This window comes from Antechinus flavipes, chromosome 3 (assembly GCF_016432865.1).
Source record: "Antechinus flavipes isolate AdamAnt ecotype Samford, QLD, Australia chromosome 3, AdamAnt_v2, whole genome shotgun sequence".
Taxonomy (NCBI): Eukaryota; Metazoa; Chordata; class Mammalia; order Dasyuromorphia; family Dasyuridae; genus Antechinus; species Antechinus flavipes.
In genome coordinates this window covers 74089338-74150285 of record NC_067400.1, presented here as the reverse complement: position 1 = coordinate 74150285, position 60948 = coordinate 74089338, and the positions used below count along the sequence as shown (strand labels likewise).

The following is a 60948-nucleotide window of genomic DNA, read 5'->3' as shown; positions in this document are numbered from 1 at the left end:
AGTCTGGTATCTAAAATGGGGCAAAAAACCCAAAACAAAACTTGACAATGATATGAACCATGCAAAAAGGCAACAAAACTTAGGTCACATGAAATTAACTTTATCTGATCTCCAAAAGATTCCATATGCAGTTTGTTATATTTTCTAAGAACATTAATCAGTTGTTTGTTAAAGCAACTCTTGGGCTCTTTGGACCTTTATATTAGGGCAGATTATTTACAATGGCTAAACTCCCTTAAGAAATGATAGCAATTTTAAATATTTTTGTATGTTTCTCATTTTTTGTTATCAACACATTAATGTAAGGTAGTTGAAGTTGTCTCAACTGCATGTTCTATTTTTTTCATTTGGCATTTATTTTTATTTTTGGTAAATTGGTAACCTAATTGTACAGAAAACTGATTTAGAAATGCTGCTATATCAGTAACCAGTCATTTTCTGCCTGTTGAAATATTTTATCTGGGGTATTACTGAATATTTGCCATATATGTCTCAACTCTGTCCCCTAAGAAAATAGTTATGATTCAGAAATGTAAAGCTTCTTTTTGGTCTATGAACTGTTTACCTTTTTTGTTATTTAATTCTGATCCATCTTTTCCAATATATTTTTGTCATCCTTTGCTCTACCACTTTTGTACTGAAGTTACTGATCTCTAAAGTATGTTTATTTAACATGAAAGATTTTTGAAAATTCTTTGAAACATTTTCCAACTACTTCATCTTTGCAATCAATGTTGGTACACATAGTAGAATTATCATTATGATGGTCTTTTATTTTTTTTTTACAATTTATTATTAGTATTACAGCAAAAGATGAACAAGTGTCCAATGAAAAGTTTCTTGTTGCCTTTGTTGTACAACTGGTTTTTACAAGGAGATTTTCTGAGTCATCTTTCTATTTAGATGCAACTTTCTTTTGCTTTCATTTTGTAGTGAGAACTTTAAAAACAGATTTGATTCTTTTTTTTTTTTTTGGATTCTCCAGCAACACATCTTTTTATTTGTCAGTGGAAAAGACTATCCATCTATATCCAACAAATGAAATTTAATGCTTATAGATAATCTGAAAAATGACATTCTTAACATTCTCTATCATCACTGTAGAAGTACAGAAAATGCCACACAAGCTAGGTATTTATTTTCCTTTGTTTATTGGGTGGACCATAGCAAAAGAATTCATCACCAAAGGTCTAGTCTACTGTTTACAAGTCAGTTTCTCTGTACTTAGACTGATCCTTGGAAAGCAGATCAATGCACTGCTGGTTCAAATGTCTGCAACCTTTCCAGCATAGTAAAACTTGTCAAAGGACAGATTTGGAGAAGTCAAGATCATTTCCACACTAGGAAGAGGCATCAGAATAGGCCTTTGTGAACACATTTAAAATTTTCATATTATTTGAGACCTGTCAACGCCTTTCTATAGCCTATCAAGATTATTTTGAGTCCTGATTCTGTCATACAATTTGCTAGTTATCCACAGAACTCTGTTATCTGCAAATTTTATAAAGATGCCATCCATGTCTTCATCCAAGTTACTACAGATAAAAATATCCCCTCAGGGAAAATCTAGTAATAGTTTAAAAAAATGTTTTGTCTGAGTCAGAAGCCTCAGAGAAAAGAAATCTATATGGATCCATAATGAATATGTATATAAATTTGGGAGACAACCAGCTTTCAACATTACCTTTGTCCTCCCCAGTGAGAAGTAGCAAACAAAACAAAACAAAGCACAATGACAGATGTGCCCCTTTGGTTTTCATGATTAACAAGAATAATTTAAGCATTTATGTGTTTAATGTTTCATTAATATACACAAAACATTTTTATATAATGTGATTTATTTGCAAATTAATTTGCTGCATTTATTGACATTATTTTCCTTTGAAATAAAAGCCACTTCTTTGAGATCCATGTATAAACATTTTAAAAGAAAAGTATGGGAGCAAATAATAGTTCTCTTACAAATTAAAATGGAAATGTCAGTATTAATACTTCCTCAGGGACAGGACTTGAAGAAATTATGTGAATAATATTAGCAGAAGTCAGTTAAAATTATTCCATGTTAACTCTAACTCAAATTAGGATCATTTAAAAATTTTAGATTAAGTTCAAATTTGAGCCACTCAGACCCCTAATAAGTATTACTCTTTTTTTTTCTCAGTTTAGGTAAAACTGTATTGAAAATTAAGCTTTCCATTAAAAAATTTCAAAAAGTAGTGTCCCTAAAGAACTCTTCCACAACAAAGCAATTTTTCATCTTCCAACTTTGTTTATCCTGTATTAAAAAAATTCAAACATGTTTTCATTTTAAATTCAGCTCAGAAGTAATTGGATGAGAGTAGATGTTTACTTGTCATGGACGATCTCTCTAGCAATCAGTTCCTTCATTATTTCATTGGTTCCACCGTAGATTGGCTGGACTCGTGCATCCACATATGCTCTGGGTGGGGAGGAGGAAAAAGAATGAATAGCAGAAACCTTAAAAATAGCAAATTATGTTCTATTAGATAATGGGTAATTATTTCAAAGTTCATGTTAGATAATTCCCAAGAGAAAGGGAGGGGCAATATTTTTAAAAAGCTTTCTTCTTTGACATAATTGCATTATGCTTGGATTAAAATAACTACAAAACACATATTTAGTTTCCATAATCTGATACAATATGAACTATAACACATAGATTATAATTCCTCAAGAAAATTACAAATGTAATTAAGCAATATAGTTATACTTTTTTCCAATTTAATCTTCTATAATTTGCCAATATAATTATAGAAAGAAATGAAACTTCTTAAAAATTTAAAATTTTAAAATGTCTTAATTTTCTTCAGTTCTCAGTCTTTCTAGGTAAAATTGCAATTTAAGAATTTTTTAGAAAAGGAAAAAAACCCCAACATTTTCCCATTAGGTTCCCACAGCTATAAAATTAATGTTTTAGAAAGGAATGTTTCCTACAGAGATAATGAAAGTCTCTTAGAGTCATAGAAGGTCAATATCTACACTACAATGATATTCAGGGTTAACACTCAGAGAGGCTGAGGTCTTCCACATAAAGTATAAATATGACTTCATGTGTGGTAATAATACTAATTATACTAATTATCATCTTGCATTGTTTTTTACTTTTTATTCTCCTCCATTTTATCTCCTTTTCCTCTTACAGCTCTATGAAGTAGGGAGGTATAGTATTACTCTCATTTTATAGGTGAAGACACTAAATCCCAAAGAAATCCAGTAACTTTGGCACTTCTAATTAATGGCAGTTATTCAGGAGGGACAATGGAAGTGCTGAGAGTTAGGGCCCAGGTTTCCACACTCTTAGTTCAGGTCCCCTTTCATATTAGTTCACACAACTTTGATTAGCCAAGACAACAGGGTTAACATTAGCTTAGTTCTTTTCCCTAGGAGGTATATGCCAAAACATTTTCAACCATTTCTTTCAGGAATGAAAATTGGGATATTACAGAAAACAGACAAATATAACATTTCAATATTGCAGAAAATGTGGCCCAAGATTGTGGAACTGATTCTATTCTTTTTATAGATCTTTTATTCTAGAAAACCCTTCCACAGCATTTAACATGGTAGCTGTTGCAAATGGCAGACACTTAAAACAAATATTTGATTTTAGCACTATCTGAGCTATTTTCAAAGTCTGACTACAAACTAACTACTGAGACTTAGATCTAGAGATACTGGTGTTTCCAAGTGCTTTTTACTTTTATTTTCAGTCTCTCTCTGTCTCTCTGTCTCTATCTCCCTCTCTACGTCTTCCTCTTTCCCTCTCCTTCTCTCTTTTTCTCTTTCCTTCTCTCTTCTTTCTCACTTCTTCTCTCTTAGTCTCTCTCTCTCTCTCTGAATCTGTCTCTCACCTTCTTTCAATTAGCAAAGCCAATGCTCACAATGTTCACATTCTATTTTTCCAACCCCAAAGAAACTTGGAGTGTTTTTTTGTATGTTTGTTTTTAGGATTGCTTTGATTATCTTCCCTTATATCACAGATCTTTCAAAGTAACTCACACTGATTTCTTAGGACCAAAGATTTAGAGAGAAAGGGATGACTGAAGCCATCTAGTACAATCTCCTCATTTTACTGATGATAAGACATACCCATGAAGACTTAAGGTTCTAAGGTCCATAGGTAGTGAGAATGTATCAGAAACAGAATTTGAACCTAGGAACTTACTTTAGAGGCAGTGTTCTTTGACATATTGCTCTCTAAATCAGTCAACCAACACTTTATAAGTTACTGGTTAAATCTATCCATGAACATATTAACAGGAAAGAAACAGAAGGAATGTTTAATCATAGCCAGTAACAAAGTGTCAAAGCATCTCCTACTTCTTTGATCCTAAGTCTCTTATGTCAAGTGAGGCTGACATAAACTAATTTTGTTTCACTAGAAAGGGGCAGTAGGAGGTAGCCTGGGCATTGAGGCTGAAGATGTAAGATGGAATACCAGTACTTCCCTTACTCTATATGTGATCTCATCTTAATTAACTATCAGTTTCCTCAAAGTACAACAGTGGAATTATATTATCTTTATGACTTCTAAAATTCTATAATGCTATTTTAAAGTAACTTTTCATATAAAACCAAGACTTATCAACATGTATCTTATTGCAACCCTGAACATTATCTCTTATGAGAAATAAAATAAAAAATCTTTTTTCATTGAATAAGAATTATGGAAGGGTAGAAAAACCTGAGTTCAAGTCTCTTTATTGGTTGCGTAACCCTGGGCAAATCATGTAAGCGCTCAGTTCTTTGGGCACGTCTCCCAAATTTTAAGTTGGAGATGATTTGAATTGATAAGAGAATACTCCACATTCCCTTTTCCAGCAAAATCACAGGTCAGGTCCAAGTATCGAAATGTAGCATATTAATATACTACCCTTATCTAATTAACTTTGTGATGCTAAGGGTTAGGTAGCTACATTCTTCTTAATTCTTCCTTCTATGTTTAGGAGAAAAATCCCAGTTTATTTGAATGCTCATATAACCTCTGGGCTGCCAAGAAAGTTAATAATTATTCTCTGGCAGAAATATGAGTTTCTCAGAATCAGACATATCCATCATGCCATCAGTCTGTGTCTTTTACTTTTAACTGACCTAAAAGCAATTCTCCTTGGGGAAAAAAACAACAACAACAACAACAACAACAAGACCAACAATTCTGTTGTGCTTAAAGTATCTAGATGTTGGTCTATCTCCATTTTTGTGTGCCTTCCTCAAAAAAACAAATTAATGTTTAGCTGTTTTATACAAGGGATTCTGGAAATAGAGGCAATATTTAAATCAAAGAAAAATACATAACCTTCCTTTATTTCACTCCCTTTCCATTACTGCTGCTGGGATGATAACATGCTGTCTGAATCTTCAACCCCCACAAAAAGGCCCAAAAATAGTTCCACTGACTGGCGAAATCAACTATTTCATCACACATTCCATGACTGACTGTGAATACATTGTGAGTAACATTTGTTAAAACAGACTTGGAAATTGTTTCAGAACATGAAACAGAAAAATGAAATGTTACAGAACCATGACATTAAAGGATTATTTTGTCTTTTCAAATCAGTTAGTAATTTATTAAGTGCTCACTCTGTATCTGGCACTATGCTAAGCTCTAGGAGATACAATGAAAGGCAAAGGGTAGCCCCTTAAGAACAGAAGCTATATAGTCTTTAAGTAGCTTTGTACAAAGAACCTATATTCAGACTAAAATGGAGATAATCAGCACAGGGAAAGCACTAGAATTAAGGAAGATAAGAAAAGAGTTCTTGAAGAAGATGGGATATTAGCTGGTACTTGAAGAAAGGAGACAAAGAAGAGAATGTGAGGGACAACCAATGAATGTCTGGCTGTCTGATCCATTGTCCCTGGATTACAGAATATGTGAAGGGATGTAACGTATAAGAAGACTAGAAAGATAGAAAGTTATCAGGTTATCAAAGGCTTTGAACATCAAAAGAGATTTTCATGTTTGATTCTAGAGGTGATAGAGAGCCACTGAAGTTTACTGGGTAGAGAGGTGGGGATGGGGATGGGGGTGGGACATGACATGGTCAGACTTGTGCTTTAGGGAGATCCCTGAGAACTGAGGAGAGGAGGCATTGAAATGGGGAAGAGACTTATGGCAGCAGACTAACTAGCAGGAAACTATATAGTCCAGACTTGAGTTAATGAGCGCCTGCATCAGGATGGTGGCAGTCTCACAGGAGAGAGTCACCAAGGTTATGTAAAATGTTACAAAGGAAAACCGACAGGACTTGGTAACAGATTGGACATGAAAGTAAGGAGTTGAGGACAGCATGCAAATTTATTTCTATTAGCATTGAGATAGATATAGGAATGAAAATATTTGGTTTTGATTTAAGAATTTTTGAAGACAGTTCCAAGAGGGTTTATACATAACAAAAGAAGGTCTGGTATAAACCTTATCTGTTCTGTTTTATTTAAAGACTAAAATATATGTGCCACAATAAGTTTGAATTAATCAGTCTCTGCCAAAGATAAAAAAATTAACAGGTTATGTGTATGCTGTTTCTATTCTTAACCAATTTATGGGGGTGTTTTGTTTTGTCTTGTTTTGATATAACTGACAGCTGTTATTCTCATTAGGCAATAGAAGCACATCAAAATGGTTAGAATTCAGCCAAGCAAAGTGAGGTTTTGAAAGATTCGAACTGTCCAAGTTTGAAGCCAAATTTAGAAAAAGAATGGGTCTTTTCCTCCCATCAGATAATCTAATAAAGTTTAAGTAAAAAGAAGATGTTTTTTATAAATCCCACAGCTTTCTCATGATTGAATTAGAAATAAAGTGAACTTTGTGTGTTAAGTCTGAATTTTTCTTTTTTTGTGTGTGTGGAGACTGTGTATAAACTGTTAATCTGGGTGAGTCAGAAAAAAACACATTCCCTAGCTCAGTGAAGAGAAAATGCTGTGGGAAGACCAATGTGGCAAACACAGCAGTGAAGGAAGGGAGTCAGTTATGGAGAGGGAGAAACCTCTGGAATGTGTTTGTCTGCCTATTTATATATTGGCACATTTCCAGTGAGAAGTTATAAACATATAGCTTAGTCAGAGAATAGGTACCTTTAAACATTTTTATTTTAGGACTTCTACTAAGAAGAACTGAATTGTTTCCAGCAAAATTATCTTCAAGAATTAAGATATTACATTGCATTTAACATATACTTTACCATATTTAACATGTATGGGACTACCTGCCATCTAGGAGAGGGGGTGGAAAGGAGGGGAAAAGTTGAAACAGAAGTTTTTACAAGGGTCATTGTTGAAAAATTACCCATGCATATGTTTTATACATAAAAAGCCATAATTTAAAAAAAAAAAGAGTTAAGATATTAGTCCCTCCTTTTGTCTATATCAAATTTTGAGTAACTAATTTTTGAGATTCAAAAATCATAATGGTTGGTTGCTTTATTTATTACAAGATGAAGAGATCAAATGAATGAAATGAATCTCCACAGTGATATTCCCTTCTTTTCACTTTCCTACATTTAAAAAAAAAAACTTTGTCTGAAGGCCCATGACTACTACCATATGCTTTATCACACATATAATGGTCATCCTCAGTAATCTAGTTAATGGGTAATTGTCTTTGAACTTTATTTATAGTCAGTGGAACTCTTGATCTTTCTTTATTTGTTCATCTTCAAAAAGAATATAACAAAACAATTTTTCTTCCTAAGAAATACTCACTTTGCAATGGGGTATTCCCACATGTATCCCCATCCTCCATGGAGTTGCACACAATCATAAGCCACACTGTTTTGTAGTTCAGATGCCCTAAGTAGACAAAATACAGGAGGAAAAAGGAATTTTTAAACTGGATTTCTGTGGAATGGTTCCAAATAAAGGAATAGATTATTTATGACTATGTAACCATATGGGTTTATGAAGCCATTAAACTCTCATATATAGATAAAGCATGAAGGCTGCCTATCCAAAAAAAAGACCAATTTTATTTTGCAAATTAAATTTTTTCAATTAACAAAAAAAATCTACTCTCTCTCCTTTCCCCTTCTCTATTGTACACTCCCAAAAGGCAGCAGATTTTTAACGACTCAGCTCTTAATAGATGGAATTACAGAGTACAATTAGCAAATTTTTTCTGTACAATAGTTGCTCATCCAAAAGCTCATATAAAAATAAATTTTAAAATTCCTGCATAGAACCATCTTGGTTAATTATTGTTTTTGCCAAATTTTTATTAAGACTGTGTCCATGAAAATGAAATACATATACAGTTTAATCAATTACATGTTGAAATAATTTAGCCTCTCTTCCCCTGACCACGGATATCATATTTAGAATGAAGGTGTTTACTATTTGACTTAAATTACTCAGATTCTGTTTTACTCAAATCTCCTCAAACTCCAATAATTCTTTGTATTTATACATACCACCTAAATCTCAGTTTTGAAAGTTATTCTCTGACTTTTTATCCTGACTTTTTATCAGTAAATTCATTAATAGTTACAAGTATAATTTTTGTCACAGTAAAAGAAAAATTGACCATTTTAAGGTAATAGTGATCTTAAGGAAGAAATTCCAATTAAAATTACATGTCTTTAATCCAATAAAAATATATGTGAAAAAGAATTAACCATATTTGTATAGTCTTGTTTTTCAAGTATAGTCTAATATGAAGAACTTTTAAAAATGAAATGCTACGTTCCCTCCTACTTTCCCCCCATTCCCATGAGGACATAACAGGAATTTTATCTATCCTACTTTTAAAAAATGCAATGTGATACTCAGATTTCTACCCTTCCTTCCCAGTTTGAAAAAAAAAAGACTCAAGGTAAACATATAATAATCACAGAAACAATTTTTATCTCAATTTTTAATGCAAGAGATTCATATGCCTTATAGAGGTACAATAATCCAAATGTTTATGGACAAGGTTGATAGAAACTCTGGGGGTAATGACATTTGGAATTTTGGAAGTATCTTTATTTGGCAAGTGTATGAAATATTTTCTAAGTTCCAACTATCTATTTCCTTGTTTCATCTCTTAAAGTGAGTTTTATCATACCAGGTCTTTCCAAAGAATGTTGAGGACAGCAATTAGCAAAGATTTTTGAAATCTATCTTTTGTTCTGTTATATATGAAATTGGGGGTGGGGTGGAGAAGGTAGTCCAACTTAAAACATCTCCCTAAATGGTTTCTTTTCTGAATTTCTACACGCTGTTTTCCAATCTGAAATTAAATTATTTGTATAAGAATACAAACACTATCCTACTTATTTCTGCTTGCTTCCCTTTTGGCCTGACATAATTTGAGTTAATAATTAATGACAAAATTCCCCTCTACCTGCCCCCAGCAATGGTTTCAGGGTAATAGATTAAAAAAAAAAAGAGAGAGAGAGAGCAATCTGCTACCTCTAACTTTGTTCCCAAATCTTTGGGTCTAAAAAATCTATATGACATTTGAGTGAACTCTTTCTCTTGTTCATAATTATCATATTCCCTTTATTCAATAGAGAAACATTTTAACTTAGTCAATTAGGGCATTTTTCTTCTGTCTTAAAGTGACATCTAAAGTGTTTGATTGGGTAATTAATTCTTTCTCCTTGAAACAAATGCTTCAAGCAACTTTGAAAATAGATCATTTTCTGATGGGAACAAATCATTAGTCCTTGCTCAAGTCTTTGGATATTCCTATTGAGAGAGGTTAAGATTTCATTACCAATCCCACTGACAGATAAATTTTCAGCCTGGCTTAAATTGTCTCAGTGGGACCTTTAAACATATAAAAATGATTGGCCTACTATTATTCTTTCGCATTGATACAGTCTCCTCCTTCAAAGGGATTCAGAGTTATGGGTAAAGTTGGCCCCCTCCCAGAGCCATCTACAAAATTACTACCCTTCAATTACTGGAATATACATACCAGTATTTTGCCATGGAAGCAGTAGCTGAATCCAGACGTTTTGCATCATGAAGCTGGAGACAGCTGTCCACAAAAGCCCTGGTCACACAAATATGTGTTTTCAATTCAGCTAGTTTGTGCTGAACCGTCTTGTATCCAAAGAAGGAAGAGGAAATTTTTAAAAAAGGCAACATGTGAGAACTTTTATATGCATGATTTGTAAAAAATTATAAACAGTGGAAGAATCTTTCTGGCCCCAAATGGTTAGGTTATATTTTGTTCAAAAGTCAAACTCTTACCATTCCATTTGAGAAATTCAACATTTCAGTGCTCAGGAAAATTACAAAGACAGGGGGAGGGGGGAAAGGGGGAAATGATGGAAAAATTAACTTTCACCTTGAATTTTAGAACATTTCTAGGTTAAAAAGTTATTTCTTTCAAGTTGGAGCGCCATCTTGTGGCTCAAAATCTTGACACATAGCTATTAAAAATCATCTGTAAAATTCCTCTATCCCTTCTTTGGAAAACGAGATTGTTACTTTTTCTTTACTGGCCTCAAACAATGGTATTCACGACTCTCTATCATGGCATACTTGTCTGGATCATCTAGCTCACTAGCACTGGTGTTTCGCCACTGATGAAGATGGAAATAGAGAGGCCTATATCTTCATACCCTATAAAGGTCTTTGTTTTAGGTTCCAGATCATTATAGCATTAAGCAATTCCATCTCAATTCTTAGTGTTTTCTTTTAATAAGAAAGGATTTTTAAAAAATTAAATACTTAGAGCAGAACCAGGAGGACACTGTATATAGTAAGAGCAATGTTTTGTAATAATCAGCTTTAATAGAATTAGCTCTTCTCAGCAATACAATGATCTAAGACAATTAAAAAAAAAACTTGCAATGGAAAATGCATTTAGAGAGAGAACCATGGAGTCTGGATGCAGATCAAAGCATATTATTTTCACTTTTGTTGTTGCTTTTATCTTTCTTGATTCTTCTTTTACAATATGATTATGTAAATATGTTTAATATGGTAGCACATGTAAAACATATAGCAGATTGATTGTTGTTTTAGGGAGGGGCAAAGGAAATAGAAATCAAAACCTTATAAAAGTAAATGTTGAAAAATAAAAAAAAAACTCATTTTCTACTAAATTGCAAAAAACAAAAGATACTTAAAAAACAAAATCAATCAAACAAACAAGTCTAAAAAACTGGCAAAGATAGCATCATACCTAGCCTATAGAATGGTAGAATTAACAGACAAGACAACCTAAGAAAACGTACATTTTACTCCAAATTCTGATACCTCTGATTAGATTTTCTTCTCTCCCCCCTCCTCTCCATATACATAACATAACATAAATATATATATGTATGGATGTGTCTATGTATATATACATACACATACATACATACAACTATACATATAGTTGTTCAATATATTGACATATATTGGTGCGTGAAGCCAAGCAAGTTACTCCCTTGCAACTCTAAGCAACTAAGACTCTAACACTGTACAGAAGGTACCAAGCTGCACTGGTAGGTGGAGTTTGCTTATCCGGGAAAATTACATACATCAATGAATTCATAAATAGGATACATGTTCTCATCCCTATCATCACAGTCAGTAAAGTTAACCTCCTCCTTCCCCTTCCATGCTCCCAGCAATAATAACAATTTAGGGTTATTTAGTTTAGGAACAGCTTATGTCAAAGCAAGTCCTAAGCTTCAGTCACAAAAGATGCCTCTCCTGGATCCAAGGGGAAAATGTCTGACTTAATACCACTACTTGAACAACCCTAGAATCAATCTTATTCTAGTAACATTGCTTGGGTATGCAAGTGTCTCTGTAATCTCTGGAAAGGGAAAACAGAAAAATCAAGAACATAGATTAATCCAAGGAGAGACAAGGTTAGTGTGGAGAAAGCTCTGAAGGACATGGAAAGCTTAACAGTTTAGAATTAAAAGTCAAACTCCTGAAGCTTTTGTTGCTATCTACCTACATGACAGTCAGTTAGCTGACGAACATTTATTAAAGTGCTTTGGATACAAAGAAAAGCAAAATCCTTGGTCTCAAGGAGTTTACATCCTAATGGAGGAGATAATATATAAGGAATTATACATATCATAATGATTAACATACAGTAGGTACTTAATAAATTCTTACTGAAGACTGATGTCTCACAATCAATATTCAGTCTCTCATTCACTGTATTAATCTCTGGAGGTATAAAGAAACATAAAAAGATAGCCCCTGCCCTTGGGAGTTTATCATCTAATAAGAAGCTTACCAACATGCAAACAAGCTATATAACAGGTAAATTGGAAAGAGTCAAAGTATTTAAAGGTTTTAGCTGCCACTTGAAGGAAGTTACAGACAAGTATGAGGTTTGAGCAATTTTTTATATGACTAAATAGACTTTATCTGGAAATCGCCTGTTTATATCCTTTGACAATCAATTGAGGAATGACTTTTTCTATAAGTTTGAGTCAGTTTTTGCTATGTTTGAGAAATATAGAAGAATGAGAAGCTTATTGTAATTTTTTTCCTAATGATCACTGACCAAGTATTTTCCTTCATCCTATTTTCCTCTGTTTAGCCTACTCTCTCCTTTTAACCTGTCCATTTTCAAGTTTTTTGCTTCTGACTTTTACCTCCCCCAAATTCCATCCATCCCTTTATCAGCTCCCTCTTCTTGCCTCCCTACTTTCCTGCATAGTAAGATAGATTTCTATGCCTAAACTAAATGTCCATACTTTTTCCTCTTTGCCTCAGTTTTAATGAGAGTAAATCTAATGTACTCTCCTCCATGCTTCCCTCATTTCCCCCTCCACAGTAAAATCTCTTTCAGGCCTGTTATATGTCAGAAAATTTATACCATTTTACCACTTCCTTTCCCCTTCACCTTGTGTATTTCTTTCTTCCTTATCTACTACTTCCTTTCCCCTTCTCCCAGTGTATTTCTTTATTCCTTATTTCTCTCTCTCTCTCTCTCTCTCTCTCTCTCTCTTTTTTGCTGAGGCAATTGGGATTCAGTGACTTGCCCAGGGTCACACAGCTAGGAAGTGTTAAGTGTTTGAGACCATATTTGAATATAGGAGGTCCTCCTGACTTTAGGGCTGGTGTTCTCTCCACTGTGCCACCTAGCTGCCCCCTTCCTTATCTCTTAATTTAATTTAATTTTTTAGCCAATCACACCATCACATTCAACTTACACATCTGTTTTCTGTCTATGTATACTACCTAATAATAATAAAAATTTTAGGAGTTAAAGAAAAATTTTAGGAGTTAAAATAGTTTTCTATGCAGGAAAATATATAGTCTGAACCTTACTGAATCTCTTTTGTTATCTCTTTCCTCTACCTTTTTTGGTTTGTTTTTGCTAAGGCAATGGGGTTAAGTGACTTGCCTAGGGTCACACAGGAAGTGTTAAGTGTCTAAGGCCATATTTGAACTCAGGTCCTCCTGACTTCAGGGCTGGTGCTCTATCCACTGCACTACCTAGCTGCCCCTCCTCTACCTTTTTATGCTTCTTTTGCTTTTTGTATTTGAAAGTCAAATTCTCTCTTCAGCTTTGGTCTTTTCTTTAAGAATGCTTGAAAGTACTGTATTTCATTGAATATCCATCTTTCTTCTTCTCCTGCCCCTGAGGGATTATACTCAATTTTTCTGGGTAGGTGATTCTTGCTTGTAATCTTATTTCTTTTGCCCTATAGGATATCATATTTTATATCTTCTGGTCCTTTAATGTAGAAGCTGCTAAATCTTGTGTAATCTGACTGGGGCACTGAAATATTTGAATTGTTTCTTTTTGACTACTTGCAATATTTTCTCGTTGTTCTGGCAGATTTGGAATTTGACTATAATATTCCTGGGAATTTTCACTTTGTGATCTCTTTCAGGAGGTAATTGATGGATTCTTTCAATTTCTATTTTATCATCTTGTTTTAAAATATTAGAGTAATTTTCCTTGATAATTTCTTGAAAGATGATTATCTAGACTCTTTTTTTTTATCATAACTTCGGGTAGTCCAATAATTCTTAAATTATCCCTCCTGGATCCATTTCCCAGGTCGGTTTTTTTCCAATGAGGTAGTTCATATTTTCTTCTATTTTTAAAAATTCTTTTGACATTGCTTGAGTGTTTCTTAATATTTCATAAAGTCATTATCTATTTGCCCAATTCTACCTTTTAAGGAATTATTTTCTTCAGTGTCCTTTTGTACCTCCTTTTAAACTGTGCCAATTCTACTTTTTAAGGACTTCTTCTCTTTAGTGAATTTTTGCACATATATGTATATTCCATTTGGCCAGCCCTGATTTTCAAGCTATTCTTCTCTTCATCGGATTTTCATGCCTCTTTTACTATTTAGACTATTCTAGTTTTTTAGGTGTTAATTTTCTTCAGTATTTTTTTTGTGTGTGTTTTCTTTACCAAACTGTTGACTTGTTTTTCATGATATTTATTTGGCAGCACTCTAATTTCTTTTTCCAATTTTTTCTCTACCTCTTTTGCTTGATTTTAAAATCCCTTTTGACCTTTTTTCATGGCCTGAAACAAATTCATATTCTTGGAGGTTTTAGATGCAGGAATTTTGACTTTGTCTTCTGAGTGTATGTTTTGAACTTCCTTATCACCACAATAATTTTCTATGTAAGAATTTTTTCTGCTGTTTGCTCATTTTCCAGCCCATTTCTTGATTTTTAACTATACTAACATGGAGGTCACTGCCCAAGTGAAGCATTGTCCTAAGCTTCAGGTTTTTTTGTGCAGATGAAGTTTTGTGCAGTGCTAGAACTGTGACAGATCCCTGTTACCTTATAGCTACTTCAGAGATGGAGGAGACAAAAGACCACAGATAAGAGCAATTTTCACATTTCTAGGAGTTAGTTCTATGTATTTTTATAGGAACAGAGGGCAAGAGCTAATTCAAACCTCAAAAGTCAAACTCCATGTTTTAGGGACATTGAAAATGTGGCCCAGCTAGACTAAGTGATTTGTTTGAAGAAATACAAGAAGTAAATAATAAAGGATTTAAGCCTTCTGATTCTAAATCCAGCACTCCTGGCCTTCAATCTTTTCTCTTACCTTATTGAGTAGTCAGTTCCTCATCAATAGACGTCTTAAAGCAAAAGATATATGATCATTTGCTGGCAATTATGACTTAGATAAAAGTTTGATTGCTGAGGTATCCTCCAAGTTTGTGATTCTAAGCACCATTCTGCTAAAACCAAGATCTATGAGGTCCTCAATTACTTAACACTTACTAATAAAGTGGGTTTTTTACTCCATCCTCATGTTTCTTGCCTTTTCTGTCCCATTTGACCATCGTTATTTATTCTCTTTCCTCCCAGACATTCTTTCTTCTGTTCACCTCAGTGGCATCATTCTTTATGGTTCTCAGGTTCCTTTACTGGCTTTCCACTTTTAGTTGCCATTACTATTTTCTCATCTCACCTCTAAGCATAAGGATCTCAAAAGATTCTGACCTAGGCAATCTTTTCAGATTCTATGTGCTCTTAAAAGTCATCTATTTAATTATCACTTCTATATAGAGAACTCCCGAATATAGAACCACAACTTTTCTCATGAATTTCAGTATTGAATTTCCACATTTCCATTAGATATATCTATATATCACTTTCCATTAAAAAACTCATAACTCAATATTAATTTATTATCTTTCCCCCAAAACTGAACCTCTCCTAACTTCCTTGTCTCTGATACCATTTAACTTGTCCCCAGGGTAAAAATCTCTTGACTATTCCTTCTCCCTCCTCGTCCTTATTCAATCATTCACCAAGTGCTTAACTCTCTCTGCTTTTCACTTCTCCTTGCTTTAATCTATCTCTCACACAATTGCCAAAATAATCTTTCCAGGTCTGACCTTTGAATTCTCCTACTCAAACTGTAAATTCAGTCTCTTATTCAAGACCTTATACAAGTGTGGCTTTAATTTACTTTTTAAGCTTTATTTGCATAACTACTCTTTATATTCTACTTTTTGAACAAGCTAAACTGTCACTTGCTCCCTAACTTTATCTTGCCCACTTATGGCTCCTGTTATATCTAAAAAATAAAATAAAATAAATAGCACAAAACAAAAAAAGCATAGCTCACAAAGCTTGGTGTGCAAATCAGATAAAGAAGTTTGACTGTTATTTCTAACTAAGGCAGAAGAGCCACAGATAAGTCTCTGTGAACCCTAGAATTGTAGATCCACAGCTATAGATTTAAAAGGGACCCGAGAGGCTAAGTCCTTATTTTATGAGTGGAAAATTGGGGCTTGGGTAAGTTAAGTTCGTACAGATAGTATCAGAAATAAAATTTTAACTCAGATCCTGACTTCAGAGCTAGCATTCTTGTAAAAAATAAAATAGTTTTTTTTATTTTTCCAAATACATGAAAAGATAATTTTCAACATTCACCTTTGCAACACTTTGTTTTCCAAACGTTTCTCCCTTCCTCTCTTCCTTCTCTCCTCTCCTAGACAGCAAGCAATGCACTATAGGTTTAGCATGTGCAATTCTTCTATACGTATTTTCACATTCATCATGTTGTGCAAGAAAAATCAGATATAAAGGGGGAAGAACATGAAAAAGAAGAAAAAAAACAAGCAAACAAATACCATCACCAAAAAAAGGTGAAAATACTATGCTTTGATCCACATTCAGTTCCCATAGTCCCCTCTCTAGATGCAGATGGTATTTTCCATTGCAAATCTATTGGAATTGCCTTGAATTACCTCATTGTTGAAAAAAGCCAAGTCCATCACAGTTGATCATCACTTAATTTTGTTGTTGCTATATATAGTGTTCTTTTGGTTCTATTCATTTCACTTAGCATCATTTCATGTAAATCTTTCCAGGTTTTTCTAAAATCAGCCTGTTCATTACTTCTTATAGAAAAATAATATTACATTACATTCAGATACCATAACTTATGCAGCCATTTCCCAACTGATGGGCATCCATTCAATTTCCAGTTCCTTATCACTATAAAAAGAGCTGCTGCAAATATTTTTTTATATATGGCTTCTTTTCTTTCTTTTATGATCTCTTTGGAATACAGACCCATTAGTGAGACTGCTGGATCAAAGGGTATGTATGGTTTTTTACATTTGGGCATACAAAAACTAGGATTCTTTCCATTATAATATGCTTTGTTACAATGGACTGATTATCAGTAATTTCTGTGAACATATAGAGCAGAAAATGAAGAGCAGTTTGGGTAAATTATCACTTATTTGTAGTTGCCCTTGGAAGCAGGGAAGGACAGCTTGTCTTTTTCAACAAAAGAACAGAGCCTTGAGTATGTGTTATTAGCCTTAATAATTTGTCATTAGCTTTAGAAAGGGGCAGAAAAAGGAAGGGATATGTTGCTTATCTGCAGAAATGCTGAATAATAAATGGGGAGGGAGAGAATCATAACATGCTTGCTCAATTCATCTGAAATGAATGGCTCTTTTATCTATTTCTTCTTATTCTTTGCATATCTTTATTCCTTCAAGCTTTAGGCCTTCCTTCAAGCTTTAGGCCTTCCACAACATTTTCCTGAAATCATTCTTATTATTTTATTTGACCTCTTCTATCGCATGTACCTGTCTTAAAAAAACATCTACTTGGGGCAGGTACTACAAATGAACAATGAATGGGCCCAGAACTGAAAAAGAAGAAATGAGTGGAATGGAAGGCATTCAATAATTCCAACCTGCTCCCTAATCCAAAAGCCCATCTTTTTCAATCTGTCAATAAACATTTGTTAATGTTTTGCTATTCCTTCTTCCTCCTAGTCCTCACTGACTCATTTGCTAAACTCTTGACTTTTGCAATAGACTTCAAATTAATCTCTCTGCTGCTAAGTATTCTTCTCCCTGCTTTAATCCATTCCTTACACAATTGTCAAAATAATCCTAATTGTTTTGATCTTTGTAATTTCCTCCTCAAAATCCAAATTTAGTCTCTCATTCACTGTATTAAGCCCTGGAGGTATAAAGAAACATAAAAAGATACCCCCTGCCCTTGGGAGCTTACCATCTAACAGGGAACTTACCAACATGCAAACAAGCTATATAACAGGTAAATTGGGAATAGTCAAAATATTTAAAGGTGGATTTTAGCTGCCACTTGAAGGAAGTTACAGAAGCCAAACACAGGAAACGGAGATGAGGAGAAGACATTCCAGGGAATGTAAACAATCAGTGAAAATGCCCCAAGTTGAGAGATGGCATGAGGGATTGAATGGGGAAAGGCAGAGTGTACAAGGTATAGGAAGACTAGAAAGGTCAACAGGTGGGGTTATGAAGGGCTTTGAATATCTAAATGAGGATTCTGTATTTGATCCTGGGGTAATAGAGAGTCAATGGGCTTTATTACATGATCAGACCCCTGGGAAATGCTTATGGAAACCAATGTTCTTATAATGACAATCTGTGGCTATATGTTCATAAAATAAAGGAACCTTCATAGGAACAAGACTGTCTGAAAGAACAATAGACGCTCATATACTGTTTGAGGATGTATTCTGATGGAAGTGGACCTCTTTGATAAAGAGAGCCTTAATTGATCAAAGATGGACAGAAGCAGCTACACCCAGAGAAAGAACACTGGAAATGAATATAAACTGCTTGCATTTATGTTTTTCCTCCCGGGTTATTTATACCTTCTGAATTCAATTCTCCCTGTGCTACAAGAAAACTGTTCAGTTCTGCACACATATATTATATCTAGGATATACTGCAACCCATTCAATATGTAAAGGACTCTTGCCATCTGGGGGAAGGGGTGGAGGGAGGGAGGGGAAAAATCGGAACAGAAGTGAATGCAAGGGATAATGCTGTAAAAAATTACCCTGGCATGCATTCTATCAATAAAAAATTATTAAAAAAAAAAATAGACGCTCATAGACTACAACACTGGTATTCCATAGGCTGTAGTATATTGCCAATGAGATGGGGGTACTTGAACAAAGTAAGGAACACAAAATATATCTTCTAAGACAATATCTGCATATATGCAAAAATACATGTGTATATATATGTAATATATTTACACACATACATACATGTATGTTATAGTCTTTTCTCATGACTCATTTTCCTAGTGTTTGACATCCTTGAATATAACCTTCTTCAATCTCTTTTTCATGTTTTTTTCTGTACTGTTAGAGAGTACAAAGGAGAACACAGGTCCATGGAGAAAGTAAACACCCAACTAAAAAGCCTTAAGCAATCTGAAAGCTACAGAAATAAATGTTTTTCTTGCTATTAAACATTAAGCAAAGCATTTGAGTGTGAAATGTCATGGTTTTCTGTTCATGTCACTATAATATTATATTACCTATTCTTACAGGGCATAGTTTGGTTGCTTAATTCACATGTGAATTTTAAAAAATATTTCACATTTTAATTGGTTTTTATATCACCTTGATTTCTGAATATACTTCCTACACAATCATCCTTTGTAGAATAAAAAAAGAGGAAAAAAAGCAGTCCAGCAAACTGGCATACATCAATTGAGTCTGACAGTATATGTAAGATTTCATACCCATATCTTCCATCCTCTGCAAGGAAGATTAATTCATTTTTTAATAGCATAGTAATCTATAGAAAATATGGCTTAATCAGTGTTTTTAATGTGAATGAAAGATGATGGGGAGTTACTGGGAGGTTTTAAGAATATAAGTGACTGAAAAGGTTTTCTTTCAAACATTCTAACATTTATCATATACTTACTATGTTCTGTCTGGTTTAATATCTAAAGACAAAGAAAACAAACTCTCTAACAATAATGGCAGGACATTAAGGACATTTCTTGATGGATGCCTATATTCACCAAAACTCTACTCATGGCTAGAATACCAATTAATTAGTGCAGCGATATTAAGAAGAATCCACTGGATATTGCATGGGAAAAAGAGTAGGTGAAAAACTGGAGCCAAAGCAGAAGGAAAGCACATTATGTAACGGCAGCCTACTTTATGTAAAAATTGGATTAGCTAGTTTCTGAGGACTCTTACATCTCTTAGATTCTTGGATCTTCATCATTCTCTTCAAATTATGGATGAGAAAAGATCAGCAAAAGCATCCTTTATCTCCCCTAAATACCCTCGTAAATAATTAAACATATTTTAAAAAGAAAAAGAATATTTCTATATTTATAAATAATAAATTTATTTAGGGAAAATAAGATAGTTTTACTGTAAATGATACTTATTATTCCTTTAAAAATGAGAGTCAAGACAGTGGAGAAAAGCCAGGAAGTTGTCTGAGCTCTCCCTAGTTTCCCTTGGAAACAACATTAAATCAAGCCTCTAAATGGATTCTGGAGCAACACAATCTACAAAAAGACAGAGTGAAACAATTTTACTGCTTAAGATAACTTGGGAGGACTTCAAGAAAGGTCTGTCTCGACTAGGTGAAAGAGGAGTGCAGCCCAGTACAGATGGTACCCTAGACAAACTAGGGGAGGCCTTCAGACACAGCACAGATCAACAATGGAGACCCTTCAGTTCTGGCTTGGTAGACTAGTACCCAGCACAGCACAGAAGGTAAAGTGTTAACCTCAGAAACCAGGTCACAATAGGGGTGACTAGACTGAGGCATCTCAGCACAATAAACAAGCCAGTTACCACCTAAGGCCCAACCTACAAAGTTAGAGAGCAAGCCCATGCCCCCCAAACACAAGAAGTTTGGAACAGTGACCTCCATGCCCCAGAAACAGAAGCTCAATTTTAAGTCACAAAATGGGTAAAAAAATTTTTAAAAAGGCAAGAAACAAAAAAGAACCTTGATCATATAAAGCTACTGTGGTGACAGAGAAAATCAAAACACAAATCCAGAAGAAGACAATATTGTCAAAATACTTCCAGGTAAAACCTCAAAGGAGAATATGGATCAGTCTTAAGTCCAAAAAGCCTTCTTAGAAGATCCCCAAGAGGATTTTAAAAGTCAGATAAGAGAGATGGAAGAAAAATTGGGAAAAAAATAAGATATATGCAAGAGAGAACCAACCCCATGAAAAAGGAACAATACAAATTGACTGAAGAAAACAGTTCCTTTAAAAATATAATTGGCTAAATGGGAGGGAAAAACCACTGAAGAAAACAACTCTTTAAAAAGTAGAATTGACCAAATGGAAAAGGAGGTACCAAAAGCTAACTAAAGAAAATAATTTCTAAAAATTAAAATTTGGCCAAATGGAAGCTAATGACTCTATAAGACATCAAAAATCAGTCAAGGGGCAACTAAGTAGTGCAGTGGATAGAGCACCAGCCCTGAAGTCAGGAGGACCTGAGTTCAAATATGGCCTTAGACACTTAACACCTCTTGGCTTTGTGACCCTGGGCAAGTCACTTAACCCCAAGTGCCTCAGGGGAAATAAAAAACAATCAGTCAGAATCAAAAGAATGAAAAAATAGAGGAAAATGTAAAATACCTTTTTGGAAAAACAACTGACCTGGAAGAAAAACAACTGACCTGGAAGATAGATCTAGGAGAAGTAACTTAAGAATTAATTAATTATAGGATTATTCATTTGGTAAAGCTATGATTTAAAATGTGATTTTTTTTTAAAAGAGAGCCTAGACAGCATCTTTCAAGAAATTATCAAGGAAAATTTCCCTGATATCCTACAACCATAAGGTAAAATAGTCATTGAAAGAATCCACCAATCACTTCCTGAAAGAGATCCTAAAATAAAAACTCCAAGGAATATTGTAGCCAAATTCCAGAATTAACAGGTCAAGAAGAAAAATACCACAAGAAGTCAGAAACAATTCAAATGTCATAGAGTCACAATCAGGACTACACTGGACTTAGCAGTTTCAACATTAAAGGATCACAGATCTTATAATATGATATCCCAGAAGGTAAAGAAGCTTGGATTACAATGAAGAATAAACTACTCAGCAAAACTGAGCATAATCTTTCAAGGGAAAAGATGTATATTCAATGAAATAAAGGATGAAAAGATCAGAATGAAACAGAAAATTTGATCTTCAAATATAAGACTCAAAAGAAGCATAAAAAGGCAAACAGGAAAGAAAAAATGTTATTCAAAAAGATTAAACTGTTTATATGGGAAGATTATACTTGTAAGTCTTGAGAACTATATCTTGAGAACTTAGGGCAGTTAGAAGGGGCATACATAGACTGAAGATTGGGTATAAGTTAACTTTGATGTAATGATACAAAAAACATTAAGAAATTGAAAAAAAAAAAGGATTGTGCTAGGAGAGGAAGAAAGGGAAGGCAAAACATTCCCCAAATGATAAATGGTTAAATAAATGAACAGATAATTTTCAGATGAAGAAATTAAAATCATTTTTAATCATATAACAAATGTTCTAAATCACCAATTAGAGAAATTCAAATTAATACCACTCTGAGGTACCATTATGCACCTCTCAGATTGACTAAGATGATAGGAAAAGAAAATGATAAATGTTGGAGGGGATGTGGGGAAACTGGGACACTAAAACATTGTTGGTAGAGTTGTGAATGGATCCAATCATTTTGCAGAGTAAATGGAACTATGCTTAAAGGGCTCCAAAACTGTGTATACTCTTTGGTCTAACTATTTCTACTAGGTCTATAGATCCTAAAGAGATCATAAGAAATGGAAAAGAAACCACATGTGCAAATATGTTTAAAGCAGCCCTTTTTTGTGGTGTCAAGAAATTGGAAAGTTAAGGGATGCCCATTAGTTGGGGAATGGCCGAATAAGTTTACGGTATATGAATGTTATGGAATATTATTCTTCTATAAGAAATAATCACCAAGGCCTGGAGAGACTTGTATGAACTGATGCTAAGTGAAGTGAGCAGAACCAAGAAAATATCGTACACAGCAACAAGAAGACTGTGTGAGGATCTTGACTTTACATATTATTTTCCAATTTTTCCAGAAAATTTTGTCAAATACTGAGTTCTTATTCCAGAAGCTGGAGTTTGGGGATTTGACTTGAGTCTTTTCAATAAGGAGGTGATTCAGGCCAATTGGAAGACTCATTATGGAAAAAGCCATCTGCATACAGAGAAAGGACGATGGATATTTTCATCTTTTTTGTTGTTTGCTTGCTTGTTTTTTTCTTTCTCATTTTTTCCTCTTTTGATCTGATTTTTCTTGTGCATCATGATAAATGTGGAAATATGTTTAGAAGAAATGCACATGTTTAACCTAAATTGGATTACTTGTTGCCTAAGGGAGGAAGGAGGGGGAAAAAGAAGGAAGGGAGGGAGGGAAAAAAATTTGGAACACAAGATTTTGCAAGGGTGAATGTTGAAAACTCTTTCTACATGTGATTTGAAAAAAAAATACTATTAAGTGGGGGGAAAAGAAATAACCCTTTTAAAGCTATTACTGCAATGTAAATCCAAATAAAAGAGGGTGGCTAGAAATAGGTATAAAAACCAAACTTCTCTGGTATTAAGTATCTCTACATATCCTGTTTTATGGTGGCTGAATACTGCTGCTGTTTTATCAGCTCACTTGAAATCTTACATCATCTTACAGTAGGAAAGTGCCTATTATATAAAATAAACCCACAAGAATTATCAGCATTTCTATGTTACTGACAAAGCCCATTAGCAAAAAATAGAAAGAGAAACTCTATTTAATATTACTGTAGACAAAATAAAATACTTGGAGGTCTACCTGCCAAAACAAACCTAAGAATTATATGAACACAATTACAAAACACTTCTCACACAAATAAAATCAGATCTAAACAATGGAAAAAATATCAATTGTTCATGGCTGGGCTAACCTAATATAATAAAAATAACAATTCTGCCTAAATTGCTCTATTTGTTCAGTGCCTCATCAATTAAACTACCCAAACATTATTTTATAGACTAGAAAAAATAATAATAAAATTCATCTGAAAGAACAAAAGGTCAAGAATATCAAGGGTATTAAAGAAAAAAATATAAAGAATGGTGGTTTAGCAGTACCAAACCTAAAACTATATTATAAAACAGCAGTAATGAGTAGTGGATCAGTGGAACACATCAGATACATATGACACAATAATCAAGATCTAAAACAATCTAGTATTTGACAAATCCCCAAACTCCAGCTTCTGGAATAAGAACTCAGTATTTGACAAAATTTTCTGGGAAAATCGGAAAATAATATGTCAGAAAATCATCATAGACCTATATTTCACACTCCATACCAAAATAAGGTCAAAATGAATACATGATTTGAGCATAAAGGATGATACCATAAACAAATTAGGAAAACAAGGGACAATTTATCTATCAGATCTTTGGAGAAAGGAGGAACTTATGACTAAAGAAGAACTAAAGAACATTATGAAAGGTAAAATGGACAACTTTCATTACATTAAATTTAAAAAACAATTGTATAAATAAAACCAACAGAAACAAAATTAAAAAGATTAACAAGATTAAAAAAGAGGTACAAAGCTGGGAAAAAAATCTTCATAGACAGTATTTCTGATAAAGATCTCATTTCTAAAATATGTAAAGAACTGTGTCAAATTTATAAGAATGCAAGTCATTCCCCAATTGACAGATGTCAAAAAATATGAGCAACAATTTTCAGATGATGAAATTAAAGCCATTTCTAATTATGTGAAAAAATGCTCTAAATCACTATTAGTTAGAGAAATGCAAATTAAAACAACTTGGATGTACCAATATCTCATATTGGCTAAGAAGACAGGAAAAGATAATCATAAATGTTGGAGGGGATGTGAGAAAACAGACACTAATGCACTGTTGGTGGAGTTGTGAAATGATTCAACCATTCTGGAGGGCAATCTGGAACTATGCCAAAGGGCTTTAAAACTCTGTATACCCTTTGACCCAGCGGTGCCATGACTATGTCTGTATCCCAAAGAAATCATGAAGGAGAGAAAAGGACCCACATGTGCAAAAATGTAACAGCTCTTTTTGTAGTAACAAAGAATTGGAAAAGGCGTGGATGCCTATCAATTGGGGAATGGCTGAACAAGTTGTGGTATGTCAAAGTAATGTAATATTATTGTTCTATAAAAAGTGATAAACAAGCTGATTATAAAAAGGTCTGGAAAGATTTATATGAACTGATGCTGAGCAAAACAAGCAGAATGAAGAATACATTGTACACAATAACAGCAAGAATGTGTGATGATCAACTATGAAAGACTTGGTTCTTCTCAGTGGTTCAGTGATTCGAAGCAAACCTAACAGACACTGGACAGAAAATACCATCTGCATCCAGAAAAAGATCTAAGGAGACTGAATATAAATCAACACATGCTATGCTCACTTCTTTTTTCTGGTTTTTTTTTTTTTTTTTATGTCTCACATGGTTTTTCTCCCTTTGTTCGGATTTTTTTCTCCCATCATGATTCATAAAGCAATGTGTATTAAAAATAAACTTACCCCAATTAAAAAATAAAATAAAAATAAGAAAGGCACCTGTTAGCATAGTAAAATATCCAACAATGATAAACAGAGAAAGATATTAAAAATTGTTTAATTTAAGCTTACCTGTATATGTGCAACTGTTTTCCCAAAAGCTTTTCTCTGTTTGACATAATTCCTAGTTTCTTCAAACATAAATTCACATGCAGAAATGGCTATGTCAGCAATCAGTAACCTTTCCTGTAAACAAAAGAGGACAGATTATAATTCTTGATAATTTTTATTATTAACCCCCAAAATAATTTTTTATAAATTTAATAACTAAATTCTAGAACTCTATTTTTTTTTTAGCATTTGTGAGAAAAAAGCCCTTTAAAGGAAAAACTAATATATCAACATTTATTAAATACCTATTGTGCGCTAGACATTTGTGTTAGGGAGTGACAATACAAAAGCAAGTACTTCTAAGTATCTGGATGAGATTCCCTGGTCCATTCCTTCAATTCAGACACTACACTTGGATTCATTATAATTATTAATGGATGAAAATAATCAAATCTGTATTGCTCTTGGCTAATAAATACTTATTTGTTCAGTTGCTTTTTCAGTCATGTCTCACTCTTTTTGTCCCCATTTATGCTTTTTTTGGCAAAGACACCAAAGTGGTTTGCCTTTTTTTTCCTCCATCTCATTTTACAGATGAGGAAACTGAAGCAAATGGTAAAGTGACCTGCCTAGGCTCACACAACTTATAAGTGTCTGAGGCCAGATTTGAATTTGGGAAGACAAGTATTCCTAACTTAATGCTACTCAAGCATTATATGCCAGACACTGTGCTATGTCCTGAAATAGCTCCTGACCTCAACATGCTTCCATTCCCTTAGTGGGTACAATATGGAAATATATGTAGTGTCCCAAAACCTTATTGAAGTTTTAAGCTTTAATAATCTTATTAATTATTAAAGGCAAACATTATAATATAAACATTACTTTAATTTTTATTCCTCATTATCATATAAATATTAATAATAAAATAAATACAATACAATTATAATGTAAGTAAGCCATGGTATCTAATACTCCAGTATGAATGCATAAAGGACATGGTCTCAGGATTCATATAATTTTGAACCTTAATAAGCTTAAAGCTGCACTAAAACTTTTGGGATATCACATATAGTTATAAAAGAAACAAAGTGATTTTTTAGTAAAGAGAGTGCCCTGACAGCTGAGAGGATTAATAAAGACTTCATTTAGAAAGTAGCACTTTAGCGGGATCTTGAAAGAACTTTGGGATTCTAAGAGATGGAAGCAAGGTAGAATTATATCCCAAGATACAGAAGACAATAGTGCAAATCATGAAGATAGGAAATACTATATTGGGTATTGGGAACATCAGGTAAGTCCATTTTACTGAACCACATAGTGTATGATGAAAAAATCACGTGTAGTAAGGCTGAAAAATTGGAGCCACATTTTGAAGACTTGAAATGCCAAATAAAAGAGTTGTATTTATTTCTAGAGGTAATGTGGATCTGGGAGGCATGGTGATGATAACTATACAATTTGGCGGTAATAAGTTACAAATAAGAGAGTATTAAAAAAGAAAAAGAAGAGTGAAGAAAAAACCTTGAGTTCTACCTCTTTGAAAAGATAAGATATCAATGAAGATCCAAAGAAACCTGAGACAAAGTGGTAAGATAGGGAAATGGAAAGCCAAGAGAAAATCATGTCATGAAAATCTAAAAGGAAGAGATTATCCAGGATAGGGTGATAGAATAATGACAGATGTTATGGAAAGGTGAAGGGGATGAGGACTGTTAAAAAACGTTATCTTATTTGGCAGTTAAGAGCTAAAGAACAAGCAAAATTTTCTCTTCTGTGGACTTCAGTCATTTTTGATTGTACTGCCTTTTTGTCATTGTATTTATTAACAATCTGCTCCTAAAATGGGGACTTGATCTATCAAGCTCCACATGGAACCTATCCAGAGGAGAAATGAAGCAACCCAAAATGCACCGCCTACCCTCTATCTAACAGTACCTATCTCAGCTCTACAGCTCACAGTCTCAGAAGATGACATTTTATTTTAATTCTACCTCTAACATTTACTACCATTATGAACATGGACAGTCATTGAACTTCAGTTTCCTCATCTGTAAAATGCAAATAATGTATATAAAACAAATATATATATAAAAATAAACATTAAACTCTATAAATGCTTATAAATGTACATAAATGTCTATAAAATAAACTTAAAAGTACTATAGTAAATATTAAATATTATGTTTGAAAATGCAAAAATTTTTTCATCATTACAGAGTGATCATCTCTAAAAGTTGGTAGAGGAGTTCAACTCTACACAGCTTAAACTTTGTCAACTTCAACTAAGAAAATGATTTTACCTATGTTAATTATTTATAATTATTATTTAATAACATCCAATATGATTTATTTGACATTGCTACTCTGGCAATCCATTCTAATCTTGACTTTTTAAAGTACTATCAAATTAAGATCTAGCACTTAGGAAGGCCTGCCTGTTCCCTAAAAATATCCTTGACAAGAATGCATCACTTTGTGCAAAAATTATTCTCATAAAATGTCATGAATATGGTAAAATAGAGATTGGGAACTGTTGATATTCTCTCTTTTCTGAGACTTTTTTTGGAAGTAGTAATAAGGTAGGAATTTCCTCCCATGCCTTTCAAATCTTCTAAAGATATCTTTTCCCAAACACTTTCCTAATTTTGTTGTCTCTAGTGTGGATCTCATCTATCTATCTATCTATCTATATATATATATAGTCTAATATATATATTTAGTCTAATTTAGTTGCTTTCCCTCTCTTTTTCTCTTCAGTGCTATTCATAGCTTCTCTGGGACAATGATGTGAGAGTCCAAGTATGGTGAATCCCTATCCTCAATGGTGAAATGTGTCTGTTATAAAAACTCTTGTAGATCCTTTCTGTTTTTCTTCCATTTTCTTTTATTTTTCTCCTTCCATTTTCATATTTATTAAATTCTTCCTATGATGATTTTACTTAATTGAGTCTATTGCTTTTACATACCTTCATTTTTATTTATTTTGGGACAGCTTTTATTACAGTGAGCATGGCCAAAGAATTTACCACTTAGTGATCAATATCCTAGTAATGAACCTCGCTGGACTTAGTAACCATGTTGGTCCTCAAACTGTGTTGTAGAGGGCTGAAACTATTGGGTTAATGCATTAAGGTGGGAACTGTTGAGCACTTGAGGCTAACTTCTGATTGGACGATACTCTATGGGCATATGCTTGGAAAATGGTCCTTTCCACTATCCTTACTAGCTCAATGATTGGCATGTAGAGGATTGTAGGAGGGACTAGGGGGTGGAGTAAAACTAGCCAGGGACACACTCTCAATGGTAGATGAGGGAGAAGGTAGTAGCAGAGAGTCTGCTTCTACCCTATTCAATCCTTGTATGGGGACCGAGAATAAAGATTAAGGACTTTTGCTTATCCTGACTCTGGCTGATTCTGGGGTGTCTTGGGTGCTAGCACGGTCATCACACTGTGTGACTCACATTCAAAGTCTAATAAGTTGCCAGAATCTATACTTAGTTAGCATAGTCTTTAGGAACCCAAGGTCACCTCCACATACAGAGTAATCCTTTGTAAAAATATGGGATAGGTTCCACCAAGGGATTTAACAGCAATATTGATGAGATCATAGATTCATCAAAATACTGTTGTTATAAGACTACCAATATTGTGGCTATCTATAATTACATCATTTCATTGTTTCTAAAGAATAATCATGTACTTAATTAAACATGTGGGAAAATACTGTATCATGAAATTTAACAACTCAATAATATTTCCAAAACATCAGTCAAAAATAGTACATAGTCTATAGGTAGTCACTATGAAACAATAAGGGCTAGATCTGGAGTTAATGAATACATGTTCAATTCCTAACTCTACTAATGACTCTATGTGATCTTGGGCTTTACATTTCTGGGACTATATAACCTCTGTAGACACAGTAGGTTGAAAAGGTATGAATCCAAAGGAACCTGAGACAAAGTGTTAAGACAAGGAAATGGAGAGCTAAGAGCTCTCCCCGAGGACTCCTGCCTGTTGTTTTAGTAGAGCCAGACTGGAGATATTTACACTTCAAAGAGGTGTAAACAAGTTTGCAAGGTATTTACTATCTTGATATCTTTCTCTGTATCTTCTGGTGCCCCCACCCACCCAAGCACAGATGCAGCAGGTGAGGATGATTATCCCCCTCACCAGGGCTATGAAGTTTCTTTATTTAAAGGCCCACAAAACAAAGTTTTTGTTTTGACTATAGTCCGGCCCTCCAACAGTCTGAGGGACAGTGAACTGGCTCCCTATTTAAAAAGTTTGAGGACCTCTGAGAAAACCACTGTTTGGCTTCAACTTTGTTTATTTTTACATGCTCCAAATTTGCCCCAAGGGACATTTTGTCTTGGTTTGAAACTAGATTAATTTTCTTCTATTACTTTGACTTTGTTATCTAAGTTTTCTTCTATCACTCTTATATGATTTTTAAAATCATTTGTTAGCTTTTTCAGGAATTCTTGTGTACAATTCACTTTTTTTTTCCTATAAAGTTTTACTTGAAGCTGTTTTGACTTCATTGTCTTCTTCTGAGTTTGTGTCTTGTGCTTCCCTGTCACCAGATTTTTATGGTCAAGCTCTTTTTTGTTGTTGTTTGTTCATTTTTTCCAGCTAATTTCTTAATCTGGAACTTAAAAGTTGGACTACATTTCTAGAGTGTGAGAGTGGGGAAGAGCTCTATCTACAGCTTCAGCTTTTTTTTTTTTTTCCCACTGCTGTTTTCAGAACTAGTTTGCGGGCTTCTAAGGTGGTGTGACCTAAGATGTAGTCATTCTTCTCTTGGTGTTTACTCTGACTCTGGTCCTCTCTCAGGAATGATCCCTGATCCCCTGGGATTGCAATTGATACTGCTTGTTCCTTTGACACTGGAAACAATGCTGTTCCTTAAGATGTCTGATATCTTGGGGCTGGAATTGCTATTGTTAGGACTTTCACTCCCTCTTCTCCATCCTTGAACCATGATCCAAAAGTGGATATAAGCAATGGAGTTGCAAACAATGTCTACTGCTGTGTCCAGTGCTAGCAGAGAAGTAGACCCTAATTTCTTTCTGACAAATTGCCAATCTCTGGTTTGAGAGCTTCTTAAGCTTTTTCTACTTCTGTCACCACCACCTACTCCCACCACTTGGCCAAGTGAGCTCTGGGGAAGCCTTCTTCCCCATATCACAGATTTTTCTTTATAACCTCCTATGTTATTTTGGACTTGAAAAATGTCTCACTCTGACCTTTTGTTGGCTCTGCCACTCCAGAATTTGATTGATGGTATTAAAGTTATTTAAAGGGGAATATTGGGAGACCTTAGACAAGTGCTTCTCTATTCTACCATCTTGGCTCCACTCTCAAAAGTCCCTCTCTTTCCTTAACCTCTTTCCCTTCTACTTCCCTACAGGATAAGATGAATTCTTTATGCAACTGCTTATTTACATGTATTCTTTACTACTTGAACCAGCTCAGATGAGAGTAAGTTTCAAGTGTTGACTGTTTCCTCTCATTGTCCCCTCTCCATTGTATAAATGTAGACCCTATTTATGTGAGAATTTTCCCAATTTTTCCTCTCTTCCAGGGTATTCTTTCCTACACTTCCCTTTTTCTTTTGAGATTATCCAAATATAATAAAATCACACTTAAATTCTTTGTTTAATTAGAACTTTCTATTAGACCCCTGGTCATAATAAAGTTCTGAAGGGGATGACATGTATCATCTTTCTATATAATAAGGTCAACAGTTTAATCTTTCTTAATCTCCCTTATAAATTTTCTTTCATATTTATCTTTTTATCCTTTTCTTGAGTCCTGTGTTTATTAGATTTTCTATTCAGCTTTGGTCATTTTGTCAAGAATGCTTAAAAACTCTCTATTTTACCAATTATCCATTTCCCCCTTAGAGAATTACCCTCAATTTTGCTAGATAGGTTATTCTTGGTTGGAATCCTAGATTTTTAGCCTTCTGGATATATTCCAAGACTTTCATTCTTTAATTTTGGTAGCCATTAAATCTTCTGTCATCCTTATTGTGGTTTCTTGGTGCATAAAGTTCTTTCTTTTTGGCAACTTGCAGTATTTTCTCTTTGACTTTTAGATTTTGGGTGGGAATATTCACTTTGAGGTTTCTTTCAGGAGATGACCAGTGTATTCTTTCAATTTCTACTTTTTCTTCTGGTTCTAAGATATCTACATAGTTTTCCTTTTTAGTTTCTTCAAATGTGATGTCTAGGCTTTTTTTATGTTTGTGGATTTTAGGCAGATCAATGATTTTAAAATTCTCTTTCCTTCAATCTATTTTCCACCTCAGTTTTTTTCTGTCAGATATTTTATATATTCTTCTACTGTTCTTCAGTATTTTCTTTCCTTCTTTATTATTTATGTTTCATAGACTTAAGAGCTTTCATCTGGTCAATTCTATTTTTATTTTCTTCAGTAAAGTTTTGTACTTCTTTTGCCCTTGCTGTTAATTCTTTTTTTCATACATTTCTTGGTTAGCTCTCATTTCTTTTCCCATTTTCCCTACTACCACATTTAATTGGTTCCTTAATTTTTTTTCTTCTTAAAAATTTTTTGTTAGCTCTTGCTTTAACTCTTCTAAGGATTCTTACTGAGTTTGTATTCAATCTGCATTTTTCTTTAAGGCTTTGCTTGTAGATATTTTCAAGTCATTGCCTTCATCTGAGTTTGTGTTTTGATATTGCCTAATGTTATAGTAGCTTTTTTATGTTTGGGATCTTTGTTTGTTTTGTTCATTCCACTTATTTTTGACTTTGACATTTATATTAGTGTTGTGCTCTAGTCACTTCTAGGGGAGAATGTCTGATTTATATATTTACTGCTTTCATAGCTTGGTCTAGGGGCCTACAATTTTGCAGTGCTTCCAAAATGTCATGATTCTGGAAAACATATGTTCACTGACCTCCTGGCCTGAGCTCTGCAAGGTCTTTATCTGGCTTGGGTCCTAGGCTTCAGAAGAATGCTGTTGGACTCAGTCATTGTTAGCCCTACTGCAAGGTTCCAAAGGTTCAGAACATCTGAATTGTTGGCTCTCCTTGGATCTTACATTTCTGTCTTGGTTTTTCCATTGAGGGGTTAATCGTGTTATGCTATATTACAGTCTGGAATTTATTTTGTGTTTTTTACTCAGTTAGGGCCTTATGATTAATCACCAATGAAATCATAGGTCTTCCCTGGTTTCTAATGCAAAACTAAATCATAGATGACAGAACTGCCAGATAGCACCCTTTCTAAATTCTACTTATAGTTCGGAAGTATAGTTCCTCTTTATGTCCCAGTGTTCTTTGCTCTGGGTACTAGAATTTGCCCATGTAGCCACTACCACTGCATTGTGAACTGTTTACTTTTTCTTAGCTTTCCCAATCAGAATTCATTCAGGTACTTTTCCTAGATTGTCAGGGAATGGGTATGGATGGAGAGCTAGACAAAAATGCTGATGCTCATACTCCCATCTTGATTCTATCTTCCCATATAATTGATACTTCAATCCTAATTGCCAAATATTCCCTAAAACATCCTTTTAACTTAGACCATGAATTTCCAGGTGTCAAAAACAATAAAAGCAAATACATACACACCTCTAGCACCCACTAAAAACTTAATCAATCCTATTCTACTTCACATTAGTATTATATAGAGGTAGAAATGTATATGATATAGATATAAATGCAAGCTGACCTTACCTGTGGGAGCTCTGCCATGAGGTAATAGAAACCTTTGTTTTCTTCTCCAAGTAGAGCACTTGCTGGCAAACGAACATCTTCAAAAAACAGCTCTGCTGTATCCTTTTTTAAAAGGATATAAACCAAGAAAAAATTATATTGTTTGGCCACAATCTTTTTAAATGCAAGCAGATAACATCTTTTCACATATTTACATGTGAAAAGGACAAGAAATGTTGAAATATACTAAGATTTTTTACTTGGTGTGAGAGATTTAACATTTAAGCACATTTACCATGACATATGGTGGTGGGGGGAAATCATTTGGCTAGGAGTGATAGAGATAGTGAATATCATTGATGCATGAGATGTGTTACAGGTTAATAATAATAATAAATAACAATAACAATAACAATAGTAGTTATATACAATGTGCAAAGTATTGTACTAAGTATCTTTACAAAACTTGTCTCATTTGATCTTCACAACAACCTTGAGAGGTAGGTGCTACAATTAATCTCATTCTATAGATAAGGAAACTAAGGCAATGAATGCCTGTGATTTTCCTAAGACCACACAGTGTCTGAGACTAAATTTGAAGTGAAATCTTTCTGACTCTAAATCCAGCACTCTCTCTGCTGCCCAATTTATAAAGTTCAATATTAAATATTGTTATTAACTGCTTGAATTATGGCTTACTTGAGCTTTCAATCCCATTTTATGAAGCTTTCGTCCCTTGATGAATCCTTTCATTCCATTTTCCACTAGGAAAAGACTAATACCATGGGCAGGAGAACGAGCTTCACGGTTTGTAACAGCAACGACAATCACTACATCACTCATCCACCCATTAGTAATAAAGACCTGTATAAAAACATATAACATCAAAATTCTTTAGAATGCTCCAAGGAGATAGAATAGTTTAATGTTAGGAATGCTGGCTTCATAGCAATAAAATTAGTTCAAGTCTCATTTGTGATACATCCTACCTGTATGATCCTGAAAAAGTGAAATTAATTTTTCAGTTGCTCTAGGAAACTCTCTAAAGTGAAATGAAGAGGTTAAGTAGTATAAGTACGAGCTCCCCATGCTGATGAAATCATAGGTCCAGTCTTTATTCCTGTCCTATAGTGTTCCAAGTCTGTGTGTTAAAAAGGAAGATGGCTATTTCATTCAGAATAAATCAAAGGTAGTAGATGCCTGCTCCCACTTCTATGCAATCAGCCAAACAACACCATACTTCATTTCTCAGAAAGGAATGTAAAGGAAAAGGTTCAAATGCTGCCAAGAGCAAAGTTTCTCAATTTTTGATTTGCTAAGACTGCAAAAAATGACAGGCAGCACATTCTGTTTTTGAATCCAAAACAATTATTCGCTGTACAGTTAGAAACCAATCTAGAATGAAAAACCACAGAAGGAACTAGAGGCAAGGCCATATCACAGGACTGTGGCATTTATATTAACAATATTTAAAAGGTCAATTCTATGTAATTCAACAAATTCTTATAATTAATCTTCTATGTCCCAAGAGGAAATATGAGTTCAAAACAAATCATAGGCCCCTTTTCTTTGGGGGTATATATATATATATATAGATAGATAGATATAAAATGCATAAAAAAATACAAAGTAATTTGCATATGGGAAGGGAGAGGAAGTTATCATTACATATAGGAGATGGACTATAATGCATGAAGGAATATCAATTAGGCCAGTTTGTGAGTTAGTGAGAGGAAGTTATATGAAATTAATATGGAAAGCCTGAAGCCTTATATCTATAAGACAGATTTTTAAAAATACAAATATAATCAAACAAGAGAGTCCCTGTCATGAAGGAATCCATATTCTAATGGGGAAATACAACACACATGGGGCCTAAAAAGAGGGGAAGAGCTAGAAATTAGACTGAAATTGGCACAGTTAGAAGTGCTAGATTTTACGTACCTTGCTACCATTGAGAATCCAGTCTTTTCCATCTTTCTTTGCATTTGTTCTTACTCCTTGTAAGTCACTGTAATTGGGAAGAAAAAGGAAAAAATTTTAAAAGAATTGTTATCTCCACTTAGTAAAAATTCAATGACATAAATGATACAGAAATAACTGGCTATAAAACATGACAGGCAAGTAATAACTAAGGCAGGTTTAAATACATTTTAAAAATGCTTTCCACGGGCATAAAGGAAAACAGTGTCAACTTTATGTTACAAAAACAGTGTCAACTTTATGTTACAAAAATTATAAGCTTTAGCATGACAAATGTGAAACTATGTTTAGAAGAATTACACATGTTTAACCTATAGTGAATTGTTTGCTGCCTAAGGGAGGAGGAAGGAGAGAAAAATTTGGAACACAAACCTGTTTGTCTGTTTCCTCAACTGTAAAATGGGGATAATATAGAACAGTTAGCATAGCTTTACCAGGAGCAGAGGCCCCAGTAAATTTGACTATGCCTGGCCAGATTGAGAAGTTTAGGAAAGAGTACTAATTTCCATCTTTTATTGGTATCCATGTATTAAATGAATGAACATATCACTGAATGAATGGTAAACAACAAAACCAAAACCAAATGTACATAGATAAAAGTTTTTCTCTGCCAGGTCAATGAACCAGGAAGAACCAAGGCTAAAGAACTGTGTATACTTGATGTGATACTTCCTGGATAAAGTATGTTTTACCACAGTGTGGGCTGGTAAGGTTTGTTGTCCTTGGACAAAGACTCTCACTGCCCCAAAATAGGAGGAAGCACAATAACAAGGGGGAGGGAAATTGCCCCTTGAATTGCCAAACCTGGGCAGAGGAGGAGAGAAGCTAGTCTCAGGAAGACAGTGGGAATTCTAATCCAGCAGAGTCAACATGAACATTTTCCTTATGCACAAATCTGATAATGTCACCCTCCTGTGCTCACTTAACTCCAGAGGTTCCCTATTGCTTCTAGTATAAGACAGATAACTCTTCTACTGAGCATTTAAATGTATTCACAACAAGGCCTTCAATGATGACATCAGTAAACATTTATGAAGCACTTGCTATTGCTGGACACTATACTAACCATTTGACATTATCCTATCCTATTATTCCCTTTCCTCATACTGAGATCCAGTCAAAGTGATCTTATGTCTGTTCTCACATGGGCCACTGTTACCTCCTGAATCTTTGTCTTTTTACTGACTGACTGACTCAGTCTTGGAATATGCTCCCGCTCTCCCTTTTCCTTCTTCCCTTTCCTTCCTCCCGCCTCCTCCCTCTGTTCCTTCCCCTCATCTCTTCTTTCCTTAAACTTCAGTTTAAGCAGCACCTTCCCTGATCCCCTGTGCTGCTAGTGCTGCTGCCCCTTCGAAACTACACCACATTAAACTCTCTAACTGAGCAACTACCTCATGAGGTTGTGTGAGCATACATGAGACAATATTGATAACATACTGTGCACAGTGCAGGGCACATTTGTTGTTGCTACTGTTCAGTTGTATCTGACCCCTTATGATTCCACGGCCACAGCACGCTGATGCTGTCCATGGAGTTTTCTGGAAAAAATACTGGAGTAGTTTGTTATTTTCTTCTCCCATGATTTAAGACACAGAAGGTAAATGACTTGCCTAGTCACACAGCTAGTACCTGAAGGCAGATTTAAACTCAGGTCTTTCTGACCATTTCTATTCAAGTTTAACACTTCTAGTATAATGGATAGGGCATTGACTCAGAATGCCGAAGATATGAGTTCAAATTTGGCGCCAGATGTTTATTAATGGGAACCTGGGCTAGTTAATTAAGCTTGGTAGGCTTCCATTTCTTTATTTTACAAACAAGGAGTTAGATTCAATGGACTCTAAGGTTTCCTCAAGCTCTAAATCTATGAAAATAAGTGGTTATTGACTGAAGAGTGTTATCAGTTTTGGAGTAAATTTATGGTTTGTAATCACAGCATAGGGCAGCACAATGGGTAAAATATTAGGGCTCAAGACAAGAAGATTCAATTTCCTGAGTTCAAATCCGGCCTCAGGTGCTTCCTTGCTGTGTAACCCTGGTTAAATCACCTAACACGGTTTGCTTCAGTTTCCTCATCTATAAAATTACCTGAAGAAGGAAATGGCAAATTGCTCCAGTATTTCTGTCAAAATCCCAATTAAGAATCATGAAGAATTGAACATGGCAGAAATGACGCAAAAATAACAGCAAATTGGGGCAACGAGGTGGCCCAGTGGATAGAGCACCAGCCCTGAATTCAGGAGGACCTGAGTTCAAGTCTGATATCAGATACTTAACACTTCCTAGCTGTGTGACCCTGAGCAAGTCACTTAAACCCAATTGCCTCAGCAAAAACAAACAAACAAACAAACAAAAAAACGCAACAAATCATAACTTCATAACTAGGGAAAGCAAACACATAATCCTAAATCATAAATTGAATACTGGAGTTTTCCCTAAAGAAATCTGTTAAAATACAGCCCCGGAAATTCTTTGCAAACAAAGGTCATCCTCTGGCAACACTGCTAAAAACAGCCAAAACCAAATTTGTCAGCTTACCTTCCTGCCCCGGGTTCTGTCATAGCTATGGCCCCAATACATTTGCCAGCAGTCATCTCAGGGATAAAACGTTTAATCTGTTCTTCTGATCCATAGTTTGCAATATAGGGCATAACAATGTCTGAATGAAGACTAAATCCAGGGCCTGTACAATTTGAGTATGCTCTTAGAAAGTAAAGGAAAAGGGTGAATGGGGAGAAGAGCAAGTGGAAAAAAAATAATCCCAGACAAAACAGATATTATTAGGGTTGTATGATTCTAATAATAATATTTCTTTAATATTTTTATAGGTCTATTATCTCATTCATATAGTTATTTTCCCCCAACCATGAAGAATTTAATCCATGGAGAACAACCTAATGGTCTTCTCTATTTCTTGATATTGTATGGACACTATTGGTCAATTCCTCCCTCTCTCACTCTATGACTGGACAATTTTTTTTCTTTTACTTTGATTATACTTTTTAACAAATAAAAATATGGGGGCAATCTAGGTGGTATAGTGCATAAAACACTGGTTCTGGAGTCAGGATGATCTAAGTTCAAATGTGACTCCAGACACTTAATACTTACTAGTTATGTGAGCTTGGGCAAATCACTTAGTCCCAAATACTCCCCAAAATAATAAAAAAAATGAATAGTTTTTTTTTTCTTTAAAGGATCAAATGTCAGTCTCATAAATGGACTTTCATGAATATTTGACTAAAATAATTATTTTCAAATCTACAGTTAGAGTAATTTATAAGACACCATGATCTTCCCCCATCTCTCCAATTCCTGTGGCCTCAGTGATTTAATCTGAGTGTTCAAGTTTCAGAAGAAAATATGGCATTAATATCTAAAAATAGTTAAGGAGATGATGTATCCTATCTAGTGGAAAAAACAATGGACTACGAGTTAGCAAGACTAAGTTGCAAGTAAAACTTCATTAACATGTGACTAAGGGCAAGTCACATAACATTCTGGGTCTCAGTTTCCCTATCAGTAAAATAAGGGACTACAATAAGTGATCCCTAAAGTTTAATCTAGCTTTGCCACACTATGACTTATTATCTGTCAAAGAAATATCAATCAACATACTTAGTAAATAAAAATAAGAGTCAAATACTTACTGTTCCTCCCAGACAATGGACGAAGATAACAGGTCTCCACCAATACCACCATGTTTCTCTGCAATGTTGATACCTAGAAGTCCTTGTTTTCCAGCTGTTTCCCAAACTTCTCTACTTACCTCTCCAGCTTTCTCCCACCTGCAAATTGAAAAGAGTTAAAAAATTTCCATAGTTTACTTCTCAGACCAGTGGAAGAGGGAGGAATTTATGACCAAAGAACTAAAGATCACTAATGACCACAAAATAGACAATTTTGATTATATTAAATTGAAAAATTTTTGTACAAACAAAACAAATGCAGACAAGATTAGAAGGGAAACAATAAAGTGAGAACACATTTTTACAATCAAAGGTTTTGATACAGGCCTCATTTCCAAAATATATAGAGAATTGATTATAATTTATAAGAAATCAAACCATTCTGCAAATGATAAATGGTCAAAGGATATGAACAGACGAAGAAATTGAAACTATTTATAGACATATGAAAATATGCTCCAAATCATTATTAATCAGAGAAATGCAAATTAAGACAACTCTGAGATACCACCACACACCTGTCAGATTGGCTAGAGTGACAGGGAAAGATAATGTGGAATGTTGGAGGGGATGTGGGAAAACAGGGACACTGATACATTATTCGTGGAACTGTGAACGAATCCAACCATTCTGGAGAGCAATCTGGAATTATGCCCAAAAAGTTATCAAATTGTGCATACCCTTTGATCCAGCAGAGTTTCTATAGGGCTTATATCCCAAAGAAATACTAAAGAAGGGAAAGGGACCTGTATGTGCCAAAATGTTTGTGGCAGCCCTGTTTGTAGTGGCTAGAAACTGGAAATTGAATGGATGCCCATCAATTGGAGAATGGCTGGGTAAATTGTGGCATATGAATGTTATGGAATATTATGGTTCTGTAAGAAATGACCAGCAGGATGAATACAGAGAGGCTGGGAGAGACTTACATGAACTGATGCTAAGTGAAATGAGCAGAACCAGGAGATCACGTTACACTTCGACAATGATATTATAAGAGGATGTATTCTGATGGAAGTTGATTTCTTTGACAAAGACTCAGTTTCAATTGATAAATGATGGACAGAAGCAGCTACACCCAAAGAAAGAACACTGGGAAACGAATGTGAACTATTTGCATTTATGTTTTTCTTTCCGAGTTGTTTTTACCTTCTGAATCCAATTCTCCCTGTGCAACAAGAGAACTGCTCGGTTCTGCAAACATATATTGTATCTAGGATATACTGCAACATATCTAACATATATAGGACTGCTTGCCATCTGGGGGGGGGGGGGTGGAGGGAAGGAGGGGAAAAATCAGAACAGAAGCGAGTGCAAGGGATAATGTTGTAAAAAAATTACCCTGGCATGGATTCTGTCAATATAAAGAAATAAAATAAAATTTTAAAAAATGAAAAAAAAAAAAAAAGAAAAATTACCCCTGCGTATGTTTTGTAAATAAAAAACTATAATAAAAAATAAATATATTCAAGTAATTGATGTAAATATGCTAAAGTGACCTGACAGTCAACTCATTTAACCTTTATTGAAAATTCATGGACTCTAATCAAAACTAGATGTAGATAAACTTAATTGCTTGTCAAAAACATGTTTATTACATGGTTCCATGTAAATAAAAATCTTTTCTATGATTTAAAAGAATGAAGAGTAAGTATCAAAATCTTACATTAAAATCTAAAATTAAAATCATATACATTAATTCATGGGGGCAAAATAAAGATATTACATTTAAATATATTTTTTACAAAATGTAAAATGTATAAGATTTATAATATGCCAATAAATTTATTTTGCTTTGCTAAAAAAAAAAAAAAAGGAAAGAAAAGGTGTTTATAACTTGGAGAACAGGTGAATAATCAGATATAGAATATAATAAAATATCATTATATCATAAGAAATTATGAAATGAGTGGTTTCAGAGTAAACTGAAAAGACTTGTATGAATTAGTGCAGAGAAGAAAAACTGGAAGACAATTTATACAATAACAACAACTCTGAAGGGCCAAAATTTTGAAAGACTTTTCTTATCAATGCAGTTTCCTTTTTTTTACTTAATAGTATTTCCAATTACATGTATAATTTTCAGCATTCATTTGTTGAAAGATTTTTGGGTTCCAAATCTACTCAATGGGTTTAACTGGGTAGTGGATTTATTTGATTTAATTTAAACTGGGACTATTTATTTTCCTAATTTATATTTAAATAGAAAATGTAAATAAATCAAATAATAGTCATGTTAAAAAAAAATTTGGATTTCAAATTTTTTTCCCTTCCTCCTTCCTCTTTTCCTTATTTTCCCTCATCCTTTCCCAATATGGCAAGCAATCTCCTATAGGTTATATATATGTGCAATCATGTAAAACATAATTCCATTTTAATCATGTTGTGAAAAAAAATAGAAGTAAAAGTAAAAATCATCCCCCCAAAAGTGAAAATAGTATGCTTCGATCTGCATTCATATTCCATCAGTTCTTTCTCTGAATGTGGATAGCACTTTCCATCATGAATCTTTTGGAATTGTCATGGATCATAATTCCATTTTTCAACCACAAATTCCAGAAGATTAATGATGAAATAAGTTGTCCACCTCCTCACAAAGACTCAAGATACAGAATGAGATGTGCATCTTTGAACACTGCAAACCTGTAGATCTGTTACAAAGATTGTATTTTTTTTACTAGAAAAAGGGGGTGAGTTAACAATAAGGTTGCCCCCCCACCTAAAAGAGAGAAATAAGAAAAATGGGTCATTGAAATATTTCTCATTATTTTTTCATATTTGAATAATTTGAAAAAGGGCCTTTTTTAAAAAAAATTGGCACTTGAAAGTATTTAGGAGAGACCACAAGTAAAGATGCAAGATGCATGCTATCAGGAATTTACCAAGAGAAAGTTTTAAAATTGAATGATAGTCTAGAACATGCCAGCTGCTAATATTCCTCCCTTTTAGTGACTCACTAGGAACATAATCATAAAGTCATGAGTCAAGAAAGAGATAAGTCATCTGATGTCACTGCTATATAGAACATCTGGTTTATGTAGAAGAAACTCTCTATTAATGCAGGTCAGTACCAGCTCTGTAACCTATAGTCCTTAAGAATTGTCTTTTGATATCCATCCAGCATATGCTAGAGGATGGATTTGAACTCAGGTCTTCCTAACTTTGAAACCATCTCTCTATCCTCTACTCCATGCTGTTTTCAAGTACTGGTAAGAAACAGAACATAAGAGTGAACAAAGTCAGGAAAGTATAGCAAAAAAGAACACTCACTTGGAAGGTGGTTAAACAATATGGAATAAAATCACTATTGATCAGAGAAATGCAAATTAAGACAACTCTGAGATACCACTATACACCTGTCAGATTGGCTAAGATGACAGGAAAAAATAATGATGAATGTTGGAGAGGATGGGGGAAAACTGGGACACTGATGCATTGTTGGTGGGGTTGTGAACGAACCAACCATTCTGGAGAGCAATCTGGAATTATGCCCAAAAAGTTATCAAACTGTGCATACCCTTTGATGCAGCAGTGCTACTACTGGGCTTATACCCCAAAGAGATACTAAAGAAGGGAAAGGGACCTGTATGTGCCAAAATGTTTGTGGCAGCCCTGTTTGTAGTGGCTAGAAAATGGAAATTGAATGGATGCCCATCAATTGGAGAATGGCTGGGTAAATTGTGGTATATGAATGTTATGGAATATTATTGTTCTGTAAGGAATGACCAGCAGGATAAATACAGAGAGGCTTGGAGAGACTTACATGAACTGATGCTGAGTGAAATGAGCAGAACCAGGAGATCATTATATACTTCGACAACGATATTGTATGAGGATGTATTCTGATGGAAGTGGATTTCTTTGACAAAGAGACCTAATTGAGTTTCAATTGATAAATGATGGACAGAAACAGCTACACCCAAAGAAAGAACACTGGGAAACGAATATGAACTATTTGCATTTTTGTTTTTCTTCCTGGGTTATTTTTACCTTCTGAATCCAACTCTCCCTATGCAACAAGAGAACTGTTTGGTTCTGCAAACATATATTGTATCTAGGATATACTGCAACATATCTAACATATATAGGACTGCTTGCCATCTAGGGGAGGGAGTGGAGGGAGGGAGGGAGGGGAAAAATCAGAACAGAAGCGAGTGCAAGGGATAATGTTGTAAAAAAATTACCCTGGCATGGATTCTGTCAATATAAAGTTATTATTAAATAAAATTTTAAAAAATATTTTAAAAAAAACCAATATGGAATAGAATCTTGATTCTGACTCTTAGATCTACATGGCCTTGGACAAGTCTTTTAACTCAGGTTTCTCATTAATTTGCAAAATGGAAAGGGTTTCAGTGAGAAAACTTTTTAAAATCCCAGGCAAAAATAAGCTTTTTTTTATTTTTCTGAGTTTGGGAGGTAAATTTCCATTTCTGATTCTGATATATTCTATATAAAAATGGCATCTCAATTTTTAATTATTGTTAGTCTGCTTGTTTTTTTTCCTCTCATACCTTTTCCTCTTTTTATTTGATTTTTCTTGTGTAGCATAACAAATATGGAAATGTTTAGAAGAATTGCACATCTTTAACTTATATCAGATTGTATGCTGTCTTGGGGAAGGGGAGAAAGGGAGAAAAATTTGGAACACAAGGTTTTGCAAAGGTAAATGTTGAATGCTATCTTTGTGTCTGGAAAAATAAAATATTATTAAAATTAAAATGGCATCATTTCACTTAAGTAGATAATAATAGAAGTAATCATAATAGCTAGTATTTATATCATATTGGATTTGCAAAGCACTTTAAAAATATCATCTCATTTAATCCTCATAACAACCTTGGGAGGTAGGCATTACAATTTTATAGATGGGAAAACTGAAGCAGGCAGAGTGTAAGTGACTGGCAAAGGATCAGTCATACATCAAATTAGTGTCTAAAGCCAGATGTGTACTCGGGTCTTTTTGACTCAATGCCAGAACTCCAATCTCTTTACCCCTGGTTGCCACTTAGATAAAAAGCCACATCTGGTTTTGTGTTTTATAATACAAAAATATTTCTTGTCATAATGATATAAATATATGTGGATGCAGAAATGATGGAGAAAGAGAACAAATAATTGTGATTTTGATTCTAAGGGGAAAAACTTAGCAAACTCACAAAAGTACTCTTTATCAAACTGAAAACATTTAGCTGTTCATTAAGAACCAATAGCCAGTCAATGTTCTAAAATTACTACATAGCAATCAAGAACAAAATATACAAAGCAGACTAGGAAAGGAACTACCCTCTGTAAGATAATGTCATTAGCTACATCTAAATTCATAATATTCAAAATGGAAACAAAAATGATCTTATTTACTCTGTGTGATGTGGAATCACCTCCTCTTGAAAGAACTTTCGGACACTTTCCCTGAAGATATCATGTTCTGAAGAGAAGATTCTTCGAATACCAACATCAGTGAGGCTTTTGGCAGAAGAACTTTCCAGACGACCTTTCCCTTCTGCATGTAAGGACCTAAAAAAAATTTTTTTAAACCCCTTAGCAAATTTTTTTAAAATAGTCTATCACTTCCCCCTCCCCCCCTCTCCCAATCAGGCTACTGTCATTAATGCCTTTGGTAAACAATGAAAAGTTTTACTTTTCAGGAGAGTCATTTCAGAATCCAGAAAGATAATATACTGGATATCTGCCATAGGTTATAATGATAATAATAATAATTAAATGATGATGAGGATAATTTGCATTTATATTGTGACTGACAGCTTGCAAATCACTTTACATATACTATCTCATTTGATCTTCAAAATATCAGGAAATAGGTGCTATTGTTATCTATAAATAGGAAACTGAAGCCAACAGAGGTTAAAAGAGTCATTTTCTAGAAAAGGGGCCAGATCAGAAGTCCCTGAGCAGGGGGTAAATCAACATGTATTTAGTACCTACTATATGCTGGGCGATTAGGAAGAGCTGGGGATTTAAAATGAGCAAAACTCGGCTCCACTTTAAGGATGCTCAGTCTACTGGGGGGAATGGAGGGGGGGGACGACCTGGCTCTTCACTTGGAGAGCACCCTTCTGCGAGCTTTAAGCCTAGATCGAACCCCGGTGCCCTTCCTCCCCGCTGCCCCGCCCGCGGAGATGGCCTTTGCCCCTGGAGAATGGGGGAAGTGGGGGAAGGTGCTGTCTTATTGCAGCCAAAAGGCCAAATTTAGCCTCGGCGTCTGCAGGGGCTTCCGGCTCGGTGAAAAAGGGGCCCATGTTCAAGGTCACGCCAGCGAGGGAGAAAGTAGGCCAAAGTTCACGGTCAAGACCGCAGTCACTCCAGCGAGAGAGCAAGTAAGCGAAAGTTCAGGGTCACGACTCCGGTTCCTCCAAGGCGGGGTCCCTCTGCCAGGTGCCAGGCAGCCCGCCCCCCCTGCTCCCGCGCCAGGCGCTGGAGGAGCCAAAGAGGGCACCAGCCACTTCCCCGCGGGGGGCAGTCCCGCGGCTGGCGAGGATCAGAACTTCTCCCAGCTCTCCCTCGAGGGTTATCCACGCTCCGGCGGGGAAAGGGACTCACTTAAGGCAGCACCATTTCCCGCTAACAAAGAGATTCCACAAACTTTTTTTAAAAACCCTCCCATCTGCTCCGCTCCCCCGCCCTCCGCAGGGCCTCAGCAGCACACTCGCCTGGTACTCGGGGTGATGGCGAGCCGAGGCTGGTTGGTCAGGCGGCTCCAACTCCGTAGAGACCTGCAGAAGAGCCGGGAGGCCATGGCAGGCAGCGGGCGCGCCGAGCTCTAAAAGGCAGAGGCCGCCGGGCGCTAGACTTTGGCCCTTATCAAGTGGGCGCCTGGGCAGGGTGCGAAGCGAGGCGCCCCCTAGCGCCCAACGCGGGTCTGTCAGTCGTTAGAAAAGCCCAACGCCGGGTTTCTGGGGCTCTCGGAAAACAGGCTATGATCCGCCAGTCCCTCCAAAAACATGACGTGTGCTGGCCGGCTGGCCAGGGGACACAGAAGCCGTATTTATCAAGCACCTGCAGGTACTACAGCACAGTCCCTGCTTCCCCAGAAACTCCCGCCACGCCTGGGTGCCGGGGGCGGGGACAACAGGCAGGGTGATCTTAGTGGGAAAGCGAAGGCTCGGCAGGGAGGGGAGCCAGCCTCCCGGGCTGAGTCTGGAGCAGAGGCGGCGAATACTGGGGGCCATCCATATTTAATAGTTGAAAGGAGAAGGCATTCCAGGAATACTGGACAGCCCGTGGAAATGAGCGGAAGCCAGCTTTTCTGCATCATTGCGGAGGGGAAGGAAGCGAGAAGACTGGAAAAGGTGCAAGAAGCTGCCAAAAGATCAAAATCTCCGAGGAGTTTATAATTGGTCTTGGAGGCAAGAGGTAAACAATAAGATCTATTGTATAGAGGGATGAAGAGGTCCAACGAACTTCAGGACAATCATTTTGGCTGATGAGTGGATGGTGGGTTGGAACAAAGATTCTCAGTGATGAGGAGGTGCAGATGTGCAGTGGTGATTGTGGAAATGGGAACTGTGGGAGATCTTTTGAAGTTAAAGGGACTAGGAAAGGGAAGTTATGAAAACTCAGAGAGGAAGGAACCTTCAGAAGAGGGCGATGGACAAGGCCGGAGAGGATAACTATTGCTCCTTACTAAGTGCAAGGTATTAAGGCTACCAAGATAAATTTAAAAAAAGAGGATTTAGAGAGTTCAAGAGACAGAAATACAAAATAATTTTGAAAAAAGCAGAGAATGAGGGCAGATGTGACAATGTTGGAATTGAAATTTGGTAATGATTGAAAGTCAAGGATTCTTTATCTGGGACTTGAAGAATTTAAGCTAGATCTCCTCATCGATATCCTCTGCCCCTGGGGCTCTTCTGGTTGAAATTTAGAGCACTGATCTCTTTCCTAAACTTTAATTTAAGTAGGATGGTCAGGATTCCCACCAGCCTGCATCTTTTGGGTTTCTCTATCATGCCCTAAATTCGGGTTTTCCTTCTTTTTCTTTTCCTTTTTATTTTGTGTGTGTGTGTTGCCTTCTACCATTAGATCACAAACTTCGTTGTTGAGCTCCCCTATTCACCAAGGGGAACTATAACTGGGTTCATCTAACACTTCTTGAAGGCAAAGGTCTTGTATTTCCATTGTTTAACATCGTGTCTGGCACAAAGCTAATAGATGTTTATTGACTGAGCAACTAATCCTGGGGCTTCTAGCTTTAGATCTATGTTCTCCTAACTTTGAGAATACTTAGAGGTGGAATGGAAAAGGATAATCAGATATTTGGACTTTATTTAACTTTTTTCTTGATCAATTTTCCACCAATGAAGATTCTATGAAAAAACTGTTGAGCTAAAATAACCTTTTAAACAATTTCAGCCTTTGACAGGTTAGTTTCATTCCATACTTATGATTCAGGGTAAGATAGATCTAGAGGGTAGATAGATCTATTTTAGTTAATTAAATTCAGCATAAACTTAAAGCTCGACTATGCAACATAAAATGTATAGAGATGCTTTTGATATTAGTGGAAAAATCCACAAAAATTTAATGAAGTTTAAGGAAAATGGAAATCGCAAGCTGTGACTGACTGAATTGCTTAGATTAGTGGTTCTAAACAGCAGGAATAAAGTTCTTTCCTTAAACAGGAATTAAAACAATTTTGGCCAGTCCCCAGTAACCAATTAAAATCAGCAGGAAGAAAAGAAAATACAGAAACATCAAAAGACATTTAAAAAAGTCTACACACACACACATACACACACACACACACACTTCTTGTTCTTTTTTTGTTTGTTTAGGGCAATTGGGATTAAGTGACTTGCCCAGGGTCATACAGGGAAGAAGTGTTAAGTGTCTGAGGTCACACTTGAACTCAGGTCCTTCTGACTTCAGGGCTGGTGCTCTATCCGTTGCACCAACTAGTTGCCCTCAGTTTATTATCCTTAAAAATAATAATAATAATAATAGTTAGCATTTACATAGCACTTTACAAATATCTCATTTTATCTTCATAATACCCTTGAAAGTATTTTTCTTCCTATTTTACAAATGAAGAAACTGAGGCAGACAGAGATTAAGTGAAGCTGGATTTGAATTCAAGTTTTCCCAACTCAAGGCTGAACACTGTACTATGCTATTTACTTGTTTTATTGGGATAAGAGGAGAATAGCAAAATAACGCAGAAAGACTGCAATTGACATGTTTGAATAGGTATGAAGTCCACTTGAAGAAATGCTTGGTGTATGTAGAATACTTTGTTTACATAAAAAACCAAACTCCCTTATAAAGACTCACACTGTATCCTTAGGTAATTCATATAGAATTTCTAAGCCTAAACAATAGAATATCTTGGAAAGGAATATACCAGTGAAAGAGGAATTTGCCACAGAAGAAACCCTCAGAATAACTCTGAATAGATAATTCTAATTCAGGGAGTTAAGAGTTGGATTTGAAATTTGTAATGATTTTCAAGCTTAATTTCACAGATACTGGTGTCTTTAATGGATTTAGAAAAGTTGTTAAAACAAATTGATCAAGCTTGAGATTTGAGGAATTTAAAATTTAGATTTCTCTTAGGTTTGATAATTAATTGGGAACAATTTTTTAATCTATGACATATTTGATTTGCATTCAGAATGGTAATTGTTGGAGTGTCATTACATCTTCATAGCTGTGAGATTAAAAATAACTTCTCTATATATTGATCTATGAATAAAATCAGCACAGGATGCCAACACTGGAAGATACATGCAGGGAATTTTTTTTTCCATATGGATAATTTGGAGATGCATTCAAATCATCTAATATTCTTAGACTGATGGTGATCTATTTAATTTTGTGTTTTATTTTTGCCTTTGTCTTTTAAAACTTATTTTAAAAATATTTATTTTTAACATTTTAACAACATTTTGGGGATTTTCTCCCTCCATTCCTTTCCCCTCCCATTGATATGAAGTCATTGCCTTCATAATTCTTTATAGCACAATAGTATTTCATTACAATCCTATACAGCAACTTTCTCAGCAGTTCTTTCATTGATGGTCATCCCCTCAATTTCTAATTCTTTGTCAATAACAAAAAGAGATGCACTAAATATTTTTGTACAGATAGCTTTTTCCTCTTTTTCTTTGATCTTTTTGAGATACAAACCTAGTATTGATGTTGCTGCATCAAAAGGTTTGCATAGTTTTATAGCCCTTTGGGCATAGTTCAGAATTGTTCTTCAGAATGATTGAACCAATTTACAACTTCACCATCAATTTACAACTATTCACCAATAATATGCTTATTGCTCCATATTCACTCCAGCATTTTTTTCAATTCTGATAGATAAAAGATGGTACCTGGGTTGTTTTAATTTATATTTTTCTAATCATTAGTAATCTGAACATTTTCATATGATTAGAGATAGCTTTGATTATTTTATTTTATTTCTTAAGATTTGTTTGTTAGTACTTTTTTGTTTTTATTTTATTTTTTTAAATAATAGCTTTTTATTTTTAATATATATGCAAAATAAATTAAGACAACTCTGAGATACTACTACACACCTGTCAGATTGGCTAAGATGACAGGAAAAAATAATGACAAATGTTGGAGGGGATGTGGGAAAACTGGGACACTGATGCATTGTTGGTGGAGTTGTGAATGAATCCAACCATTCTGGAGAGCAATCTGGAATTATGCCCAAAAAGTTCTCAAACTATGCATACCCTTTGATCCAGCAGTACTACTACTGGGCTTATATCCCAAAGAGATACTAAAGAAGGGAAAGAGACCTATATGTGCCAAAATGTTTGTGGAAGTCCTGTTTGTAGTGGCTAGAAACTCGAAAATGGATGCCCATCAATTAGAGAATGGTTGGGTAAATTGTGATATATGAATGTTATGGAATATTATTGTTCTGTAAGAAATGACCAGCAGGATGAATACAGAGAGGCTTGGAGAGACTTACATGAACTGATGCTAAATGGAATGAGCAAAACCAGGAGATCATTATATACTTCAGCAACGATACTGTATGAGGATGTATTCTGATGGAAGTGGATTTCTTTGACAAAGAGAAGATCTAACTCAGTTTCAATTGATCAATGATGGACAGAAGCAGCTACACCCAAAGAAAGAACACTGGGAAATGAATGTAAACTGCATTTTTGTTTTTCTTCCCAGGTTATTTATACCTTCTGAATCCAGTTCTCCCTGTGCAACAAGAAAACTGTTCGGTTCTGCACATATAAGTTGTATCTAGGATATACTGTAACCTATTCAACATGTAAAGGACTGCTTGCCATCTGGGGGAGGGGGTGGAGGGAGGGAAGGGAAAAATCGGAACAGAAGTGAGTGCAAGGAATAATGCTGTAAAAAATTACCCTGGCATGGGTTCTATCAATAAATAGTTATTTTAAAAAAATCTAAAAAAAAAGAGAGAGAGAGAAAATTAGTGATGATTTTCATCACTATAGCTCTTTAGTATAGCTTTAGGCAATTGTCTTCAGGCCACTTTCAATCAGAAATGTAGGGGACCCCAGTTGGTAGGGTACTGAGAAGGCATTAAGTAAATATGAGATTATTAGATATACTTATAACAAGCTATTATAAACTGATTTTGTAAAAATAAATAAATAAACTGATTTTGTGGAATCAAGAGTTAAATATCTGAAATGCCCTTTTCCCCCTCACCCCTATTGGAATACCTGCTTTCCTTTATGTTAAATCACTGTTCAGCTGTGCTTGACTCTTCATGACTGCATTTGGAGTTTTCTTAGCAAAGATATTCAAGTAGTTTGCCATTTTCTTCTCCAGCTCATTCTGTAGATGAGGAAACTGAGGCAGACCAAATTAAGCAGCTTGCTTAGATTCATACAGTTAGTAAGCATCTGAAGCTAACTTTAAACTCACAAAAGTGAATCTTTCTGATCTGTCTCTATGTACTCTCTATCCACTGTGCCACCTAAGGCTCCCTAAAATAACAACCACAACAATAAACAAAATAAATATTTCTATAAATGTATTAGAACTGAAGAGGATTAGGGACAGAGTCAAGATAGCAGAGAGTAGATAGGTCTTTATCTGACCTCTTCCTGGCATCCCTCAGATCAATACCAAGTCAAGTCTCTGAACTGTTTTTGGAAATTACATCTCATGAAGAGGCAAAAAAGACCTATTACAACTGAGAGAAAAAAGGGAGGGGGAGGAGCATTGTGTGAATCTTAATCTTATCAGATTTGGTTCAAAGAGAGAATATTAGGCATATTTGATGTCACAAAGAAACTTTTCTCACCCTATAGGGAAGTAGCTGGAGAAAGGGGAAAGGAAGAAAATAGAAGGAGAAATGTATAAGAAAGGGGAGGGGCTATAAAAAGGGAGTGTTGTTTGAGGGAGATGGTGGTCAAAAGCAAAATACTGGGGAGGAGGGAAAGGGGGAGAGTAAAGAGAAAAGTATAACTTGGGGAAAATAAGGTGGTACTAAATACAGTTAGTCATTTTAACTATGAATGTGAATGGGATGAACTCTCCCATAAAATGAAAGTGAATAGCATACTAGATTAAAAGCTAGACTCCTACAATATGTTGTTTACAAGAAACAAATTTAAAGCAGAGTGATACATATAGAGAAAAGGTAAAAGGCTGAAGCAGAATCTATTATGCTTCAGGTGAAGTAAAAAAAAAAAAGCAGGAATAGTAATCCTGATCTCAGACCAAGCAAAAGCAAAAATAGATCTAATTAAAAGAGAGAAGGAAAGAAATTATATCTTGCTAAAGGGTACCATAGATAATGAAGTAATATCAATATTAAACATATATGCACCAACTAGTATAGCATCCACATTCCTAGAAGAGAAGTTAAGAGAGCTGCAAGAAGAATTAGACAACAAAACTTATTAGTGGGAGATCTCAACCTTGCTCTCTCAAACTAAATAAATAAAACCACAAAATAAATAAAAAGAAGGAGATAAACCACATTTTAGAAAAATTAGGTATGATAGATCTTTGGAGAAAATTGAATGGAGACAAAAAAAAAAGAGTATACTTTTTTCCTTGATGCTACTTGAAATCTATACAAAAAATTGACCATGTATTAGGACATAAAAACCTCAAAATCAAATGCAGAAAGGCAAAAATAACAAATGCATCTTTTTCAGATCATGATGCAATAAAAATTACATATAATAAAGGACCAGGGGAAAATAGACCAAAAATTTTAATTGGAAACTAAACAATCTGATCCTAAAGAATTAGTGAAATAACAAATCATAAGCACAATTGATAATTTCACCCAAGAAAATGATGAGATAACATACCAAAATTTATGGGATACAACAAAGCAATTTGTAGGGGAAGTTTTATATCTCTAGAATGTTTACTTGCATAAAATAGAGAAAGAGGATGCAACTAAAAAAAGTAGAAAAAGAACAAATTAAAAAACACCAATTGAATACCAAATTTGAAATTCTGAAAATAAAAGGGGAGGCTAATAAAACTTAAAGTAAAAAAAAAAAATGTATATTGTATTAATAAACAAAACTAAGAGTTGGTTTTGTGGAAAAAAAAAACAACAAAATAGATAAACCTTTAGTTAATTTGATAAGAAAAAGGAAAGAAGAAAATCAAATTGTTAGTATCAAAAATGAGAAGGATGAACTTTCCACCAATGAAGAGGAAATTAGAACAATAAGAGGGAGCTATTTTGTCCAATTGTATGCCAATAAACCTACTAATCTAAGTGAAATGAATACTTACAAAATATAGATTGCCAAGATTAGCAGAGGAGGAAATAAATTATTTACATAGTCCCATTTTAGAAAAAGAAATTGAACAAGCTATTAATCAACTCCCTAAGAAAAAAATCTCTGGGGCCAGATGGATTTATATGTGAATTCTGCCAAACATTTAAAGAAAAGTTCCAATACCATGCAAACTATTTTTGAAAAGATAGGGAAAAAAGGAATCCTACCAAATTCTTTTTATGACACTGACATGGTGCTAATAACTAAACCAGGTAGGGTCAAAACAGAGAAATAAAATTATAGACCAATTTCCCTAACGAATATTGATGCAAAAATCTTAAATAAAATGTTAGCAAAGAGATTAGAGAAAGTTAATCCCCAAGTTAATACATCATGACCAAATAAAGTTTATACTAGGAATGCAGGGCTGATTCAATATTAGGAAAACTATTAGCACAATCGATAATATCGATAACCAAAATAACAAAAATCATGTGATTATCTCAATAGATGCAGAAGAAGCTTTTGACAAAATGCAGCACCTGCTCCTATTAAAAACACTAGAGAGTACAGGAATAAATGGAGTTTTCCTTAAAATGACCAATAGCATCTATTTATAGCCATCAGCAAGTAATGGATGTAATGGGGATAACTATAACTGTTCCCAAAAAGATCAGGGGTGAAACAAGGTTGCCCACCATCATCATTACTATTCAATAGTGTATTAGAAACGTTAGCTTTGCCAATAAGAGAAGAAAAAAAGATTATAGGAATTAGAATAGATAATGAGGAAACCAAATTATCACTCTTTGCAAATGATATGATGGTATTCTTAAAGAATCCTAAAGAACCAACTTTAAAAAACCTACTAGAAACAATTCACAACTTTAGCCAAGTTGCAGGATACAAAATAAATCCACACAAATCATTAACATTTTCATATGTTACCAGTAGGGGCAGCTAGGTGGTGCAGTGGACAGAGCACCAGCCCTGAAGTCAGGAGGATGGAAGTTCAAATCTGACGTCAGACACTTAATACTTCCTAGCTATGTGCCCCTGGGCAAATCAGTTAACCTCAATTGCGTCAGCAAAAAATAAATAAATAAATGTATTAGCAATAAAGTTAAGTAGCAAAAGATTCAAAGAGAAATCACATTTAAAATAATTGTAGATAATAAAATATTCGGGAGTCTATCTGCCAAAGTTAGGAACTATATAAACACAATTAAAAAACACTTTCTGCACAAAGTAATTGGAAAAATATCAATTGCTCATGATAGGCTGAGTTAATATAATAAACATGACAATACTACCTAAATTAATCTACTTATTCAATGCCATACCAATCAAACTCTGAAAAAAAATGCAAATGAAGGTAGCTTAGCTGTACCAGACTTAAAACCATCCTATAATGCAACAGTGATCAAAATCATTTGGCTTTGGCTAAAAAATAGAGTAGTTGATCAGTAGAGTAGATTAGGTTCACAAGACACAATAGTCAATGAGAATAGTAATCTAGTGTCTGATAAACCCAAAGACCCCAACTTCTGAGATAAGAACTCACCATTTGACAAAAATTGCTGGGAAAATTGGAAATTAATATGACAGAAACTAGGCACTGAGCCACAAATGGATTCATGATTTAGACATAAAGAGTGATATTATAAGCAAATTAGAAGAATAAAGGATAGTCTAACTCCCAGATCTGTGGAAAAGAAAAGAATTTGTGGCCAAAGAAGAACTGAAGTTACTTTATGGAATGCAAAAGGCATAATTTTGATTATGTTAAGTTAGATGCTTTTATACAAACAAAACTAATGCAAACAAGATTATAAGAGAAACAATGAATTAGGGGGAATTTTTATATTCAAAGGTTCTGAGAAAGGCCTCATTTCTAAAATATTGGCTCAATTATTTGAGAATAATGACTCAAATTTATAAAAATTCAAGCCATTTTCCAGTTGATGTCAAAGGATATAGACAATTTTCAGATGAAGAAACTGAAACAATTTGTTGTCATATGAAAAGATGTTCTAAATCACTATTGATCAGAGAAATGCAAATTAAGACAACTCTGAGTTACCACTACACATTACGCAGATTGACTAAGATGACAGGAAAAGATAATGATGAATGTTGGAGGGGATGTGGGAAAACTGGACACTAATATATTGCTGGTGGAGTTGTGAACTGATTCAACCATTCTGGAGAGCAATTTGGAACTATAACCAAAGGGCTATCAAATTGTGCATACACTGATCCAGCACTGTTTCTAGTCGCTTATATCCCAAAAAGATCTTAAAGGAGGGAAAGGGACCCATATGTGCAAAAATGTTTGTGGTAGCAAGGAACTGGAAACTGAATGGATGCCCATTAGTTGGAGAGAGGCTGAATAAGTTCTGGTATGTGAATGTAATGGAATACTATTGTTCTATAAGAAATGATCAGCAGGATGACTTCAGAAAGGCCTGGAGAGACTTACATGAACTGATGCTAAGTGAAATGAGTAGAACCAAAAGATCATTATACACAGCAACAGCAAGATTATGCAAAGATCATTTCTGATGGACGTGGCTCTTTTCTGTGGTGATCTTCCCAAATGCAGCCAGGTGATAAAAGTTCAGATCTTTTATTATTTCCAATATAGCCCGGTTAGCTTAGAGGTCTATCTCTCTGCTTAGTTCCAAGAGCTCCCTCCGAATGTCGCCAAATCCAAGGATTCTGTCCTTCAGCCTCTGCCTCTGCTTTCTTCAGCCTCCAGCCAGCTCCACTCTTCATGTCATTCCGGTGAAATCTGACCGAGAGCCTCTGTCTGTTTCTTTTATACAAGAGGGAGGAATTGTGGGATACGAGAAAGAGGGATTATGGGGGGTCCAGGGTTCAAGTCCCTGTTCGGGCACCAAAAATGTTGGAGTTCAAATGTTGGAGTTCTTGTTCTTCTCAAAACTCAGCCGGTTTAGCTTAGGGCCCTCCGAATATCTCCAAATCCAAAGGTTCTGTCCTTTAGCCTCTGCCTCTGCTTTCTTCTGCCTCCAACCAGCACAGAGATGGAATGAATCTCTTGTCTCCTTCACTTGGGGCTCGGCTAGCTTTCTGGTGAGTCTTTCAGACCAGCTTGGTCTCAGTGGGGGAAGTGCAGGAGCCCAGCCACCAACTACAGTGGTGTCCGCTGAACTCTCGACTCGTCTGAAAACTCTTCTTCTGCCACCAGCCAGCCAAATGGAAAATATTCTTTCTTGCCTCGGAGAGAGGGCTTCTGGTGTAATTCTGCTGAAATCTCTCAAAGTGCTCTCTGTCTGCACCAGAGTGCTCCTCTCCAGTCCAGCTGAACTCTCTTCTGCGACCAGCCAGCCAAGTGGAAAATATATTCTGGAATAGTTCTCTCTTCACTGGCCTTATATGTGAATCTTCTGAGAGAATGGGATTATGGGTTTTCTCCCATAGTGCTCTCTGGCCCAAAGAGCTTTAAGGGAGGTGTGAATTCACCAAGTTACAAAGTTTACTTTGTGAATCTGGCATACTTGTGAACTCCGATGAGTAAAGGTGCAAACACAAGCATTGTACTAATTAGTTCTACTTAGCACCTTGTTTCAGGTTCTGCCCAAAACATCTTGTAAGATTAGATCAACTCTAATTAGTTAGCAGTTTGTAAAGATTCCAACACTTTTCCACAAAAAGATGATTCAGGCCAGTTCCAATAGTCTTCCTAATGAAAAGAGCCATGTACACCCAGAGAGAGAAAACACCGGGGACTGAGTGAAGATCACAATATAGTATTTTCACTCTTTTTGTTGTTGTTTGCTTGCATTTTGTTTTCTTTCTCATTTTTTTAATCTGATTTTTCTTGTGCATCATGATAAATGTGGAAATATGTATAGATGAATTGCATGTTTAACATATATTAGATTCCTTGACATTTAGGGGAGAGGGTGGGAAAAAGATAGGGAAAAAATTTAAAACACAAGATTTTGCAAGGGTGAATGTTGAAAATTATCTATGCATATGTGTTGAGGACCACACATAGTGTGGAACCCAGAAAGCCTGTAAAAGGGTTAATAGGTATCCCAAAGAGATCTTAAAGGAGGGAAAGGGACCTATATGTACAAAAATGTTTGTGGCAGCCCTTTTTGTAGTGGCTAGAAACTGGAAACTGAATGGATGCCCATCAATTGGAGTATGACTGAATAAATTATGGTGTATATAAATGTTATAGAATATTGTTGTTCTGTAAGAAATGACCAACAGGATGATTTCAGAGAGGCCTGGAGAGACCTACATGAACTGATGCTAAGTGAAATGAGCAGAACCAGGAGATCATTATACACAGTAACAACAAGACTATATGATGATCAATTCTGATGGCTGTGACTCTCTTCAACAACGAGATGATTCAAACCAGTTCCAATTGTTCAGTAATGAAGAGAGCCATCTACAACCAGAGAGAGGACTATGGGAACTGAGTGTGGACCACAACATAGCATTTTCACCCTTTCTGTTATTGTTTGCTTGCATTTTTGTTTTCCTTCTCAGCTTTTTTTTCTTTCTAGATCCAATTTTTCTTGTGCAGCAAGATAACTCTATAAATATGTATACCTATATTGGATTTAACATATATTTAAAAATATTTAACATGCATTAGACTACCTGCCATCTAGGGGAGGGGAGGAGACGAAAGAGGGGAAAATTTGGAACAGAAGGTTTTGCAAGGGTCAATGTTGAAATAAAAATGAGACATCAAAATGTTCTTGCTACTGTTAGAGTTGGGAAATGATCATTTTAGAGAACAATTTGGAATTATGCCATATGGGAATTATATGGAAATACACTAAACTATGCATATTCTTTGATCCACTAGTCTCTCTACTTGGTCTGCATTTCAAAGAGGTCATAAAATAATAAAAATATTTTTAGCAATCCTTTTTGTAGTGACAAGGAACTGGAAATTGAAGATGTCTATTATTTGGGGAATGGATAAATAACATGAATGTATATGAATGTAACAAAACATTATTGTTCTATGAGAAATTATTTCAGAAAAGACTAAAGACTTACATAAACTAAAGCTGAGTAACTGAGCAGAACCAAGGGAACTATACACAATAACAACAAGATTATGCAGATGATCAACTGTGATGGACTTGACTGTCTCAACAATGTGGCTGATTCAAAGCAATTCTATAGACTTGGAATAGAAAGTGTCATCTATATCCAAAGAGAGAATTATGGAGACTGTATGTGAATTGAAGCATAGTATTTTCACCTTCTATTTGCTTCTTTCTTTCTCATGGTTTTTTTCCCATTTTGATCTGATTTTTCTTGAACAATATGACAAATATGAAAATATATTTGAAAGAATTGTACATATTTAACCTATGTTGGATCACTTGTCTTAGGGATGGAGGCATAAAGGAAGGAGAGAGAGAGAAATCTGGAATATAAAGTCTTATAGAGATGAATGTTGAATACTATCTTTGCATATGTTTGGAAAATAAAATATTATTAAAAAGAAAAAATGTTGCTATACCTGATGAGATTTTAAAAAATTGAGTAAGGAATAGAAAATTACCCTCTCTAGATGAATTGTAGCTCTACTGGTACAATCAATATATAAATTCAGAATGTCTTTTTCTAATGTTACAGTGACAAGGATCATTCTATTAACTAACTAGGGTAATCATTGTTGTTTTTGTTGGTCCTTTCTTTTCAAAGAGGACCAGTAGTATAATGTGGTGATGTTTTCACTCATGCTTGCATTGGATTTAAGTGAGGTAGGGTTGCACAAACTTGTCAGCCTCACTTTTTCTTCCAGAGTCATCGAAATCCAGTGACAAGACAGAAGTCAAGATGTGTGGGGCAGGAATGTTAGACCTCTGAAACTGACTACTTGAAAATGTCTTCAGATACAAACAGGAAGCCTTTATTTGGTTCTTGAAAGAAGTGGGCCAGCACATTCCCTAGGCAGTCTAGCAAGGTATGACCCAGTATAGAGGCAGAAGCTGAGATATATAGCTGAAAAAACTACAAATCCTCCCATAACCTGTTGACTTTTAAATTCATTGATTGAACTGAATTCTTCAACCACACAGAAGGGGGTTGTTGGCCAATGTACAATAATGTCTCCTTTTTTGGCATGAACAATCTGAAACTTAGATCTAGGATCTGATCGACTTTACCCAACAGTCTCTGAGAAATCTTCACTTGTCCCATTCAATGACAACTAGCGATGGTCCAAGATGCAATGGATGACTTTGGTATCTTTGATGTCTGACCAAGTTCTAAGTACTCCATGGTGATTGCTTCAACTGCCTTCTTGTTCTCATCCACCCATTCTGCTGGGGAATATCTTCACATGCTTCAAGTAGACAACCACCTAATTCATTGACCCTCTCTCTGTTTTAGTCCTTCTGCTGAGATGGTTTACTGGGGTTTGGCTGCTGTACGGACTGCAGCTTCTGGGAGCCATAAGTGAGAGCTGAGTACCAGGTAGATGCTAAAAGTGAATGAGCAGTTCTAAAAAGGGTTCAGTAAGCCCTTTTCACCAGAAGTGCTAGTCTTCCTTGAACACCCCATACTTTTATTGTACCATCTTTATCACAGACTTCTTCACTAATTTTACTAGCCTTTTGACAATTTTTTAAAAAGTTGAAGGATTGGAAACTCAAATATTATTGAACACTGAATTTTTCCCCCACACATTGCACAGCCTACTCTACCTTTCTGAAATAATCTGCTTCTAAACAGAGAGAAAGAGAAATAGAGGTGAGAGAATTGAGAAAAATGATAGATCAGAGACAGATTGTTTTCATTTCTAAATATTCCTTAGGATATTTAGGGATATTTATTGGCATGAGGCTCAAAAGGAACTAAAAAGAATTGTTGATTGATATTTTAAAAACTTCCTAGACAAGGAGAAAATTTGAATCCAGCTCTCTCTAGACAAATAATTGTAATTGATATGAAAAGCTGACCCCTTAATCACCTGTTTTTCCCATTTTCTTTCCATGGACAAATTGAAAGAAACCTATTTCTCCTACACAACAGAACCAAAGGAGTGACTAGAAAGTGTTGCTAAAAGAGAGTATAGGGAGGGTCTGAGATTTAGTGACCCAATCCACACAAAGATAGAGGCATAAAGAGGGAGTAATTTTGCTCCTTAGTTTAGATAAGCAACCATATCATCATACTGCTGTGTATAAGCTGTAAAAAAAAAAAGTATATAGAATAGATATAAAATAAAAGATAATTGAATAAAAAGTAGTGAGTGAAGTAGGGTACCAGCACATAGGGCTAATCAGAAAGATCTCTGTGAAGGCTGTGGTTCTTGAGCTTTATCCTGAAGGAAATGGAGGATTTGTGTCCATATAAAGACAACCCGAAGTTTAGACAGGGTTAGGAGTATTCTCCTGCTTCAACAGTAAAACTAAAAATGATGATTTAATTTTCTTTTCTGCTAAGTCATGTATACTAAGTTAAGCTCTGTTTATGTGGCAAGTTCTACCATATCATCCTCCTTTGCTGAGACAAGTAGAATTCAGAATGATGAAGTAACTTCTTATTGTGATAAATCATAAAAAACAAACATTAAGGTTGTGACATTGTATTTTGTTGGCAATGTGCTTGCTCTAACTGGCAAACTAGTAAAATTACTTTTTCTGTGTTCCCCAAGTTTTCAAGCTTGACGCTCTGTTTTTTCAGACTCCCTTTCCTTGCTGAATCCCTTCTTCTATTTTTCCTTGTACCCTCACAAACTTGCTACAAATATCTCATGTTTAATCCTAAATCTTTCTTTGAGTTCTAATGCAACCTAAGAAAGTTTTGTTGCTTTAAGCTTTACTGACGGATAAGATTTTTAAATGAAAATTTCATTAAAGTCCCCAAACTCTTTAAACCTGGGGGAGGAATTATCAAATACAACTTTCTCAGAGATTAGGCAGTGGAAGGTTGAGGGAGGGGGAGCGATGTTAGTCTATGGATTTGCATGAAGTTTATATTTATAGTTGCTAGGTAAACAATAAATAAGGCTTTCTGAAAGAACAAATAATGATTGCTCCAGTCATGAAACTATTACTACCATCTAAAAAACGCTTACAGTACACCAGTGCCCTGTGGGTAAATGGATGGTACTAAGAAGGCTTGGTTTTGCAATTCTTATCTTTTCCTGGTTTAATCTACACTTAGCACAATTATAATGTTCCTTCTCTCCCAGCATCCAGTGTAATGTCTGGCAAATAGCAACAAATGAATGTGTATTGAATAATTCATTGAATTTTGATTATAAAAACATTCTTCCCAGAATTGACACATTTGATTTCAACAACAGTGAATCCAAAAGACTTGATAAAACATGCTCTTATCTCTAGAGAGAGAACTAAGGAATTCAGAGTGTCAGCTGAAGAATGCTTTCTTCTCTATTTCTTTTTTTTGAACATGGCTAATGTGGGAATTTTTTGGCATGTCTATACATATTTTTTTT

General features: G+C 35.0%; 1 protein-coding gene across 1 annotated transcript; it reads right to left on the bottom strand.

Annotated features, from left to right (window-relative positions):
* Nucleotides 1-1134: 1134 nt before the first annotated feature.
* Nucleotides 1135-45597, bottom strand: ACADL (acyl-CoA dehydrogenase long chain). The gene is made up of 11 exons (XM_051983630.1): nt 45423-45597; nt 44113-44268; nt 38716-38853; nt 37604-37768; nt 35027-35093; nt 33782-33946; nt 33104-33205; nt 25412-25525; nt 9923-10050; nt 7726-7812; nt 1135-2440 (listed from the first exon to the last, which is right to left on the bottom strand). Exons 1-11 carry the CDS (start codon nt 45506-45508, stop codon nt 2347-2349), a joined length of 1302 nt encoding a protein of 433 aa, XP_051839590.1. The 5' UTR covers nt 45509-45597; the 3' UTR covers nt 1135-2346.
* Nucleotides 45598-60948: the final 15351 nt, after the last annotated feature.

Bases quoted from the DNA above. Each gene is read 5' to 3' on its own strand.
- ACADL (XM_051983630.1), bottom strand. From the start codon at position 45,508: ATGGCCTCCCGGCTCTTCTGCAGGTCTCTACGGAGTTGGAGCCGCCTG. The intron at 10,051-25,411 runs GTAAGCTTAAAT...TTTGGATACAAG, and splicing joins AAACAGTTGCACATATACAG to ACGGTTCAGCACAAACTAGC. The intron at 7,813-9,922 runs GTATGTATATTC...TTGTCTACTTAG, and splicing joins GCTTCCATGGCAAAATACTG to GGCATCTGAACTACAAAACA.